We start from the raw sequence: 66432 nt of genomic DNA on the forward strand, positions 1-66432 counted from the left end.
TCACTCTAAAACCAAGCCTTTGGTGAGTTAATCTTATATTTGTGACCCATTACTTTAGATTTGATTCAGTTGCACTGTACATGAAACCTCTAATGTGAATGTTTGTATCTTGCCTTTGTTTTTGCTCAATACAAAAATATTGAAAATTTTAGACTTCTCAGTGTCATATTTTGCTGGCTCTGAGGGGATTTCTTATACCTTTTGTCACGGCAATTTGTTAACTGTAACAGTGACATTATTCCTTTTGTCACAACGTCATCTGTAATTTCCTGCAAATGTGGACTCACATGACGTCACAATGCTATTAGATTCAGTAAAAGCTATTGAACAGTAATTACAAAATAGCCACCACACAACAGAGTATAATAATCTCCAGTGAGAATTATGGACAATACGTCCATACCCGTACATATCTGGCTACGAGGGACTTGGGGAGAGTACCTGAGAAGATCCAGAAAGGCGTGTATGGGCGAGAGATGGGGAGCTGATCCAGCCTTGGGTGTGGTGGACGCCATCATGTTGCCGACCCCCGGTTTGATGGCAAGGACGAGCGTGAGACCAACAGCCAGGGCCACGACAGTGGTGCTGATGTAGTAGGCCAGTGTCACCACGCCCATTTTACCAGCTGACCTGCCGTCTAGATTTTCGATTCCTTAAAATCAATGCCAATAATGAATTATCATTATGAAGCTTGAAAATCTATTTTTTTAAACATATATTTCATCACCACATTGAGATATTGTTCAGACTACCATTATGCCCAATGTAAAAACCTTTCACAAGACTTGCGGACAAATCTTAATTTGAACAAGATATGTATTTCCCTTTCTCCTCCAGAATATAAAATGGTTGGGTTTTTTATGGGATCATCCCCGAAAGAAAGTGTGTAATTTATGTACACGGCATATGAATGGCGTGGATATATCATATGTGAACTTGTTGCCTCCAGATAGTTGGAAGTACCAACTCAACGGTGTGTCAGAGGCTTCGAAACTGACATTTATTTACAGACCATTGTGACAGCTGGGATATTTATAGACCATTTTGACAGCTGGGATATTTACAGACCACTGTGACAGCTGGGATATTTACAGACCACTGTGACAACTAGAATATGTACAAACCAGTGTGACAGCTAGAATAGTTGCAAAGCACCTAGATGCAGCCTCATTCACCCACCTGTGATTATACTGGTCACTATCAAGGGGAGAATGTGCAACTTCAACATTCTCATCAGCAGTTCGCCCGGGAAACCGATGATCAAGATGGTTTCAGCGGATGGGTTCAACTGACGACACAACATCCCAGCAGTCACCCCTATCACTATAGACAGGACGGTGGCTAGCAGCAACAGATGCCCAAGGAGACATTTCTTTACCTTCATCTTGTTCAGTCAGCTTGGAAATATCAGACACACATTCACAACATATTTTGAAGTATTTTCACTTGGGAATTTTACAAAACAATGTCACTGGATAAGTGGGGGAAAGGTGATGATAAATGAGTATGCACATTTTGTGTAATCGTTAAACATTCATCATTGTCCAGGCTTGTCTGTTTAAAGGACGCCGTAGTATGGATGGAAACGCGCGGATAACAACAAGATGTTTGATATGTAGAAACAGATTTTTGCCAGTGACCTATATCTATATATGTCTACACTAATCAACGCTTTTGTAAACTTACCGAAGAATGGCAATGCCACCACACAGGCTTATAGCCAACTGTCAGCCCAGTCGGGAGTAACTAGTAACATTCCGATCGAGACACCACACCTGCCAGGTAGACACACATGAATGCCCGTTCTGTATTAACACAAAGAACAACACTGTCAGGTCGTCTACAGCTGTTCATATATCTAACTCAATGACTGTCTCAAAAAAAATTGTATGTCGTTAGATGCAATTTTTTTTATTCAAACTCTCCTCGAAATAACTTTTTTTCAGGTTTGTGTGTAATATTGACAATACAGTTACCACGTACTGTATCTAATTTCGCACAATCTTACACTTCTCATGAACAGTGAGTGAGTGAGTGAGTGGGTGAGTGGGTTGGGTGAGTGAGTGGAATGAATTGATTCAACGTGAAATGTGACAGTATGTATCAATGACTGTGAATACTATATACATGTATATAATTATATTTTTGTGTTGGAATCTGTAGCCTATGTATGGTGAATGTATGACATCAGAATATAATCATATCTTTGTGTTACCGCCTGTGGCGCATGTATGTCAAACCTACAAACAAATATGAATATATATAACGTATATTCAGTATTAATTACTTTATGGCAAACTACGCAATGAAGGGCGTTGCACTTGTAAGCTGCGATGCGAGTCGGGGCTGGAGGTGACAACTGACGCTTCAGCCCTGATGCCCTGAGACAGCAGAACATTCTCCCCTTGCCCTTGAACATTCTCAGACCTGCCCTTATCGAGCATACCTGCGGTGACATGGAGAGAGGTTTACGTCAAGCTAAGAATCAAGATCAACATTCCCCATGTCTAAACCAACGCTTATCCCGATTCAGTTGGGACTCAAAGTATTTAGGAAAGTAACGCATTTTCTACGTGAGGTAGTGCGCATGTTTTCAGGCGCTGCTCTGCTACGTTAAATCTTGTGTTTGCCTTAACATCGAAAATCTTTTCCTAATTACTAATTGTACATACTATTTTCGTTACATCTAAGCGTACAATCTGGTAGTAAGATGTCTTGTTTACGCTTTTTCTATACATATAATACTTTATAAGGTGTCATAACTATTTTCTTTTTGTATGGTAAATTAGCACAAATGATGTTTATCAGCCGATCATGTTTCTCTTTGACTTGGTGTATGGTTTGCCATCACCGAATTCAATATTTTCAAATTCTTGTTTTATTAAATCTTGTTTGTACTTTGCTCTTAACTTGTATAGAAATGATGTCATGAATGCTTGGTTACTGTTTATAAAATATATTGAATTCTTCGAAGAATATTTAATGAGATCAGTGTATGTTCACAGCACTGGGAATTAAGCGAGTTGTAAGTCATTTGAGTTTGTATGGAGACTTGATAATTTTTTATAAAAAAGTATATTTGGGATTACATTTTCTCAGTCAAGTTCAGATTCTAGCACAGTTTGTGTTTGAGTCCCTCTCAGAGTGAGATACCTAATCGCCACCACACAGAGAATGCAATCCAACCCGGGCCGCCATACAAAAATGGAAATCTGAGACTGGTGGTCCAGGTTACATACCTTGTGTACCCCTCTGACAAGTGTGAATTGGCTCGCAATGTCTCTTCAGCCAGCTGTCAGATATATAAGTATTATTAACTGAAGCTGTGTCATAGTATTCACTATAATTGATGCTGACGTCGAAATATATGTCATTTGTATTCGTGGTAAGTTTTCTTTATGCAAATCGTCAGCAGGGCTACTGCTGAAAAATTATATCTTCAGCAGGCCTATTGCTGCCAAGTGATATCTTCAGCAGGCCTATTGCTGCCAAGTGATATCTTCAGCAGAGCTATTGCTGCCAAGTGATATCTTCAGCAGGCCTATTGCTGCCAAGTGATATCTTCAGCAGAGCTATTGCTGCCAAGTGATATCTTCAGCAGGCCTATTGCTGCCAAGTGATATCTTCAGCAGGGCTATTGCTGCCAAGTGATATCTTCAGCAGGCCTATTGCTGCCTTTACATTGTTTTAGTGAAAAGGACTTTTGAACAGGATTAGTGTATTTACTGTGAATCATATTTTTACTGTTTTGTTGCATGTAAATACGGAATAATTGGAAGTCGTTTTACACATTGTTAACCTATGCCTTAAGAAAACATTGTTAGTTCGGACTCAAAAGGGCATATTTACACACATTTACAAAGGGAGACTACTCCATGTCCACTGTACGGGAACTTTCCTGCACACTTGACTATGAACACAGGTTGAGTTGATGTTCTAAGGTAGAATGGAGTGAGATCCTCAGACGCTGGTCATCACAGTGTTATCTATGTGTCCATATGGGCTTGTTTTTATTATAAGTTTTAAGTATTTCATCCGAATGCTATATACTGCCAGTATCACCGTCCATTATTCCTACACCAATACATTTCAGATTTTGATGAATGGTACGACATGCATATTTCATATCACAAGCATAATGTGCATTTTACAGGCGCTTTATTACGGAAGCTCCATGCATTGTATAACCCGTTACTATTAGGCTCCACTTTTACTTAATGACACTCACGCCCAAGGTCCGGGTTCGATTCCCTGCGTGGGTACAATGTGTGAAGCCCATCTGTGGTGTCCTGCGCCGTGATGTTTTTAGGCAGTTCTAAAGGCGGCGTGATCTAAAACTCACATACTTACAGACAAAAAGGCGCACACGCACACCCACACGCACACGCACGCACGCGCACGCGCACACGCACGCGCACACGCACACGCACACGCACACGCACACGCACACGCACGCACACGCACACGCACACGCACGCACACGCACCAGGAAAGTACCATATTGCCTAGACACTCAAGAACAAATATTTAGATGAAATCTGAGAGATGTATTTGTTGACTTGTTGATAAAAAGTATAAATATCTATGTTTGTCGTTACGAGGGGTTTGATTGTTTTGTTTACATCAGTATGTCCACACTGTGATCTAGGATTTATATGTGGTATGTTAGGAACATTAAAAGTCTTAACTGGATAGGCAAAACGATACAGTCTATAAGCATGGCGTGTACAGATGTGTACAACTGCTCAAGGGTGGTGTGAGATTTGACTGGGTGCACAGGTGTGGTAATCGGTTTGGGTGTACCGTGGTGGACGAGGGCTTACAGCGTTTATTGGCGTAGACCGGGGTATGTAAGACTGGATAGGGCGGTACAGAGTACATTGTAGATACTTTAATCTTAATGCACATATTTTGAGCAGATACAGAAAATGTGATATTCACCATCAAGTCATTCACCACACTATTAACGAAAATCATCAACTGAACGTGTGGTTCAGTAGATTATATTATTGCAACCTGTACACCCCATTCGCTATAGCTTTAAATATGCTTCCGGTTTACATAAGCTGCATCGATCAGGTCAGACCAACTCTCCGGCTAAACCCGTCTGTCAGCTAACATTACGGAAGATGTAAAGTGATATGGCATACCCACCATACAATATGGTCACGTGGTTGCTGAGCTGATTGCGAGACGTACGTTCAAGGACGGCCGCCCTGAATGCCCAGTATAACGGTTGGGAACAATGGTGTTAAGACTCACAGGTTCCGTATTCCTGTCTGTACTTTCAGTAGTCAGTGGTACGTCCACAGTTTCCGTCCCTTGAACTCTTCAACCTCCAGGTTCTCGACATGTTTGTTCACAATGTTAACGGACATATTTTGGTTTTAGTTTACGGATTTTGGTAGTAAGGACTTTCTTCTGAAGATGCATTGTTTGAATAAAAAAGTTTGGAACTGTAGGGGATAAATGTGTAACGAAGAAGTTTCTAATGGTCATTTTGAATATTGTTTATCTGAAATTTGACCCCGGTATTTTAAATAACTTTTACTATCAGAAGGATCTTAGGCGGTAAAATACAAGCTGGTCATTCTGATGATATTTGTTTTGGAGTTTCGATATGTAAGCGCCACAGATCCGCAAATCAATAAATTCCGTCAAAATATTAAAGTGATCAAAAGCACACGGAAAGCCACCTAAACGGGCCCCGTCACACAATATAGCTAATATAGTAGTTTTCTGAAATGATTTCAAAGACGACAGTACTAAACATTTAGCTTTCTTACATATTGACTTTCAGTAATTACACAATAAAAAGGTACAGGTATTGACTTGCATGCCGCAGAGCTAGGCACACAGCATTAGTCCACTTGAGGTGAAGTTAAGGACTGTCCAAGACCTGGAAGACAGAGGAAGACCACTGACCGCAATGACCAACTCAGTCCCATGACCAATGCCCAAGAAATTCGCCGGCAATGGAGAGTGGGAAACCGGCATGTGTGTTACATGTGAGTATAGCCCAGGTCACAAATCAGTTCAAGTTATGCAGCGTTGAACGAGAACTATCATTTATGGATATACAACTTCTTTTATTCAGTGAATGCGACGTTTCGACATATATACTAATGTCGTTGTCAAGCAAATGGTACAGGGTAATAAGTAATGACTATAAGTAACCTGGAATGTGAAACTGTGAGTGAAACTACTTGTGGGTATGAAATCCTAGCCTTGCACAAGTTTCTAAGGTAGTAATTAATAGTTTCTGTGAAAGGTTCTAAAATGTATACCTAACACACTGGCGGCCTTAGACTATCTGCGTATCTAAACTTGCCTCTATGAGTGAGTGAGTTTAGTTTTACGCCGCATTGAGCAATACTCCAGCTATATGGCGGCGGTCTGTAAATAATCGAGTCTGGACCAGACAATCCAGTGAACAACAGCATGAGCATCGATCGAGCATCGGTTCAATGGGAACTGATTCAATGGGAACTGTGTCAACCAAGTCAGTGGGCCTGACCACCCGATCCCGTTCTTACGACAAGCATAGTCGCCTTTAAGGGCAAGAATGGTTTGCTGAAGGGCTAATGTACCTCGGATCTTCACGGGTCTGCCTCTATAAAGATTAGAATTACTAAACCTGGGCTTAACACCCGGTGAAGTCATGGAGCAAGGATAATGAAACTCGTCAAAGTGCTGGTTGAGAGACACAATAACAATAACACAATAACAATAACACAATAAGCGAACAGGATGTATGTTCTATTGTGTACGTTGATTGTCCGGGGGAATTAACTTGATCACCACATCTATCTTGGTGACACAAAAAAGTCAAAAAGTCAGCTATTTATTCTACGGGGTTTCACAAGGCCTTATTGTTTAACTATGTAGTCGATTCGCAAGAGGCCAGTTAATTGCCTGGTTCGTATTTACACCCGTATAAAATACTTATGACATAATTTCCTATCCATGACATGGGGAGCCTTGCACAGGCAACTGTCTAGTTCTTGTAAGTAATATTATACTGACCCCCGTCTCGCTTTTCAGGAATGACAAAGTCATGCAGAATCCTATTGTCCATCAATCAAATACATATGTTACTATCAGAAGACAGTAATTTTGACCTTATAAGTCGGTGAGCATGACCTAAATAGCATATATCCACAGAAAGGGCGCCGCCATTTTTGAAAATCGTGAAGTCCGTTAGAATTAATGAGATTATACTTTGTTTTCATCAAGTTGGAAAATCAAAACTACTTCCTACTAGTTGTTAAATATGTATTTGAATCATGACCAAAAGGATTTTGTATGACACAACTTGTAACATAACGAATTCTTCCACGTAAGCAAGGGTGGGGGTCGAAGTGACATCGCTTCCAAGAGTGAAATTGTTATGTCATGCAAAAATCATATTGTCCGTCAATCAAATACATATGTTACTACAGTAGGAAGAAATTTTGATTTTGTAAGTCGGTGAAAACAAACTTAAATAGCATTTATCCTCAGACAGGGTGCCGAGAATTTTGAAAGTCGTGAAGTTACGGGCTTAAGTCCGTTTGAATTAATGAGATTATGTTTTGTTTTCATCTAATTAAAAATCAAAACTACTTTCTACTAATAGTTAAATATGTATTTGAATCATGACCAAAAGGACTTTGCATAACACAACTTGTAACAACGACTTCTTTCACGGAAGCAAGGTAGGGGTCGAAGTGAAAATACTGCGCGATAAATTTCTTCCTTTGCTAAATTTACTTGGTTTGTAAACGTTCACTCACCAGTATGTAGACACTTGTCAGAATACATCTTTATATTTGGTCTCATAATCCTAATTACTTTATAATCATATCTGTATGTATTTTGAAACTTAATAAAAAGAAGCGATATGCAGACACTTATAGCTAATTTATAACAGGAATGTAATATCTAGACATTTTATAGTTTCCCAATGTGAATCACAATTCGCACGCACGTCCTAGTGCGTGTTGTCTGTATCATTGCACTTCACGACGAAAACAATGATTTTGTTGAATGCTACGACAACTTAATAAACACAAAATGCAAATGTTAAAATTAAAACAAATTAAAGTTATAGGAGCAATGTCAGGTTCTTACCTTGTTCGAGGAATGTATCCACCATTATCCACAAAAACGAGTGATATATCGTTCATCTGCAGATTTCTTAAGTGATGTGTCTTTTAAAAGTATAATATACGAAAAAGTGACGTATTTCACATGGGTGTATAGTCTCCATGGTCACGCAAGATAGCACACCTGGCAACTAATTGCATAATGTCCGTCATTCTTTAAAAACGGTAATTAAGTTAGCCAATAATGAGCAATCAATCAATGTATTGGCGGTTAATCCTTTGAAAGAAGGGTGTTGTTTTTACACAGACACAGACACAGACACAGACACAGACACAGACACAACAGAGTGTATTCAATATAGATTAGTAAATGTGCATACACAAAAACTACCTTTTGACAAATCCCCATTTAAATCCACATAAAAGTAATTAATCAATCAGCATGTTATCGGTTAACCCTTTGATCGATCAAGACACAAGAAATGCCAAATGGGTTAATCTAAGTGGCTTTACCACCATTATACCTGTCATAAATTCATTAACTGAGCATCAAGTGAATGATGACAAATAACGTGTAGGTTTATACCACCTAACACGGATTACAATCTAGCGACACCAAGTACATGTAATTTTGACAGAATCGTCTATGAAAACAACTAAATGATAGCAGATTGTGAGAACATATAACTTTCATTTTTCACAACAGCTGTCGCGATTTCAGGTTTGTACAAACCTGTAAACGAAATAGTTTAACCCCTGAAATGCAGTTGAATTCTGCATAGGCCCTCATATTACGTCACGGAGACGCGCCGCTCTGATTGGTTGAAATTTCGTTTGCGGCTGAGAATTGTACACTATAGTCAAAAAGGTCGATTTAAGGTAATTAAAGATCGAAATAAGTAATTCTAATGACGGGGTTTCATTTATGACGACCCAATGAGTGATTTGTGTATTTACACCCCCTAGAGTATATGTGATCTTTAAAACACATTGCATTCTGTTCATATTCAAAAAGATGTGTGTGAGTTTCAATCAAGACTGAGTCAAGATTTTAAGTCAAGGAAATATTTCCATAAATAAGTGTTGAGGGATGCATTATTGAACATACAAATAACTATGTCATGTAATCTATATTAAATATTGGAACACTACACTAATCCTGCACCTTATTAATCCTCTATGACTCACCATGTTGACAGTGAACACCTCGCTGTCAATTTCAAATATCAAAATGGCTAAATATTTCTCATAAGTGGTTCAATAAGCTTTATATTTTCATGGGAGAATATGTTTCATGAGCGGTTCAAAAGGCTATATACTTTCAAGGTTTAAAATGTTTGTAATACTCCGCAGCTGGACACTTAAACTAAATGGTAAGACAACTTTTCTTGATAATAATAGTCAACCAGTCAATAATAGTATGCCACACAGTCTCATCCTGTTGTTCATTGTGAAACCGTGAGATGTGCCCGAGGACCATGTATATCTATACAAGTAAGAGGTACAGGCCGGGTTCTTTAATCAGATCCACCATATTGATGGTATTCAGTGCCTTCACCCACGTTTTGTTAATATACTCGGCGTCATTAATGAAGGGTCAAGCTGTTGGTAATACTTTTTCTTAAAAAGCTGAACGTTTTACAAAAATTCTTAGCAGGATGGATAAACACATCCGATCGTTGATTAATACAATATATATGTATATATATATAGTAACAAACAGAGCCATTTGAATTGAAACAGAGTCCAAGGAAAACCCGAGATTCAGAACCTCAACATGAGGTGGTCTAGACTTGCTCCATTAAGGACTTTAGCACTGCAGACAGGACTAAGCAGTAGGGAAAATGGAGTGATTCAGAGACTGTGAGTCAGACTAATGGAATGTAAACGATTGCTCCGTACATCGAAAACAGTCCTGTGCGATGTTGTCGGTCGTTGCCGAACAGGCGTCAATCCCTATTTGCCTTACAGTGTCTTCGTAGAGAGCGTCCCAAGCTACATAACTGAGGGGTTCTCTTGTATAGTTCCGTCGGTAGAGGGCGCGAGAGTCGATTCAATGCAACGTTGCTTTAATTCATTAATTCACAGTACTGTAATTATATGATTACACGATGCCATTGTGGTCAAATGCAACATATGTCATATTTGGGATTTCACTTTCTCAGTAAAGTACAAATTCTAGTACTTTTTTGGTTGAGTCCCATCCGCATCCCATTAGCATAAATGAGACGAATGCAATATTGATTTCAGAGAAGTGTGTCGTGATACTGTGCTTTTAAAGACGGAAATAAGCCGTGTCAACGTTTTCACCCGTGTGAAGGAAATGTTTTGACGCCACCACCCCTGGTATGTGCCACCAGCCATGAGGCCCATAGGAGTGTCTTCAACACTACTGGTATTAATGGTGTCCTATTGTTCTGGTGAGTAGATTAATGGGCTTGAAGAATTTCTGATGTCAGTCAAATATCTGCTTGTAGAGAAAGATGTGGCTGTGACAACTAAAGTTGTCTATCCAACAGGGATGCCCCAGTCGCATCCCCGACAAGTTATCATTTACCGGAGATCGAGTTTGACCCAAATTCAGTTGTCATTGTTTCAAACGTCTGACGCATGCATCACTTCCTCTCGATATTGTCCGATGTTACAACACAAAGTGCTGTCTGAAGCGGAGTCTTAAAAAAACTCACTCACTTACTCCTGGTCACAACATCACTCATGGGTGTGACACCAGAAACGAACATCAAACATACGACAATTTAATACTTGTCTTGAATTAAGTGAACACTTGTATTTAAAAAAAGAAGGTATTCTATGACGTCGTTTTACAAATACTGACTCTTTTCAGTTTAGAAACATTTAGATAAGTCGTGTCATACGACTCGTTTCCGTTGATTACTCTCGTTTCCGAGACACAGTTTTGGAAGACGTATAGAGCAAATTATAAAAAAAAACATGTCGAGAGCATTTCCGTATTTCCACTGGTTCCATGAGCTGGCCTTGACATGTGTTTGTGACGGGAATCACTGGTTATTCAGGATTACACGTCTCATCAGTATTTCACAGTGAATCATTAATTTTAAGTCGGACTTAATTTCAGACTTATTTAGATATTTATTATGCATAAAATAACTGTTGGTTTTTGGAAACATTAATTTTTTACGTCAAGAAATGTGGTCATATTGTATGCATTAAATTACCCCAGAAATCTGTTGGCGAAAGACTTCCGTGTTAAACCAGCAAATGAAGAAATGCTATAAACTTACAATGACTATATGGAATTAACTAAGTTTACAAAGCAAGAAATTACTACAAAGTGATTACAATGGCGGTATACAATAGAATGGAAATATTCTCCTTTGATCTTTACGTAATGTAAACCAGAAGGGAGTGTTTTGTCCATTGGTTTTGGAAGTGTTTTGATAGAAATAATCGTAAAATTAATTATCCTATTTAAAAAATATTTGGATACAATTCATGGATTCATCATGCCTTAATACTTTACACTAGTATTAAATGAGTATGATCTCGTGGAAAAGCCCTCGCTGAGTTTATTTATATAACTCCCTTGTAAGGTTGATTAACATGCACTGAGATGGTATGGAAATGTTCTTGTATAGTCTCAAAAACTGCTACATGATCTCTACATGTCAGAATAAATGTACTGTGCTAATATATACCAGATGAGATTTGACCACCACACCTTGTAATTATTGCAACTGCTTACCACACGACAGATTACATCTGAGAGTTATACACTGTTGTAACATATTATATTTGGGGTTGCACTCTCTCAATAAAATAGAGATTCTAGTACCTTTGGGAGATTTAGTCCCATCCGGGATTCGAAGTCAGGCATCTACTCGCCAGCACATAAAGTCAGTGATCTACTCCTCAGTCACCGTGGCTCCTACTAGAAAGGAGACTCGGACAACTGGTTGTCAAGGTTACGTACTCCTTTAAGCCCCGACGACTGTATATATTATCGAGTCTGGTCCAGACATGGATGGACATTACCGGCACCCACCTGTGCAACATGGATACGATGACATGTGTCAACCAAGTGAGCCAGTGACCCCCTGATCCCGTTACTACGAGGCCTTGTTGCTGTACACCACTTTTAATCAATATTCATTTATCTTTCTATGAACCTGTTCAGTACGTTACAAATATTACAGAGAGTTAACCACTCTCTCTTCCTACTGACATGGTTCTGTGAATTTTTTTAAGTGACGTCTGCTGTATTTCAGGTTCCACCGTTTGTGAAAAAGTTAATCTCGCAGACGTGAAAGGACAAGCGAACAACCTTTGTTACAAGGACGGGAGTATAGAGATCAGATGTCCCAGAAATCAAACACTTTTGATACCATCGCTCTTGCAAAGAGTACATTCACCTGAAGAATATGAGGACCCAACTTCATGTAGTGAATCAGTCCGTGATAACTTTCACGATATTGGAAGATGCCTATTAAACACTTCGGATGTGCAGGAGAAGACGACCTATGAGGCAGTGGTGAGGGAGGTGCTGCAGGAGTGTAGTCAGAAGAGGTACTGTATCCTGGAGAGTGACATGACGTTCTCTATCGCTGGACTCAGGGACCTTCCTGTCGGAAAGGGGAAGAGAGTACCGTCACATCTGGTGGTAGTGCATCGGTGTGTTAAAGGTAAGGATCTCACCATGCAGACCCACTGCTTACCATTCTGCTGGTGTATGCCGATCTTAAATATCTACCTTCTATGGTTGATAACTGTAATATTCAAAACTATGTCATTTCAATTTTTAATGTTGACCTTGATCTATGTTTTTTTTCAGTTATTATTGAACATGTCGAAAGGACTACCATCAAATATAGTGCTAATGTATCAGTATGTTAAAGATAACATACTGTCAGTGGTATTGACACATGGGAGACTGACACATGGGAGACTGACACATGGGAGAATGACTCTTGGGAGAATGACACATGGGAGATTGACACGTGGGAGATTGTGCCAAAAGAGTTTTAGTTTGTGTCATGTTACCACCTGTTTGTGTTTAGACGTCCATACCCAGTTACCCAAGTTGTCTAGCTAGATGCCTGATACTGAGTAGACTTGACTACTGTAACAGCCTCTATGCTCGACTCCCCGAAGTCCTTCTTGACAAACTTCAAAAGGTGCAGAATACGACAGCACGAAATCGTGACCCTCACCCCAAAGAAATCACACATCACTCCAGTTCTTAGGAATCTCCACTGTCTTCCAATAGGAGCAAGGATCCAGTTCAAAATTTTCTGTCTGACATACAAATCTCTTCACAAGCAAACTCGGATCCCGGATGCTGATGTGAATGGTATCACATCAGCAGTTATCAAAAATGTTTGCTTCCACACTGTTGTTTGTTCATCAGAATGATCCCAAATCGCCTAAAATCGGCCGAGTATAAAACCGGACGGGTTTGATTCCTCACGTGGGTGTAATGTCAAAGTCAAGTCAAAAGAGTTTATGGGACCCACATACAAATATACATTTGTAGATAATATAGAATATACGAATAATATACAAAACAGATAATGAAGAGAACAAAATTACAGGCAATTTTAAAGTGTTGTTCAATAATTCATTTCTTAATCTCATGCTATGCTTCATTGACAGTGACAGATTAAAAATATAATTACTATTTCGAGAAGACATTAAAGATGTATAGGGTACAGCAGGTGGTCTTGACAAGACGGGTGAGGAATGTATTTCCTTCTAAGAATGGAATAAGATGGACAAACTAGCATAAAGTGGATTATACTATTCAAATGCGGATGTACATTACGGGCAAATTCTCCTGTTCTGTGGACATTTTCCTGCCTTCTCTTATCTTAAGTCTAATTCATGCCAATTCTGATAGAACACAGCAATACTTGGCATTTAAAATTAATAGACTGATATTTCGAAATGTCTGGTTCATCTAAATAAAATCAAAACCATGAGAGAACAATGGGTTTGGTTTTTTTAATACAGTCAGGGAAAGTACTCCCAATGGTATATGAAATTGAAGTAACGTTGAATATGTCATTTTTTGCTCGTGATTTTAAATCTTCTTTTAGATAAGTTCAGTGGATAGAATAGGTAAGAACTGAAATAATTTCTTTTGCAGATCAAAGGAATATCTCATTGAAACAAGTATGTCTATTGATTACCGATATATTGATAATATAAACTCAAAAGATACTTCATAACTCATGACAACTGTGTGCCGTTGTAAATTGAAATGTAATTTAGTTTTGACAGCGTCAAAACTGGTGAATATACAAGTACCACATCATGTTGATTTCCACTGATACACTTAGAACAAGTCAGAAGCTGTCCCAGAATCTGACCTAAGTTACGATATCCTAGGGCTAGGATACCTTTCGAGAATAAGGTAGGCCACCTATCCTAGACCCTGGGATCAACGTTCGGATATCCTAGGATACTTTGGAGCACAGGGGCCCTGGAATATTGCTGATAACAGCGTATAACGCTCTAACTCACTCACACAACCCATCCAGTCTCCTTGTTATTAGGTAACCAAGCATGTGACATTCAAGCAACATGCTCTCGTGTACTTGACTGCGATTTCTTTTATCTATCTACGGTTAACATATATTTCGGGGTTTTCAGGCTAAAGCACAAAAGTGACAAAATCATATCTTGGCTGTGACACTCGTCTATTGCTTTTCAGAGCAGATCGTATTGTGCGAGAGTAAGACCCAGACAGACAAGGAGGTCTATATCAGCATCAACCGACTGAGGATGTCAGCTCTGGGATCAAGCACCTGCACCTGTACAGTCAGCGGAGGAGCGAGCCACGTGAATCTACTGGACGTGAGACTGGGCAACAGCAACAAGACAGGACTGTCTATCAGTGACAAGACAGGGTCAGTGTACACAGCCCACGGTGGTCAGCAGACAGTCCACCACATGAAGGAGATTAGGATGAGCCAGACAGAGTGGCGACTACACCTGGCTGTTGTTCAAGACCATGTCCCTGACAAGATATGGATGAGAGTGCAAGGTAACTAGTTTACAGTATTGATTGTACTTGTTAGATAAAATGTTGATTATTGAATCGAAAAGCTTCTGTGACTGAACAAACGTCTTTTTCTGCAGGTTACAACAGTACTCAAGTCACAGTCACATGTGAGGGTAGGTCCTTCTCTATTTCCAACTGTCTAATTTCCTATACTCACATTGTTCGTAAGTTACATTAACGCCACCAGGAAAACTATTAGACTTTAGTATCATACGTGTAATGTATAATCATACGCACTTGTTAGGTGCTTGTTGGAGTGGCAATATTTTCATAAAATATAATTTGAAAACAATGTATAAGTGCACTGTATGGGAGATTCTGTTAATCCATTCCTGTCCCCGAAATTTCTTTCTTTCACTAATATAACAGAATATGTCTGAAGAAAGCTGACTGCACAACAACTACACACGGAAAGTGACTCTTAGAAGGCAGTGCTACTATGTGTGTCATAGTGGAGACATTTCGGCAGGGAAAACTGTAAACCTGCAACTTGACTTCAGTGATGTAAAATTGACGATCATGGGATTTGAATGCGATTATTTGTTTGGACGGAAACGAAAATGTACATCAAATTATAGAGTGTATGTATAACAGTGTATATGAAACAGTTAACAAATTCTTGCATCGCCAATGTTCACATGAGGAATTAAAAACGATAAATAAAGACATCAGTTCTACCTGGTTATAACTGAATTGTTGAACGTCTTTGTGTAATTTATGTCATTTTCCCCGTGAGGACTGTAACTCACTTCTAGTCAGCAAACTGACATTAGACTCTGTTTCAGAACCACATGTTGCAACACCTATTCCTGTGCTGCTACGATCCTCGTCAGGTGAAGAGTGTTATTTACATACACATATTAACATCACTTTCTTCACGTTTTGGCACAGGTGGCAGATTGTAAAGAGAGTTTCCTCAAACTATAGCCATACTCCATTTCTGGTGTGCTTTGCTGTGATAATGCTGTAATTGTCCTCAAAACAATGTAAAAACACACTCATCCTCTAAAAAGTACATTTTGGGGGCATCACATACAGACATATGTCCTGTGACCTGATGTCTCAGTTCAGCCTCATCAACATGTCGTCGTTGTTGTTATCGTTGTTGTTGTCGTCATGATGTGTAGATATTGATTTACCTTTCATTCCAGGTGAATACATTGTTTTTGCGTGCGTTGGCTTTGTGGCAGGATTGATGTTTGCAGGTTTTACCCTTTGTACTCTTGTTAAGAGGTAAGTGAAACTGAAATTTGGGTAATTACCCTGCTAAGATATGGTTCAGATGTACAAATGTATAAAGTTGTCTAACCCTCCTGTAGCCTGATGTCAGGGGTATTGTTCCGTGAAACACTGACATGGTACCAGCGATATGAACTAAAATAAACGTATGGCAGCAACAGTCAACAGTTTTGGAAGAGTCTCCGTAAAGCAATTCTGTGTTCCAGCAGATCAAGACTCTCCGGTTCAAGCAGATCAGGACTCCCGGGTTCCAGGCCCATAGAAGGTCAGGATAACGGAGGGGCACACTGCTCTCAGCTGGGCGAGTCACGTGTCCAGCAGCCAATAGGAACTCCAGATGGAGATGACCATAACTACCACATGCCTGATGACACAAGTGACCACGCCCCAGCACAATGCAACGAATTTTACTTGGTGCCTATTCACAGGCAGACTCGATAAACTATCTGTTGCAGACTTGCTAAAACAGAGTCACAGCTTATCTTTGTTTTCTGTCCATTTAACTATTATTTAGGTGAAGAAACTGTTCATACACATTTTGTTATCCTCTCTTGCTGCTTTAACTGCCTCTGAAAGAAGTTATGCTATTGCAGTCCTGATCCCCACTGGACTGTTCAAACATCTACAGATACTTGCATATATGCCTCTTAATCCTTATTCTCTACTTGTTTGATATTTTTGTTTAGAACCTACACGTCGCTGTCACTGTAATAAAGAGCTTGTACATCCATATATTGTTGTCGTTCCTATTATCTATAGGTTGTTGTTGTGTTGTGTGTGTGTGTGGTGTGCTGGTGAGTGTGTGTCTCTGGTGCATTGGTGTGTGTTGTTGTGTATATGGTGTAGTGGTGTGTGTGTGTATTTGCTGTAGTGGTGTGTGTCTGCTAATTATGTTTATGGTGTAGTGGTGTGTGTGTGGCGTGGTGTGTGTTGTAGTTGTGTTTATAGTGTGGGGGTTTGTGTCGGTGTTTTAGTGTCGTGGTGTGTGTTATAGTTGTGTTTATGGTGTAGTAGTGGTAGTAGTAGTGTGGTGTACTGGTGTGTGTGTGTTGTAGTTGTGTTTATGGTGTAGTGATGTGTCTGTGATTGCTGATTGGTGGTTTGTGTGTGTGTTAGGTGTAGTAGTGTGTGTGTTGTTGTGTTTATGGTGTAGTGGTGTGTGTATATGTGTGTGAGTGTTTGTGTTGTAGTTGTGTATATGGTGTGGTGGTCTGTGTTAGTTTGATGCAGTGGTCTCTGCGTTTGTGTGTGTGGTGTAGTGGTGTGTGTTGTGGTTGTGTTTATGGATGTAGTGGTCTGTGTGTGTTTGTTGCAGTGTGCGTGCGTTTGATGTAGTAGCGTGTGTCTGTGTGTGTGTTGTTGTGTTTATGGTGTAGGGATGTGTGTGTCTTAGGTGTAGTGGTGTGTATGTGTGTGTGCGTATATTTGGTGTAGTTGTGTGTGTTGTAGTTGTGTTCATGGTGTAGTGGTGTGTGTGTGTTTGGTGTAGAGGTGTGTGTGATGTAGCTGTGGTCATAGTTTAGTTTAGTGGTGTGTGTGTGTGTGTGTGTGTGTTTGACGTATTGGTGAGTGTGTGCTTTTGATGCAGTCGCTTTTGTGTTGCAGTTGTGTACTGCAGTGATGTGTGGTGTTTTGGGGGTATGTGTGTGTGTGTGTGTGTGTGTGTGTTGTAGTTGTGTTTATGGTGTAGTGGTGTGTGTGTATGTGTGTGTGTGTGTGTTTTCGTGTGGTGGTGTTCCGTGTATATGTATGCGACATGTGCATATGTTCGCTGTTTGGTGTTTGTCTGTGCCTGTGGGTGTGCTCGCGCGCGTATGTGTGTACCCTGCATACTCGTGTCAGCCTATTCGAGTAGGGCCCAAGTATTCCTTGCTGTGTAATAAGAACAGAAAAACACTTACGGGTTACTATGGTGACATCATGTACATGATTATAACAATGATAATAACGTGCTGTATTGTCTGTCCCAGTTCACTGATCTGTCTGTTAATAATACAGTTACTCACAGAACACGTAGGCACGTTCACATGAAAATTAAAACTCAGTATGTGGGTGAGTTCAGTGTTACGCCGCACTCATCAATATTTCAGCTATATGACGGCGGTCTGTAAATAATCTAGACAATTCAGTGATCAACACTGCGATGGGTCGCGTTCCTTGCTGCAACAACGGGAAGGGAGACAAAATATCTATCGAGGTGGACACGAACGTTTTGAGCCGAACTGCTTTCAACAGATGGACAGATTTGGCTCAGTAAGTGTCGAATTTTCTCCATCTATGTTCAAGCTTACATATGCGTTTCTCTTTTGAAGCGTTTAAACCAGTTGCCCCGATCAATCCAAATGACGTGAGTTTCAGTCCTCTTGAAATGTCACTGATATCAAGCTAGTTGGATGTCCTCCAGCCTCACACACAGTCCTGATGAAATGTGTATGTCAGTGATGTAGGACTAGTTGTATGTCCTCCAGCCCCACACACTAATTAGGCATGCTAATATCATTGATAGTTTCTAAGTGTGTTTAAGAGTCAAAGTGATGTCTTGGGGCAGATTTGTAATCAAGCACATCTTACATGTTGCCCAGTACAGTTTTCCACAACACGAGTAATTGAGTAAGTTTAAGTTTCAGTATTTCAGGGTCAGTATTTCAGCTATATTGTGACTTAACATTGTTTTAAATCCATGATAAAAGAGCATATTTTAAGAGCAAAGGAGAGTAAAACCAACTTGTATATCACAGTAATAAGAAATACAACAAGCATATACATTCATCTCTAAAATATAATTTCAAATTAGGACAATACAATATAAAAGGACTGAGGATCGCCAACAAATGGCGACTTTCAGTTGTTTGGCTACCTGTATGAACCCCAGCTGTATCTACACCACCCCTTCAGTCATTGGTGATTGTACTGGTATTTTACCATGATAAAAGAACAAAATATTCTTTCTCAGTTCTTTAATAGTTACCTAAAATTGTGTACAGGGATTCTTCGACGTGTATTTGTTGCATTATTTACTGATATCATGAAAACGCGATCCTAAGCATACTTTGAGTGGCATAGTTTCTCGTGAGAGAGACTGAAATTATTGTCACATCTGAAACCGACTGCCTAATCTAACAAACGACGCGGACATGCCAAGTGAAACCACCAAATGATGTTGAGCAAATACAGCTAATAACCTAATGTAAAATCAGATTTCAAAGGGAAATGTAAACTGATATCATCACATCACTTGTCGTCCGCCATGGAGACAGTCAGAGTGTTGGGATTAATGGTGTTACTGGTGAACTCCTGTCTGTGTGAGTACATGTCTATTCGTATGCCTCCTTACAGAACAAACTCCAGCTAAACGTCTTACTATTCGTTCTGTATAGTATTTGTGTCAAATGTTACTTTGCAATCACATTATCCTATCCACATTCTGCCACTGATCATCTGTCTTTAAAACAAACGGCAACATACCAGGGATATACCAGTTAGGTACACCGGCAATGGGCTTCACACATTGTACCCATGTGGAGAATCAAACCCGGGGCTTCGGCGTGCCAACGCTTTACCAACTAGGCTATCCCACCGTCCTTTAATGATTAAGAGCTTTTACGGCATCGAGTTTTTAACTGTCCTGATGTGTTCGAGCTGAAATTATCTCTTGTCTATGCTTGACACGGAATACGCCACCACCGGTCGAACAGTCGATACGCCAGAACATGACCATTCACTGTGACGCCAGAACATGACACTGTGAAATTCTGAAACTCTACATTAGTAAAACTACATGAGACCCAGTGAACCAAAGGGTCGTCAGTCGGATACAGAGTGTTAGATTAAAAACTGATGACTTAACGCGCATGTCGCGACAAGAGGCAGGCTAGCAGTATGGTTTAGCAATGGCTAGACAACGCGTACGTCTGTATTGCATGGGTGAGACGTTTCGGCGTAGACTGTAACACCGTTATCAAGCAAGTACGTTGTTAACGTCTACACAGAAACGTCACATCCACAACAACAAAGAAGTTGTATGTCCATGAAAAGTGTTCCTCTTCATCATATCAACTTCTAAATACAACTTATCCCCTGGATCCCGATTTTTTTTTTCAGGCGCACATTTTCATAAGGTTTGAAAAGTGAACGTTGTGTGAGGTTTGTGCTGGGTTGGTCCTGGATCTGCGTACGGCTATCAAATTACACAGAAAGGTAGAATATCTATAACTTCGACCCTCATGGGTTTGAGAAATAGACACTGCTAAATGTTGTCCAAAACCTGTGCTTGCGCTAAAAAACAGTTAATTCCTCCATTTTTCATCGTGCACCAATAAAAGCACTACGCTACCATTCTTTTTACAGGCTGATGTCTGAACGACATAAGTGTATATGAAATGGATTTTTGTGCTAATGCACAACGCTATACGCTCAACATTAAAAATGGGCCACCATAAATGCCAAATATGGATTTTCTTCTTTGACGTCAAACGTCGACAGAGAGGTCATGCACGTGTAAAGATAAGGGGGCATAACTCCGCTATGATGTACAATTAGATCAGTGTAACTCAGATCACATGGAGAGAAGTTGCTTGGGATACGGACAGTATCTTTTCATTATATTTTGTTCACAGTGAACCAAACTATTCCAAACTTCCCCAATGTAAGCGGATACCCTATACGATACATTGGTGCTTCGATTCTCATCTTCTCCTGCTTTTGTGTTTTGACGAATTCCTCATCATTTGTAACAGAATAATAGCCATATCTATAAACGTATTGAAATTTCTGAAAATAATACAGCATTTTTTGCTGACGTCATGGCATGTTTAGTGCATTTTGTGACTTCGGAAAAAGACGACACTGGTCTGCTGATTAGTATATATCTCATCGGATTTCCATTGTTTATGTGAAAGGTCTCAGCTTCTTCTTCAGAGTTCAACACTCTTTAGACAAAACATAAAATGAATGGTTTTACCATTGAAATTTTGTCCAGAAAATATCAACAATTAGGCGGTTTTACTACGCATCTTATTGTGAGCAACAGACGCACCTGTCTGGCAGCAATTTAGCTTAAATGAAAATTAATATTTCACAACACCTGAATATTTTTTTGAATATTTATTTAGGATACAAACTTTTCCTCTTATGGTTATGTAATAATGTCTCTTCATAAATATGCAATGAAAGGTACAAAGAGATCGCTTTTTCAGTATGGAACTATTAGAATATGGACGTGAGGCTTGTCCAAATTAAGACATTACCTGGTTTATATCTTTCAACAATTTTCTTATAAATATAGTGTGAGTTAGATATCCTACCATCACAATATGTTTTAATCGAATTCGAATTGATTGTATTATCGAAAACAATGATAATGAATCACCAAACGTTTTTGACAAACTCGCACCTGGTCAATCAATATTCATAATATAACATTTTTTATTAAATGTCATTTCTTATACTTACCTGGTAGAAAGCCAACATTGCCCGCTTGAGTGGTGCTTAATCAATTTCTCTCACAGCACAGTCTACACAAAGTAGAGACGCGAGGTCAACATACGGGCGGTCATCACGAGATGACCTGTACCCGTCATTCCCTTACCCAGCGAGGCAGTTAATAAAACCTGGTAATCATAGTTAATAAAACCCTCAGGAGGGGAGGCTGGGCGGTAACTCCCGATAGCTGGCTATCTACCAGGTAAGTATAAAAATGACATTTAATATAAAATGTTATATTTTTTACATACTTATCAGGTAAGAAAGCCAACATTGCCCAAGCCAACAGAGGCGGAGGGCTGAGAGCGTGGACGCTAGACCTCGCCGTTTGTCTCTACGTAAAGAAGAACCAAGACACCCTGAGGGGTGCGACATTGCGGAAGCATCCGTCCCCGCACTAGAGGGCGGGTGGGACACGAACCGCTGCCCGGACACTTCCGCTAAGGAGGGGAGAGCGGACGGCAACCCCGGAATGGAAACCCAACACGATAAAAGACAGCACAACACCGAAGGAGTGGAGATAAGCAACGGACTTGTTTATTAACACAAACAAAGGTGGGGAGCTGAGGTCCCCAGCTTGGGACCTATTGAGAGGAGGGGGAATGTAGGCCTCCTAAGGAGGAGGAACACCGCTCCGACTCAAAGGGTGAGGATCCCCCGTTCTTTGCTGGGCAAAGACCTGGGGCCCTAGTCTGGAAATGCCCCCCAGATCCTCGTTGGAGAGGGCTCTTAAATAGTGGTTGGCGAGCACCAAACCAAACTTCCAGAAGCAGCCCGCCATGATGTCCGCCACCGCAATGTTGTGATGATAAGGCATGGTGACCGAGACGACCCTAATCTCGTGTGGGTTAGTTCGAGGCGGAACTGGCCTGTCCTGACTCTTGTAGGCCTCTATAATGGCGGACCGAAGGTAGACCCCAAGTGCCCTCCTGTCAATCTCACGTTTGCTCCTCTGGGAGTGAGGGAGGAAGAGCCTCCACCGCCCCTGTCTGAGGGAGCGGGTGCGGCCGGTATATGCTCGGAGAGCCCTGACGGGACACAGAGAGAGCGCTCCCTCCTCTGCAGGGTCTACCAACGGCCCTAAGGAACCGATACGGAAGCCTTTTTGTTTTTGCAGACGGGGGCTAATCCCAGGGACGCAGACCCTCCGTCTGCGGCCTCGAATCTCAGGAGGTCCGCCTGAAGAGCGTGAAACTCCGATATTCGGGCCGCTAAAGATATGGCCACTAGAAAGGTGGTTTTGACAGTGACTTGGGGGATGGGAGCCTCGTCCAGAGGCTCATAATAATCTAACTTGAGGTGGTCAAGGACCACCGCCAAATCCCACTCAGGAGCCCACGGCTTGCGCTGACCCTCCGCCTGTCGGAAAGACTTGATTAGTTCCCTCAGCACCGAAATGTCCAGTCCCGGCGACCTCTTCCTTACAACGGACATGATTGCCGCCAAATTGGTGTTAATGGACGAGGCCTTGAGCTCTCTGACGTTGCGCAGGTGAACCATATAGTCAGATATCTGGGGCAGAGTGGCAGAATCCGCCTCCACGCCGTGGTCCTCACAGAAGGTGGGAAAGGAGCCCCACTGGAAGTCGTAGAGCTTCTGAGTGGTTTTCCTCTGCGAGGAAGCCAGGGCGGACGCTACTCCATTGGAGTATCCGCTCTTCCTGAGCACCCTTTGAATACAAGCCAAACGTGCAGATTGAATACCTGAGGGTTTTCGTGAAAATGGCCGCTCGGTTTGCTTAGGAGTAGGTCCCTCCGGTCTGCCTACCAGGTACCTGCCGTCTGGTCCGACCCCAAGTGAACGCCCCATCCTTGAGCGTCCATGAAAAGGTGACTGGTCAGGGGAGGTATCCTTAGGGGAACTCCTCTGAGGACGTTGTCGTCCACTGCCTGAGGGACAGGTGCTGTGATAGTGCACGAGTCATTAGGGGCGCTAGCCTTGTCATCCGCTCCTTGGGTACGAAGGCCTTGAAGGCTTCTGCATCCAGTATGGCGCCTAGGTATTGGAGTGGTGGATGGTACTAGATCCAGGTTCACTAACCGCCCTAGGCGTCGAAGGACGTGGATGACGAGGTGCCGTTGCGCCTCGCAAATGGAGGGCGAAGGGCTGTGAGCAAACCCATCATCCGGGTTCATGAGGAATTGTAACTGGAGTTCGTGGAGAAACTGGACGATGGGTTGAGTCACACGAGTGAACAACCATGGAGTGGAGGAAATTCCGAACGGGAGGACATTTCATTGAAAGTGAAACGGAGGTACCTGCGGTCCGCCAAGTGAATGGGGATGTGCAGGTACGCATCCTGGAGGTCGAGGGACACCATGTAGTCCGAGAGCTCCAGCAACCGCATGACTGATGGAATGGTCAAGAGTAAAAAATATGGCGGCTGTTCGAGGTAGGAGGAGTTGAACTCCTTCAGGTCGTGAATCGGACGCCATTTCCCCGAGGTGCGTTTGGGCCTGACAAAAACGGGGGAATACAGTCAGGGAGTCAGATCCTGAAGGGGGATTTCCTGAACTGCCCCCTTGGAGATAAGAGACTCCACCTGTTCTAAGGTGGGTTGGAACCTGAGCAAGTCCATTAGACGTTCCACTGAAGAGCAGGTTAGAGGGAGCGGAGAAGTGATCCGGCCCCCCTCCAGGATCCGACACACGAACGGGTCTAGTCCTAGCTGACGCCAGTTCGGGACAAAGAGGCTCAGACGGCCGCCAACGGGCCCGTCGAGCGGAGAAATGATAGGTGGTGGAAGGACTGGTGGGCACCAAGAGTTAATTCTTCTTGGGGGGTTCACTTACCCTTGGTCGGTTTCCGGGGAGTGTTCTTGATGGGGGTTTGGAACCCCTGGTTAGCCTGGCTGGGCTGGTTAGACTGGCTCGTGGGTTCTTGGCCACGACCTCCAAACCGAAAGTCCACCTTCCCTGTCCGCTTCCTAGGAGTGGACTGTTCCGCTGGAGGACCTCCCTGACGCTTGGGGGGCGTGGAGCCCGCGGAGGGTCCGCCACTTGTCATGATCCGATTGGTTAAATCCTGCTACTGGATCTCATGGCGCGTGCAGAGGACTTCTGGGATCTCCCCCGCGAACAAAGTGTCTGCGGACACTGAGGCGTGACGGAGGGAGTCCCCAATCTCCGGAATCAGATTAGTACGCCCCAGGAAGCCTTCCCGTCTTAGGTTGATAATGGCGGCCGAAATTCTAGCAGCTGATAGGGTGACTTGTGCCACTCCACCGGCAACAGCTCCAAATGCCCTATACAGAGACTCCTCGCCCTGCTCCATCCCCGCCTCCTTGGTAAAAGTGGCCATAGCTTGGCAGGCATGAGCACCATAGTTGCTCAGCCCCACGATGGATCTAGCCTCCTTGTCGAAATGGATGAGGCGATTGTCTGACACCTTGTGCGGCACGCCTGCAGATGCCACTCGAGAGATGTCCGCGTCCAAGGAGGGAGGATCTAGCAGAATGGGCGAGTTCGCTACCGGAAACCTAATCCTCTGTTTGTCCGAGAGGAGGAGCTGAGGGATAAGTGACCTGGTCCGGCGGAGGCAACAGCCTCCTTCAATTCCTTAGCAGCTGCTTCGAGGAAGTGGTGTAGAGGGAGGACCTTCCGAGGGGAGAGAACTGAGTCTTCAGGGCAGAAAGACTCTCCTCTCGCCCTAGACGGGGCGGAGGGTTGGTCCTCTACCTCCGCCAACACCATGCCAGTGTATTCGGCAATAGCCTCCAGCCTAGAAGCAGAGCCAGAGACTGGAAGGTTAGATTCCGGAAGGACAGGGTCGCTGTCATCCCTACCCTTTCCGGAAGGATGGGAATAAGAGGAGGGTCTCTTATGTCAATGAACTCCTTCCTGAGGAGGGGAGGACCTGGGAGAAGGAGAGGGAACAGGCGTCTGTCTCAGGCCAGGAGTCGCCGTGGAGGCAAGGGGGCGGAGTGGAGCGGAGGCCTCAGAGGAACCTGACGGCTTGGACGCACCAAGACGTTGGTCAAGGATGGATTCCACTAGTCCTTTAACAGAAAGGAGAAGTCTTCTTAACTTTTATATCCTTGCTCCTCTTCTTCTCCTTCCTCACCTCCGGTGATACGGCCACGTCCTCCCTCAGGACAGGCCGAAGAGGAGAGCAGAAATGGGAGCAAGAAATGCTCCCCTCTGGCATATTCCTAATGGGGTCCGACTCAAGTTCAGACTGAGAGTCGAATTCCTCTGCCTCCTCGTGAATAGCTAACACCTCAGAGGCGGAGGGAGAAGGAGGACGGAGGGGGGAGGAAGTCACCGATCATCTGGACGCCGCCGAAGAAACGGCGAACCTGTGGAAGGCGCCGGCTTCTTCCGGTGAGCCTCCCTCTCACTCTTCTTAAGTACTGCACACTGTTACGGTTAAGAATTTACCGTGAACAATGTAAGAAATCCCCTTGTGAACCAGCAAAAAAGAACAAAGACAAGTTAAAAATATTCAGATATTATTATTATGCAACGAGAGCAAGGTATACAAAGTCACAAGTCAATATAGCAATGCAGATTACAAAATTAATACAATTCAAGAGAAACAAAATCAGAAATGGGTCACAAAAATATAATATATTAAACTCACCAAAGTCTTCGTGTGAGAGAGAACAGCTATGGCAAAATGTAAACACAGCGATCGGTGCGACAGCAGATAATGTAGATTCAGGCGTTGACGGGATTTCAAGCGTTGGATGTAACTCCAGCAAATATGAATGAGTTTGAGTGTCGCCCTCAACACGGCAACCAGCCTTTATATATATTTACTAAGTCACTTCCAAAAAGTTCGGGCACAAACGAACATCGTCAACACTGTAGAATGCCCTCGAATAAGTCTCCCGGAAGTAAACACATCGAAAACTAGGAGCAGATAAATTCTGGAAAACCAGAATGCTAAAAGTGTTGACCAGCTATTAAAACGAAATGTGACCCATCATATTTAATATTCAAAACACTAAATGTTGTTACCCAATAATAATTATTACTGAATTAATAACAAAAATATACAGAAAATACATATTAGTAACAACACACCCTGCGCAAGTGTTAATCAGGGCGCAGGGGTTCTTGCAAAGCCTACACAAGGTGTGAGGGTCCCACTTAGCCGACTTCCAAGTGCCGCACTGAGTGCAGAAGGAGGCGAATACCATGGTGGAACGGACGAAAGGGTTCGCTACTAAGGGGTGACGTCCGTTTAAGCTCCGAGGACGTCCGTTTAAGCTCCGTCACAAGCGAAGGGTCCGATCACATTCGCCTATCCTCCTCTATTCCGCACTGGGGGCGGAGGGAACGACAGAAGAACCGCCTAACGAAGGGTCCACCTTGACGGAGGGTCCGTCTGACCTCCGCTACTCCGCACAGAGGCGGAGGGTGCGATAATAAAGGGAACTAACGAAGGGTCCGCCCCGGCGAAGGGGTCGCCTGTCCTTCGTCTCTCCACGTAGAGGCGGAGGGGTTCGATAGCTAAGAGAACTAACGGAGGGTCCGTCCAGGCGAAGGGTTTGCCCGTCCTCCGCCTATCCGCCTATCCGCCTATCCGCTAACGAGGAACGCAGAAGTCCGACAAGGGCTCGAGCGCACGAGCCACACAAGCGCGAGCCTAGACACAATCGGGACGCCAGTGTAGCACGTACAAGAAGGACGCCGGCTGACGAGTAAAATCGTCAGCAGACCCACCAACAACAAGCAAGACTTAAGACAACAACAAGCAACACGTCCTGACTCGCTCGTCTCTAGTAAAGGAATGACGGGTAGAGCTCATCTCGTGACCTGGGTGACCTGCCGCCCGTATGTAGACCTCGCGTCTCTACTTTGTGTAGACTGTGTTATAAGAGAAACTGATTAAGCGCCACTCAAGTGGGCAATATTGGCTTTCTTACCTGATAAGTATGTACAAAAATGTTTTATCTATAAAAATGACACAAAGAAATTCAGTGAACAAGACAATTCCTTCAAATATGTAGAATGTATAAATCATTTTCATTGACATTATCAGTTTTACTGAATCGCTGTTTATTAACCTGATCATTTGAAACTGTAATATTAGTCCCAGCGTATTGAATATTGTACATCACAGGAACTAAAGCAGATGTTGCAGTAACGGCTGCGTGTGATCTTCTAACACTTGTGTAGAGGCTTAAAATGTGATAAAGTACACTTTAATAATGAGTCAATTTCCAATGAAAGTATTATCAAAACACTCAAAAGCTTTCAAAGAATGAAAACGCATACCCTATATCCACATGTGATATTGTGTTGAATAAGTATATACATGGAGACACTGAATTAGTTTCATGAAACATACCTGAACGATGCGTAAAATGTACAACAAAAGACTGAAAGAGCACTCAGAATGACAGTGCCATTGTTTTCTCTCTTGTTCAACCGAAATTCACCTCAAAGGAGTTGCAAAAGTGTTGACGTGTGACATCACTACCGATGACCGATTTTTTTCAAAATGGGGGCTTCGCTGACAATGGTACACAGGATTTTGATAGGACTCTTACCTTGATTCAGGGATCTTTTGTACATAAATATGAGATGTAAGTAGTCAGAATAATTGTGACTATCTGGTTATTTTTATATGTTTTTATCGTTTACATTGTACATAACAGAAGAAACCAGAAATGCTGATTAGTACCATTGTCGCTCTGCGTGATTTTGCGTCAGTGATGGCATCACATTGCATGGAAACTTTGACAGCTTTTTATTCATTATCAAATGATTGCGTTGTATGTATTTTTAATTTGTAAGTAAAAGTAAGCTCTCTCACTCACTGTGACGAATGGTCTGTGGTATTGTATTGTTCCTTGATATGTCAAGTATGTATGTGTCTTTGCCTGTTTTAACCATTCCGCTGGAAGAGACATGTACACGTTCTTCCCAAAGGACACTAAGGATGTTGGGTTGCTTGCAGTTGAGGTTTATGTGGACATTCCTGGCCGGGACATTGTGTTTATTGACTACTGATAGATTCTCAGCTTGATAGAATTTGATGTTTTGTTTCTGCCATTGCAGCTGGATCTTCTTCCACTTTTCTGATTACAATTTGATCGCACATCAACTCTAAGGTCGTGTGCATCTGTCAAGAAGTGCTTCGGAAATCTGATCACTGCTTTTACAGATGGACCACCTTCGATCGATGTGAACCGTTTCCTTTGTGCAAATGCACTGATAACGCTCATTAGGTACAGTGACCTACGGCACAGCACTAGTCCACGTGACCCTGCAGGTCTGAAATTTACTTCCGCTGTAGAATTCTTACTAATGTTTATAATTCAGGTCCTTCACGTTATTTTACTTGTTATCTTCAATCATAAACTACAAATTACGAGTTCATGAGTCAAGTGTCTATTTTGTCGACGTGTGGGTCCGGGGGATACCTGATTGGCCACCGGAGTTCATTTGTCGTTATCTGCCTTTGGGTGTCCTGGCACTCCTGGCTTCTGTTGATCATTACACTTTTTGTCTCCTGCTTTTGTTGGAGGAACTTGACGAACACGCGACCTTTTTATTATCGAAAACTTAGATTACGAACAATAATGTTCATGAAGGCGTACAGATATTGCACAAAGTTTATTACGCTGGGAGTCTCTTCTCTCGCTCAGTTACGTTAGCCAGCAGCTGATGTGTCATGCTAGAGGACAGAGTTAGATAGTTGGCTTGAAGCCAGAGCTTGGTGCCCAGTAAAGGCTACATAATGTAACTGGAATACTGGTTAAAGCAGGATACCAAACTCACTCACTCACTCACTCACTCACTCATTTACTCACTCACTCACTCGGGCGACAAAAAGAGGACCGCGTACTTTGGATTCGTGCCTATAGTGGACAGGATACCAAACGTCATCAAACATTTTCACCTGCCTCTCTGTTACTCAGAGTCTAATGTAACGCATCTGAACGCTACTTGTACAGCCAAACAAGTAGAGGAGTGCAGTCAGAGAATATTTATACCTTACTCATGCATACCCTGTGTCGATTGTCGGCCCGATGAATCGGGTGGCCCGGCTCTGCTGGTTATTGTCTGTTGTTTTATGTGCCAGCCCTGTAACCGAGTATGATCATTCTGATCCCGTTACGCGTAACATAGCTTGCTCCTGGCCGGTTCTCTACGGTTTACCTGTTAAAAAAACGTAAGATAAGGCGAACTGATTTGTCACTAACTCTCCACACTGATATATTTCAGAGAAGTTTGCTCAGTGACGTCTGCTGTATTTCAGGTTCCATCGTTTGTGAAAAAGTTAATCTTGCAGACCTGAAAGGACAAGCGAACAACCTTTGTTACAAGGACGGGAGTAAAGAGATCAAGTGTCCCAGAAATCAAACACTTTTGATACCATCGCTCTTGCAAAGAGTACATTCACCTGAAGAATATGAGGACCCAACTTCATGTGGTGAATCAGTCCGTGATAACTTTCATGACATTGGAAGATGCCTATTAAACACTTCGGATGTGCAGGAGAAGACGACCTATGAGGCAGTGGTGAGGGAGGTGCTGCAGGAGTGTAGTCAGAAGAGGTACTGTATCCTGGAGAGTGACATGACGTTCTCTATCGCTGGACTCAGGGACCTTCCTGTCGGAAAGGGGAAGAGACTACCGTCACATCTGGTGGTAATGCATCAGTGTGTTAAAGGTAAGGATCTCACCATACAGACCCATTGCTTACCATTCTGTTACGTTCTACGGTTGATAACTGTAATATTCAAAACTATGTCATTTCAATCTATAATGTTGATCTATGGCTATTTTCAGTTATTATTGAACATTAAAAGTAAGGATCGCACCATACAGACCAATGAATGTACACAACTTAAATAGTAATATCTGGAGCTGATTACTGTACTATTCAAAACTTTTATTCATTACAATGTATATTGTTGACATTGACCTGTGTTCTTTTTCAATTATTACCGAACGTACTCAACAAAGCCTCCTTTGACCTGTGTGTATACACTCTCAATTATTTTCCAGTCAAGACAGTGACGGAAATTATTTGAACTTCAGATAGTACTAGTATGTATTGATAAAGTGAATACAATGCTTAAGCGACGTTTTAAAGTGATGGTATGTGATTTTGTACATAAGATGACAAGTTAAGTAGCCTTGGGAGTCCCTGGGGTTTCGGTCCTACCCACACTGGAGCAGATACAGCACACATGCTGTCTCCTTTGGATAGTGACTTTGTTTGAAATATTACCCTGTCCGCCTTGCAGTGACATGTTTACACATCTCATATGTGATTGTTAACTGTCAAGTTCTCGAAAGACAGGTTGGACAGAGACTGCTGAGAATGAAAATCCCGAACTGGACAAATAAACGTGAATGTTGTTCTTCCACAGAACATTAACTGGGGTCAATATGAAGCATTGTGTCACCAAACTGCTGCTTCAGTGTAAAATAGCTCGTTCATGTAATTAAGCTAGTATATTCTTAACCGCGAGAGAAACGGAAACTGTCAATAGAAGACGACGACAGAAGACGACAGAATACATCTAGACACATTTGAGACATGATGACGAAGAAACCCTCCCTGCAAGAACAGGGTACACGCTAACAGAAACATCAGGAATTGTACATCCGCGAGGCCTCTGTTAACTGTGGCAAGAGCCGCCCATCACAACCTCATTAAGTCAGCTCAGTCCTCGTTGAAAGAGGCCACAAAGCTGTAAACATTGACACCAGAGGCTACTGCTGCTTGAATATTCCAAGACACACTGGGCTGAGGTGATCCCTCTAGTCCTATGGAACTTTGTCCATAGATCCACATGACAGATATACTTTGACTTCAATGGTTGATTTCATGTCTGGTTCAGGTGGTTGCATTGAAGCTGACCTAATTAACTATATATCTGTGCTAAACCATCACACCCTGTGTTCTACACGTGTTCGTGTGTTTTGCATTACTAATATGGAATTGCATGGCCTGGGTGAAACTTAAGGGTGAAGTTCAAGCATTAACGTCAACAGAAACCTGACTGGATTTCGAATGTCGGTTTGCAGTGAAAGTTGCCTGCGCATCTAGATGCTCAACAACAATGCTCGAGGTCGGAACATGTCCAAAGTGCAGAAATCATATATGCTTTAACCGATAGGATACCCCCACCTTCCAGATAATTGTCAGTAAGTAGGTAACTTAGAACTTATTTAAATGTGGGCCAGCACAGTTCAAGATAATTGTAATTATACACGATAATGTGTATGGCACTCTGACAATTAGAATTAGAAGTTTCTCTGACAAGAAAAACACTTTATTCCAGAGCAGATCGTATTGTGCGAGAGGAAGACCCAGACAGACAAGGAGGTCCATATAAGCATCAACCGACTGAGGGTGTCAGCTCTGGGAACAAGCACCTGCACATGTACAGTCAGCGGAGGAGCGAGTAACGTCACCCTACTGGACGTGAGACTGGGCAACAGCAACAGGACAGGACTGTCTATCAGTGACAAGACAGGGTCAGTGTACACAGCCCACGGTGGTCAGCAGACAGTCCACTACATGAAGGAGATTAGGATGAGCCAGACAGAGTGGAGTCTACACCTGGATGTTGTCCAAGACTATGTCCCTGACAAGATATGGATGAGAGTGCAAGGTAATTAGTTTACACCACACAGCACTGAATCTATAGCGTGGGTTGATAACTGAAATGTTCATAACGGAAAAAGATTTCTTCCATGTCCTAATTAGCTTCCTTTTCCTCAGGTTACAACAGTACTCAAGTCACAGTCACGTGTGAGGGTGCGTCCTTCTCTATTTCCACCTGTCTTATGCTTAAACGTCTTTGACTGGCATTCTAGAAGCTGGATAGAATAAGAATGAGGACTATATTTATGGATATACAACGCCATCTATGTCGAAACGTCGCTTATACAAATTGATTAAGTTCTTAAGAATGGTCCTCATTCTTAATGCTTAAGTTGTCTACATAGTGTATTTTGTTACAAGACATTAAAACAGAGAGTTAATCGTGCAGGTCTATAGGCACATTTTGGAGCAAAATCCCTGCTCTCCTATTGCTGGGGCATTGTGATAAACTGACCCGTGAAGGTCCGGGGTAGAATAGGCCTTTAGCAGCCTTCAGTGCTAAACTCACTCACTCACTATGATTATCCATATCTGAGAATAAAGACGAGTCGCCATCAATAGGATTCTGTTTGCGAGCAAAAACGGAAGTTCCTGCACCCAAATGTTTCGCAGCATTTTCCAATAAGAGGGTTTATAATAAAATTGTAATTAAATAATAAAATCATCAAGACTGGAATAAAAATTTCCTTTTGAATTATATTTCATGCTGTTTATTTCTGTTTTAATAAGTCGAATATCGATCACTTTCACTGTCAGTTCTTTCAGCTTCCCTTCGTGTTTTGTTCAATCAAGGCTCCTCAGGACGAATCAGTACAGTTTTAGATTGAAAACATGATCTAAATCTATTATACCTACGTTAATGATTTTACGTGCACCATCAAGACAATTCTTAAAAATATCAATCAGTACTTTCTATACGATTGTTAAGGTTATCGTAACTGCCAGTTTTGTAACACCATAGAATCTAAACAACTGTTAGAGGTGACATGTATGTCTAAAGAAATATAAGTACCCGTATGAGCACTAACGTTCTTAAATTCAGCAAGTCTACTGTCTCAAACTGACTTATGTCTGTGTCTTACACATCGATGTTGTTCTCAGACTGGCTGAGCACTCTTCTACTATGTTCAGTGTACCCTGCTTACATTTCCATGTTACCCGCTAGGAATGTGTGAATCCATTTTGAGCCTCGTGTTAGGAATTCCTTATCTCCAAAATTTGAGACACGCATGATGTACGGGAATTACCGAGGTTTTGCGAATTCAAATCAATGGAGGAGAGCACTCTTCTTTCTCTGTACCTTTTGTGCAGTAATAGTACCCCTAACTGTCACTCGTCCTCCATGCCTGTTGTTTTTGGAAATGTTCATGGAGAGGGGTTTTAGAAGTTGCAAAAACTTGCCCCTGATCTTTTTCACTTTGTAAATAAATATGCTTACACTAACCATTTCTGCAAACCTCACTGTGTGTCACGAAGAAGGAGCGAATGACACGTTACAACGATTCATATTCTGGTACATAACGTTGAATAGTAATTCTCAAGCATGTGAAGTGGCGCTTGTCAACTAAATTTCGTGTCAGTTGCGTTGTCGATCGTTAATGTTTCAGAAGCAAGGGCAGCGAAAAGAGCTCCGGACAAGAGATCAGGTGAGGTCACTCTCGAGGTGGATTGTTAAGTGTCTCGATGTTATTCCCTCTATTTTCACATGTACATAGTGAAGTCACAGACCCTCGTGGTTTTGCGAAGATTACTTTGTAAAAGAAAATGTGATATTGTTTTGAGTTGACTCCCCGATTCGAAATGCTTCCCGGTACATATTAATTATTGTACTGAGAAGCATTTCGCGTCGGGGTAATCTCACCTTTTTCATTTATTTATAAAATCTTTAATTCTCTCAAAGACATGAGGTCTGTGGTTTATCTATCGGTGTTCACGTTCATGGTCAAACTGTCTGTAGTCATATATGACTGTGTTCGCTGGTGTCAAACTGTCTGCTGTCACATATGATTCCGTATTAATGTATTATGCTGTCGTCAAACTGTCTGGTATCATACATGATTCGGTATTAATGTGTTCACTGTTGTCAGACTGTCTGGTGTCATATATGACTCCGTATTAATGTATTCGCTGTTGTCAAACTCTTGCAGATGGACCAGACTTGAAACTGATTTTCCTTGCGATTGGCTTTTGTGCTGGTTTCGTGGGTTTTGGGATCATCTCAATGTTGTGCTTGAAAAGGTGGGCACTACTGCAGATACCTGTGTTATCACTGTTATCACAGTCACTGGTGTGATCATAGACATGTACATCTTTGCTCTGAAAATGCTTCGTTGATTTACGTGTAATACGTTCTCGGCAAAATGACAAATCAGTCGAAACACAAGATCTTTGTAAAAACAGAAAAGTAGAAACCATCAACATAATATATTTTATTTCACTATTTCATCCAGGAAACGAGGACGTCCACTCTCTGTTTCGCCTTCCCCACGGTTTACCCCAGAAGGGAATGATGCCTTTGAGCCAATCTACTCTCTACCCCATCAACATCGTGAGACGGTGCCCTCTCGCCAACCCTCAACCTGGAGCCAGGGTGCCAGGGCCAGTTGCAAGAAAGATTCCGACAACCCTATGTCTTTATCAAACCTTACTATTGACCAGAACAAGCTCCGAGCCAACACCGACGGGGGAATAGAGAACTAACATAACAAAAACTGCTTTAACATGGAATAGTTAATGTTTTTAGACATAACATACCACGGAAGAAAAATGAATAAATGATTTGTTTAACCGTAGACATCATACGGTCGGAACGCTGCAGTCGATTACTTATGACTGTGGAAATGGTTTTATTTACGTCATGTAACTTTACGCCATGTAACTTTACGGCATGTAACTTTACGGCATGTAACGTTTCAGCATCTTATGATCATCTTGGATGAGGCACCCAGAATATTGTTCTATGTTTAGACGAACATCAAAAGGTAAAAATACTAGTCCTCATCCAGTTGGTCAGACGGAATCCTACACGTCTAGAAACTTGACATATTTTGACATCTGTTTGTAATATCGGTCATTTACAACAAAACTTTAAGTTCTTCCCTGTTTTTTAAGAATTGTTTAAATATTTCCTGATGATAGGACAAAAATGACTATTTTATGCTGTTTCTATAAATAAATATAATGCCGAGATTACAATCGCTTTGAAACACGGACACAATCAATTCATTTCGCAAAAACGGGAAACAAATGTATTTTATCGTTAATCCTCAACGGCTACACTAAAGAAAGAAATAGAAATAGAAAAAAAATTCTACCTAACTACGAACTACAGTTCCAGTGGTAGGGAGATAAGAAACGTGATAAAGGACTTGAACGAGAAGACGTTAGTGCAGACAGGAGAAATCTGGGTTTTGTTTTCAAAGTCTAAAGCGACTTATTTGGAGAAGATCGTGGCTCAATGCAAATCAGTATGCGATCATATTGTATTACAAAGGCCACTTTTACGTGTCCATTTTGAAATTAGACTTAGCGTCACTGTAAACGAAACCTGACGTAAAATATAATAACTTTCATACTTTCATACTATTAAGGATGTAGCTGCCACTGCGTCTCACTGTCACTATACAATGAAAGAAATAGGGAGGGTCGTCTCAAAAGCGAAACCAGAGACGGTTGTCGCAGACGATGGTTGGTTCGTTTGCAAGAAAGAAAAATTGCAATATAGGTATATTTATGAATTCTTATGCATTTTGAATAGTATAGTTATTATGCGTGAAATATTTGCACTATAACAATATGATTATCCTACAGAGGAATGGAACTGGGGAAATACATGTTATATCATAACAATTTACAAATCATATCCAGTCCTGTCGATATTCGGGTGGTCATGTCGCCTATATATTTTGAGACATTTAATACGACGTGTGTCTGTGGTTATCAGATATACTCTTTTTTATATCCCAACATAAAAATTATGAAACAAAGACACGTAAGGTGTGAATCAGCTCACTCAAACAAGCCCAAAACATCTTTGCCTGTAGGCAGCACGTACATTTCAACAAAAATTCTACTTTTCTGGAATACACCGCATTTCATCCTAACCTGGATATCCTCTGACTCATCCAACTGAAAGCCCAGTTGGGCCGAAGTGGGTATTTCGACATATGTTATTTGCAGCTGTGTAAATTTTAGGGACACAGAGTAAGAGCCTACAACAGTTTTTGTCTATTTCAGACAGTAGTTTAGTGGAATGTTCAGTTCATGCAACAGTTCAATGTTCCAATGTATATCATGTCAGTCTAGTGGAATAGTCAGTTCATTGTTCCAGTGTATAGCATGTCACTCGAGTAGAATGTTCAGTTCATTGTTCTAGTGTATAGCATGTCAGTCTAGTGGAATGTTCAGTTCATTGTTCATGTCACTCGAATGGAATAGTCAGTTTATTGTTCTAGTGTATAGCATGTCAGTCTAGTGGAATGTTCAGTTCATTGTTCCAGTGTATAGCATGTCAGTCTAGTGGAATGCTCAGTTCATTGTTCATGTCACTCGAATGGAATAGTCAGTTCATTGTTCTAATATATAACATGTCAGTCTAGTTCTATAGTCAGTTCATTGTTCCAGTGTATAGCATGTAACTCGAATGGAATACTCAGTTCATTGTTCTAGTGTAAAGCATGTCAGTCTAGTGGAATAGTCAGTTCATTGTTCTAGTGTATAGCATGTCAGTCTAGTGGTATAGTCAGTTCATTGTTCTAGTGTATAGCATGTCACTCGAATGGAATACTCAGTTCATTGTTCCAGTGTATAGCATGTCAGTCTAATGGAATGTTCAGTTCATTGTTCTAGTGTATAGCATGTCAGTCTAGTGGAATATTCTACATCGCGTTCATGTTTTTGTTTATCACTTGTCACTTATCAGTCTGTTATCGCTTTATTTACGTAATACCTGTCAACTTTGTAACTTCTTTTAATTATGTCACCGTGATAGTGCTGGATTATTGCTAAAAGCGGCGTAAAACTAAACTCACTCACTCCATCAGTTATGATATTTCCCCAGAGGTAACACTGTGTCCTACACGAACCTTATACTTCCTGTGAATGTTTTGACTACTGACGTTTGAGAGTCATGGTCAGTGTAACTTTACATGTACATTACATTATTTTACTTGTCAGATGTTGCCCGACCGGGCGTTTTTTGTAGTGGATCTACATGTTACTGTATGATATTGGAGAATTACGTTGTTAGATCTACAAATCTACTGTCGAAACACTTTAACCGTACAAGTTTCAGAATGTTGATGACTGTTTGTATCACCCGGAAATAACGTACGAGAGACGTCCTTGTATCTGACCTGACCACTTCTATTTAATGGAACTATTCTTTGGAGATGTTAGTGGTCTTTACTTTCTCACAAAACGTAAACATACCATGTTAGTTAACGAAGCAGTCTCAGTAAAACGCCACCTGGGACAATGCATGGCTGCAACATGGCAGATAATAGTTTAGTGGGAGTAGGTTTTCTTTGGGAAATCAGGATCTCTTCTTTTACATTTCCGTGAAAGAAAACATTTTTGTTTGTTTACTGGCTGCTTAACGCTTCACTCAGCAGTGTTTCAGCTTTGTAACATAGTGATGGCATGCTTGATCTGCTGGTTATACGCTTGCAATCACCTTGATTATATTAATGATGATATATCTGCAGTTGTAGACAGCTTATTCTTCATCATATATGGACTCTAACCCCGTGCTGTAATGTGATTTACGTCATGTCATCATATATGGCCTCTAATCCTGTGCTGTAATGTGATTCACCTCATGTCATCATATATGGACTCTTATCCTGTGCTGTAATGTGATTCACGGCATGTCGTCATATATGGATTCTAATCCTGTGCTGTAATGGGATTTACGTCATGTCATCATATATGGGCTCTAATCCTGTGCTGTAATGTGATTTACGTCATGTCATCATATATGGCCTCTAATCCTGTGCTGTAATGTGATTCACCTCATGTCATCATATATGGACTCTAATCCTGTGCTGTAATGTGATTCACGTCATGTCGTCATATATGGATTCTAATCCTGTGCTGTAATGTGATTTACGTCATGTCATCATATATGGGCTCTAATTCTGTGCTGTAATGTGATTCACGTCATGTCATCATATATGGACTCTAATCCTGTGCTGTAATGTGATTCACGTCATGCCATCATATATGGACTCTAATCCTATGCTGTAATGTGTATTCACGTCATGTCATCATATATGGACTCTAATCCTGTGCTGTAATGTGATTCACGTCATGTCATCATGTATGGACTCTAATCCTGTGCTGTAATGTGATTCACGTCATGTCATCATATATGGACTCTAATCCTGTGCTGTAATGTGATTCACCTCATGTCATCATATATGGACTCTAATCCTGTACTGTAATGTGTATTCACGTCATGTCATCATATACGGACTCTAATCCTGTGCTGTAATGTGTATTCACGTCATGTCATCATATATGGACTCTAATCCTGTGCTGTAATGTGATTCACGTCATGTCATCATATATGGACTCTAATCCTGTGCTGTAATGTGATTTACGTCATGTCATCAGATATGGACTCTAATCCTGTGCTGTAATGTGATTCACGTCATGTCATCATATATGGACTCTAATCCTGTGCTGTAATGTGATTCACGTCATGTCATCCATCTTATATGGACTCTAATCCTGTCAATATATTCTTGTTAGTATCATGAATCTTGTTCCTTTTCAACGACGCTTAAACAAATCAATGTTTATCTCAGGTCACGTGACATGTTACAAGTGATCAAAATGACTAGGTGAATGTCATACCGGTATTGTCTTTAACAACAATCTGAGTTCAATGAATACACCGACTTTTGCGGTATCGTGTCACTTCCATGTTTAAAGGCAGGAGAGATCACACGCAGTAAAAGATACTTTTGTAGCTAGGAAAAATACGCTTACACGTCTTGATTTAACTGAAATTCTGTATCACTGACATACTGGGCCCCCTTCCAACCTAAACACACATTTGTGACTTTGTTAAACCCCAGATCTCCCACTCCTAGTAATGGGTGATATTACGGGACAATTCGTATTGCCTACCTCGCAAACGAAAACAACAACTCTGTTGCGGAAAACATAACCTGAAACTGGAAATAGTTGAGAGTATAAGACGTCAAGACAGCCCTTAATAACACGCCGCGTGTATTAATTTTCAGGGAATAATGGCACATTCCCATCGTCGGTATAATTGTTGAACATCAGTGAGAGTTCCCAAACCCTCCAGTAAGGTCTTAGTCTTAGGGGACGACTGTCGTCGACAGAGGTAATTATAAGCTTGTTGCGTGTCACGTATACCGTCGCCATCGTTCTATATCTACCCACACATCATTCCCCCCCCCCTCCACCCCTCCCCACCCCACACACACCACACACACACACACACACACACACACACACACACACACACACACACACACACACAGTGAATGAAAGCACCGTATCTTCAGGACCTGATATCTAACTCACTTAGTCACTGAGGCTAGGAATGGTTCAGCGACAAAAGACACAACACCCCACTTTATACAACACCTGAGTTTAGTTAAAAGTCACTTTGAGAGGTATTTCAAGGTTGATGTGAGACGACAGACTACTTGGATGAACGTCAAGCTGAAGCACTGAAACCCCGGAAACCACACCATAACCAGGGTAGTTTGATACACATTCAATGTGGTGCAAACCTCATCGCTTTTATAGAGTTTGTTACACAATGTCTGTGTGCTCTATCATGCTATGTTCTTGGTCCGTGTGTACTGCTCTACTGCCTTGCAAGGGGAAGTAATGAGCCAGGATGGCAGCCGCCACACAGTCACCGCTGATATTCACCATGGTGATCAGGCGGCCTCTGGAAGATGAATCGGTAGGAATGGTTACATATTGTTTCAGCAACAGTGCCACTCTGATACTTAGTATTCCTGGTGTCTACTGCGGTGATGATGTTGGAATATATGTTATTGCTGAATTATGTATTTAGCATGTACAATGAAACCTTGCTATAAACTTAAAGGCACGCGACATTCCTAGCGCATATTTCGGTGTGAAATTAGCTGAGAACGAATAAATTGGCCGATATCACGTAGTTTTATTATACATTGGTCAAGAGAGGACCCAAGATAACATCGGTATCATCGTAGCAGAACCAATACGATGACGATACACAGAGTGAGTTTAGTTTTACGCCGCACTCGGATGTCAAATGCAGCCATAATTTGAACTAATAAATCAACACGTATTGTATATATGCATGAAGACCTGTACGCGAAGGTGAAGTCCCTTTGTGTAGTATAAACACACTCTGTCCAGGTATTAGGAGTTTACACTATAGACGTGAACGTACAAAAGCCACACATTAGAAGTTAAAACAGCAGAATCCTTGTGTGTGTCTGGCGAGAACTTACAGCAGCCAGACAACCGGCAGGACGAAGTACACGTCATCAGCAGGGAGGCCCACAGCGGACATGATGACGAAAAGCGTTACAAAGCCGCCCCCCGGGATGCCTGCCGAGCCAACACTGGTCAGGGTTGTACACAAACTGAAAATACAAAATACAAAACATCTTTCCATCTCTCTACTTATTATGTACCTACCTATCAATTTATCTATCTACTTTCCCAGATCTTGGCCTCAATTCACAAGGCGTTCATAATTTCACGACAGTCGTAAGTTTGTTGTAAACACACACGCACGCACGCACGCACGCGCGCGCTCGCACACACACACACACATACCTATAGGATCGTTGCTTGTTACACCCACGCGCGCACACACACACGCCTATAGGATCGTTGCTTGTTACACCCACAAAGCAACAGTTCAGATTACGAGAGTTAACAACGTCACCATCCCCCACGCTCGCCCAGTGACGTCGTTAACTTTATGGAAACATCGTTGGTGGCTTCGAAATGTAGTTACATTGTTGGATAAAGTGCATGTATTTCACAATCACCAGTTGTGTTGCTAGCTGTTCACTTCTCTTTTTAACATAACCGTTAAATTCATATAATGTGCTGAAATATCAGGGTTTTAAACATCCCTGTGTTGGGTAAACAGTTTGAGAATATTATAACTTTGCCATATGAATGAAGACTTGATGCCGAGCAATTGTGGTGTTGATGTCGTGCACAAAGGTTCCTAGTGTAAATATTTTACGACCGCATCAATGTTTTGTTTATTTAAACGGTATCTTCTTAATTCTATGGACTTTCACCATGCTTGCATTTGGAAGATAGCTGGCATGCCAACATTACTTACCCATCCAAACACGACTTGCACTGAATCAGGTTTATTTAGGTATTTAATGGTATTGCACGTTTTTGCTGCCTCAGACATAATGAATCGACCTACCGACTACCGCAGATCATATGATAGGCTGAACACCTCCTTGATCACTGAATAATTGTCACATTACATAACACCCGTCATCTACCGAGTTCCGTCAAGGAAAGGGACTGTCTAACAGTATGATTTTGGCGATGGCTAGACAACGTCTGTATTGCAGTGGTTGCCATGTTTCGGTACAGACTGTAACACCGTCATCAAGCAAGTACGTTGTTAACATCTACACAGAAACGTCACATCCACAACAACAAAGAAGTTGTATGTCCATGAAAAGTGTTCCTCTTCATCATATCAACTTCTAAATACAACGTAAGGAAGATACTGCTTAAAGGTAACATTGTAAGTGATGTGAGTGAGTGAGTTTAGATTTAAGCCGCACTCAGCAATATTCCAGCTTTATGGCAGCGGTCTGTAAATACTCGAATCTGGATTAAGCAATCCATTGATCAACATCAGGAGTATCGATCTGCGCAATCACTGGGAACCAGTGACATGTGTCAACAAAGTCAGCTAGCCTGACTACCTGACGCCGTTAGTCGCCTCTTACGACAAGCATGGGTTACTGAAGGCCAATATTGTAAGCCGGACCTTCACGGGTTTGACGTGAGTGAAATACCAGATGATGAAGATGTCGATGAAGTTCAGCTGTATAGCTTTCAGCTGTGCGATGAAGACGACAGTGACAACTTGAAAGATGGCGGTGCCGTCCATGTTGATGGTGACCCCTATGGGCAGCACGAAGCGGCAGATGCTCCGGTCAATTTTCAAGTTGTCCTCACAGCAGCGGATCGTCACAGGAAGTGTAGCTGCGCTGTCGGACAGTACAACACGTTCATCAGTATCGGTGAACCCTCTCTTGTTGGTGCTAGACAGCTGAAATTTGAATATCTAAGAGGATCTACATCTTGCCTAGATCACTATCACTTACAAGAAGCCATACTGCGAAACATTCGAACAGAAGTCGAGATATCAATGGTGAGACGTTAATAGAACGCCCATATAAGACTATATTATCATACATATTTTGCATTGATTAAAACACATTGTCTACTAGTGACACGGGAGAAGAGACTCCTCCCAGTGCATTTCGATAGAGTTTGACTGCAGTCGTCATTAAGATCATTCCTTTGTTCGAATCCCGATAATCATGTCGTGGTTGTGGTTCAATCAGCGCAAACGCATCCAAATAGTATTAGCAAACGTTTGTCATAAAAACGATACATGAAAAGTGCATGCAGAAACGTTATCCACGTAATGCTCGGGCAATGTGTCGGAAACAAGAGTAGAGACATCGACTTTAAACGTTTAAACCAAATTCATCATTTCGGTTTTTTACGACGTAAACGAGTTGAGATGGGCTTTACGGCACATCGGCGTTATTCCAGCCATAGAGTGACGAGGTCAAGTCTGCATCCATTACCGTTCAAAGTCCATGGTCCAAATGAGTTTTGTTTGAAAAATATATGTTTTCATTTCACTACCATTTAAAAACAGAAAATGTCATAGCACCAAATAGCAACTATTTGTTATTCTTTTTAGAAAACCACACTCTATGATATAGGTCAACTTCCCTCAGGTAATCTATGATCAGATGCCCACTCATGTGGGAAAACAGACCTCTTTTTTGTTTAAGGTCCCGAGTATAAGGGCTTTCCAAGAGCAGCCTCGGCCCTTGTGTTACCTGCTATGCCGACGTGAGCCGGCAACCAGAAGAGGATGATGTCATATTGGCCAGTACAAAGATCGTTGTAAAGTTCTAAAATGTCCAGGATGATAGGATGACTTGAAGTAACATTCTGAAGTGCTTGAAAGCAAGATAATGAGTCTGTGAAAACGATGAAGTTTTTCGAATGGTTCTGGTGTTTTATATAGGTCAAAGCTGTGAAGTTTTTGCCTCAGCAGTGAAGATGCAGCTGTTGTCTGGGATTCTAGAGGAGACGGTCTTTGATCCAGTGCGACATAAACGAAGATAACAAAATGCCAAGATTGAATGCTACTGACCGAAATATCGTTGTTGGACGTTTGTAAGCAGGGACTCCCGGTCTGCTGTTGCAAGAGACTTCAACATCCACCACAACACCAAATCTCGATTATGGCATCAATATGCCAGCTTCATTTCGACCCTAGATCGTCCCAGACGTGGAAGACCATGAGTTACCACTCCTACTGAGGACAGATTTATCAGGGTGTTTCACTTACGTCACGGATTTGCTACGGTACGGCAAAAGGGTCTGGTCTTCCAATTGTTTCCGCCCAAACCATCAGAAAACGTCTGAGTGAAGTAGGAATTCGAGCATATCGGCCAAACGTTGGACCTATCCTGACACGACAACACAGGACAACGACGTGTCCGAAGGTACAACAAGGAACAGGGCCGGAACCTGGGGAACAGGGACGCGTATGATTCAGTGATGAATCGCATTTCCTCCCGCAACGACGGGATGGAGATAACGTGTCCATCGATGTCTACACGAACCTTTTGAGCCCAACTGCGTTCGACAGGTGGACATATTTGATGGATATAGCGTCATGGTGTGGGGATAATGTCCCCAACGTTGTTGTTGTTGGTGGTGGTTCAAGGAAATCTTACGGCAAATGCTTAATCGAATAAATCCTGCGAGCTCACCACCTTCCACCTTCCAGGGGACGATGTTTCAACAACAACGCTCGATCCCACATAACTCGTGGTAGCAGGTGCCTATCTCGCCCTGGCATTCCAAATCGCCTCATCTGAACCCAATCGAGACATTATTGGACGACCTTGATGGACGCGTCCGTAAACGTCACCATCGTCCTCAGACACCTGCAGAATTCCTCAAGCAAATATCCGACTACTTGTGCAATCCCCTGGTGATGTCACGAGGTAGTGACCTGAACGCCCCTTGTGTCCACACACTGAATTGATTGAACATGTCCAGAAGACAACTGAATTGATGCTGACAATGACAACAACGCATATATATGTCGAATTTCAAGCCTTATTGACTTTTGTACAGTTGTTTACGTGTAGTAAATGTCCTTATAATCATTTTAGGAATCACCATTTCGGACATTCATTGCTTAAAATAACAACAACAACAATAATAATGGCCTATTCGGAACCCTTGATGTCCATTGTTTGTCCATTCGTAACAGACAATTCGTAACTCTTTCTAGCTTTTGTTTTGACTCCAAATAAGAGTACGTGGGTCCGTGAGTACGAATTTACGTCGCTTTTAGCTACTGGACATTACACATTGTACTCCCGTGGGGAGTCATGGTCATCGGCGGGACATCAGAACGCTTAACCACCAGACCAAACCTCACCAATTTCAAATAGCCGAGGTTTCGTTTTCCAGATATCTCACGCAAAACACAACTTGTTCAAAGAATATGTGAAAGTGTGAATATGAGACAGGACAATCAGTCATATTGACTCGGTCCCACGCAATCTGGTTGTTAGATGCAATGACATGGAGCTTCAGACTCCCAGGGAAACCTTGCTCACTATATCAGTCAAGTAATTTCACATCCAGACTAGATTATTTCTAGGCCATGACCATATACATGGAATGGTACGGCTATAAATAGCATCCAACAACAAATCTCCGATGTACCTATGTTTACGGTAAGTATCAAACCTCGAGTTAGTTCCAACTGCAGTGACAAGTGCCTGAAGTATCCCACGTGTGATCCTGTAGGGGTTCCTCCTGGTCAGGGCCGCGTAGATGACGGGTAAGACGACAGAGGAGTGGACAGCGTACCCGACAAGGTTTGTGATCATGTACATGCCCAGCTGGCGACCCGTGGTCAGTAAGTCGTCTACAGCCAGGATCTTGGACATTGTGAGGAACAAGATCCCAACAGGTGAATACCTACACAGGTGAATACCTACACAGGTGAATACCTACACAGGTGTTGTGTCACTGTGTATCCTATCTAGTTCAGGTTAAAAGAAACATCGACATGTACTACCTTTAATTAGTGTTGCTCATTCATATATAAAAAGTGTAAAAAAAGAGGAGAGAGGATACATAACACCATTTCGAAAACTTCTGACACAAATATTGGCATTATAATAGGTTCCTATTTTCTGAAACATTACAAACATTTTCTTAAATTTCCTGACGCTAAGTTTAAATCTCAATTAGATATCTTGAAATTTTACGAAAACAGTTCTAAAGCAAATGGACCCTTAAATGCTTCCGTACTTCTCCTAACCTGTCAGAAATATCGGTGACAGATGAAGAGGATCCGTTTTTAATACGTACCAAATAACAAGCGTAACCATTGTCATGGTGATGTCATTGAGGGAAGAGAAGAATCTTAGCATCACTTCACCAGACTTTCCGAGCCTTCCCAAGCACAACCCGAACACAACACAGTACATCAGTATACCTGTTGGACAGAGCACAGTCCAAATGCAACACAATACGTCAGTATACCTGTATGACATAGCACAGCCATGAGCGAGTGTTGTTTTATGCCGCAAATATGAGGGCGAACTATGTACATTTTGTCAGGAGAAAAACTATCACTTATAGCAAGAACAACGACACATGTTTATAACGCGATACACATAACGGTGATATCCATAGTCTTATAACCGCCTTTAGACAAACAGTGTGGGGCCAGATAGGGTCCTCGGGGTCATCTTTGAAACCTTCTTGATATCACAGCTTCAGTTACAAGGAGACTTATACGTACAAATCACGTTTAAATCAGAGGTAAACATGGGTGTGCATGTCCCAGCATTCCCGTAACCTGAGACGCTGAGGAAGCTCAACACGGAAACGTCGTTATTAAATCTTACAGGAGATAAAAGTAAAACCCTTAATCAAACCATTTATAAAGCATGTAAAAAGAGGTATGTCGAGGAAGACATTTTTCATTGTCTGAAACGTGTTGCACATAATTACTCTTTGAATAAATTAGAAGACTTCTGACTGGGTAATCGCCAGTCCATGTACTCATGGATTGCGTTTCATGGATCATAAGAATCCCAATGGAAAATTCACGAAAAATTATTTTTGTAAACTGTGTCGTGAGAATATACTATTTTTCATTTATAAGATAGAAACAAGATCTGAAGATACATCCTAAAGCGGCGGTAATATTTGAAATAAGTTCCATAGAACAGGTTTTAACGACAACATAATGATAAGAATATGGTTATTCACATGGCTGTTTGGCTTTGGCTTCAGGAACTACTGAATCAGACGGACTCACTGAAACATATCATTCTACCAGGCAATTTGTTGTCTAACGAATGTACAACCTTTGTTTTTATACATGCCAAATTCTAATAAATTTCATGATATAGTTCTTCTATTTCTTGTGCATCACTGGCTGCAAAGCGTTTCACCTTGTTGTCGTATACGAACATGGTCGTTCGGTACTCAGAGAGATATAAGCTCGGTATGTTTACAAACTTTATCATGCAAAATCTGCCTCCCACAGTAGATGTCGCTTGTGTCAGATCATGCGATATCTATAAGTGATATCTACTGTAGATTTCGCAAGAATGGACGCGTCTCAGTGAAATTGCATCATCAGTTTATGACCTCACAATGATTTCACGTCAAGAAAGAATTAGGATGATAAATAGAATCGCCGCCGTATACTCTGATATCAAATATATTAACACTCTTGAAAGTAAAAATATGTAACTTTAATCAATCGTGTTGATGTATTTGATATCAAAATACACTAGTGTGACATTCTCTATATGTAACAAAAATACCATTTTTCACATTCCAGGATGTATCTATAGGTCTAATCTTGCTTCCACGTGAGAAATAGAAGACCAGCACATTCTCAAAAAGGGAACAATAGTAAGACCAAAAAGTTCATAGTAAGAACGTTTTGTGAAAATAGTTGATTGTGCAAAAATCCAATATAAACCCCGAATCGAGGTCAAGGTTCCAATCCTATTCTTTCATAGAGAAAATATGTTTATATGAAACAGTCTGGAGATTCAGTCGGCTAGATGTCTGTGGGACTTCCTCTGACATCTGACTGCCGTGACATACCCCATATACAATGTATTTCACAAAGCGGCATCCAACTGAACCGTGCCAGCCAGCAACTGTACATGTTTCTCACCTACTGTGTTCATCCCTGTTACATACACACTCTTCTGTTCCCAGCCTGCCTCTGTCTGTTGCCTGTGGAAGGTCATATTTGGGGGCAGTACGTCCTCATAGGAAGCATTTCTTCCTGCATCCAGGGTGACATTTGAATTATTCACGCCGGTTCCAGCCTTCTGGACATACTTTGTTCCCGTTTGCTGGATGGCTGCCTGCACGATGTTCTCAGGTACAATATTTCTGAAAGGATTCAGAAGTGCTGTAATTTCTTTATTGTCCTAAGAAAATCTTATTACACATATTTGAAAGTAAGTAACAATACAATAAATAATAATAGAAAGGCACTTGTAATGAGCACAAGCCAGACATAAAACTTGCTCAAAGCGCAACAAAATATCAAAATATGATACGCAAGTAAGCATAATATCAGATGCATTGAGAGAACAGGTGTTTTTTAGTCTTAATTTGAATAGTTCGGACGTGGCACAAAGTGTGACGTCAGATGCAAGAGTATCCAACAGCACTAGGGAGATATGTAGCCAAAGAGTTTTAGTCTGTAGGAAGGAGTGAGTTGCTGTCACTGGAGCAAAATTGTCGGGCAGGTACATATGGAGTAAGTCACTAATTTAGTCAGGGCTGGTGTTGTTGAGGCATCTGTATGTAATGCAGAGCACCTTGAACTGTATTCTAACTGTATTCTGGCTCTGATGGGTAGCCAGTGAAGTACTCAAGGAATGGGTGATATATGCGCATACTTCCTGGTTTGTGACATGATCCTAGCCGCTGTGTATTGGACCATTTGAAGTCGGGGTAGATGTCTGTCACTAATGCCCTGTAACAAACTGTTACAATAATCCAATCTAGATGCTATATATATTAGACAGTGGATCATGGATTGTACGACAATCATTGCTGATATATTACCAGTACCTTCCCTACAAAATGTCATTACATAAATTAATTGTGTTACAATGTTGTGTTAGATAGTGCTGTTGTTTACCCCGAGGTGTCCACAACACCGTCAGCGCGGTTGTTCGCCTGTGTCAGGTATACCGTGACTATGAGTTAGTTGCTAACAGTAAGAGCGCGCTTCACACTTTGTACAAAAGCAGGATTCACTTAAGGTATACAGCGTGACTAGATTTCACGTACTGGAAGCAACGTGAAATATTTAGTGTGTCAGGAAATAAAACGTCCAGTACAACATGGTTTTGTTACTGGTTGCAGCACGATATTCTCTTTCATCTTCCCTCGAGTACAGATCTTGTCTCCACGCCATGTGAGCTCTGTATCACAGATGATTCCCATGTGTAGTTGGAAGTATTCATTGGTGGCCAGTATAGTGCAAGGAATACTTTTGAGGCCCATGGTTCAACACCGGTGTTCATAACGGAGAAAGGTCGTGTCTTGCCACTTCTCCTCGCCTCGATGAGAAACCTTCAAAATTACTTCACGGGGGCTTGTAGCCATAATCTGTTTGTCTGTCTCTCTGTCTGTGATATTCTGTACATTACCCGTTCTGACTATCAGGCCTGTTAGTGCATCGTTGACAATGTTACGACAGTGTAATGTTACGAGAGTGTATTTCTGTAAATTGTATTATTACTCAAGTGATGATTATCATTGGGTCACAATGTTTGGAGTTTTGAGTGATTGTTATTATGGGTCACATTTCGTATGGTAAATGTTCAGTGTTTTTGTCATACTTTGGCTGCAGGCTTCAAGGTAGCGCTTTAGGGTTACCTCTCTTTGAGAATGTGTATTGTTTAATTGTTGACTTCCGTGAGACTATGAAAAGGTTCTACGTTAATGGCGATGGTGGCACATGTGCTCGAATATTCAAGAATCGGTGACTATGTATATAAAGGCTGGTTGATGTGTTGACACACGACACACAAACGGATTAACTGGAATGCATCATTTGCCTGTTTCCGTCAATGCTTGACCTACATGACCTCTGCCTGGTCGCTCGCCATGTAACATTCAGTATAACTGTTTCTCATTCTAAAACCAAGCCTTTGGTGGGTTAATCTTATATTTGTGACCCATGCACTGTACATGAAACCTCTAATGTGAATGTTTGTATCTTGCCTTTGTTTTTGCTCAATACAAAAATATTGAAAATTTTAGACTTCTCAGTGTCATATTTTGCTGGCTCTGAGGGGATTTCTTATACCTTTTGTCACGGCAATTCGTTAACTGTAACAGTGACATTATTCCTTTTGTCACAACGTCATCTGTAATTTCCTGCAAATGTGGGTTCATATGACTTCACAATGCTATTAGATTCAGTAAAAGCTATTGAACAGTAATTACAAAATAGCCACCACACAACAGAGTATAAGAATCTCCAGTGAAAATTATGGACAATACGTCCATACCCGTACATATCTGGCTACGGGGGACTTTGGGGAGAGTACCTGAGAAGATCCAGAAAGGCGTGTATGGGCGAGAGATGGGGAGCTGGTCCAGCCTTGTGTGTGGTGGACGTCATCATGTTGCCGACCCCAGGTTTGATGGCAAGGACGAGCGTGAGACCAACAGCCAGGGCCACGACAGTGGTGCTGATGTAGTAGGCCAGTGTCACCACGCCCATTTTACCAGCTGACCTGCCGTCTAGATTTGCGATTCCTTAAAAGCAATGCCAATAATGAATTATCATTATGAATCTTGAAAATCTATTTTTTTAAACATATATTTCATCACCACATTGAGATATTGTTCAGACTACCATTATGCCCAATGTAAAAACCTTTCACGAGACAAATCTTAATTTGAACAAGATATGTATTTCCCTTTCTCCTCCAGAATATAAAAGGGTTGGTTTTTTATGGGATCATCCCCGAATTGTGTAATTTATGTACACGGTAAATGAACGGCGTGGATAAATCATATGTGAACTTGTTGCCTCCAGATAGTTGGAAGTACCAACTCAACGGTGTGTCAGAGGCTTCGAAACTGACATTTATTTACAGACCATTGTGACAGCTGGGATATTTATAGACCATTTTGACAGCTGGGATATTTATAGACCACTGTGACAGCTGGGATATTTACAGACCACTGTGACAGCTGGGATGTTTACAGACCACTGTGAGAGCTGGGATATTTACAGACCACTGTAACAACTAGAATATGTACAAACGAGTGTGACAGCTAGAATAGTTGCAAAGCACCTAGATGCAGCCTCATTCACCCACCTGTGATTAAACTGGCCACTATCAAGGGGAGAATGAGCAACTTCAACATTCTCATCAGCAGTTCGCCCGGGAAACCGATGATCAAGATGGTTTCAGCGGATGGGTTCAACTGACGACACAACATCCCAGCAGTCACCCCTATCACTATAGACAGGACGGTGGCTAGCAGCAACAGATGCCCAAGGAGACATTGCTTTACCTTCATCTTGTTCAGTCAGCTTGGAAATATCAGACACACATTCACAACATATTTTGAAGTATTTTCACTTGGGAATTTTACAAAACTATGTCACTGGATAAGTGGGGGAAAGGTGTTGATAAATGAGTATGCACATTTTGTGTAATCGTTAAACATTCATCATTGTCCAGACTTGTCTGTTTAAAGGACTCCGTAGTATGGATGGAAACGCGCGGATAATAACAAGATGTTTGATATGTGGACACAGATTTTTGCCAGTGACCTATATCTATATATGTCTACACTAATCAACGCTTTTGTAAACTTACCGAAGAATGGTAATGCCACCACACAGGCTTATAGCCAACTGTCAGCCCAGGCGGGAGTAACTAGTAACACTCTGATCGAGACACCACACCTGCCAGGTAGACACACATGAATGCCCGTTCTGTATTAACACAAAGAACAACACTGTCAGGTCGTCTACAGGTGTTCATATATCTACATGAACAGACGCTGACAAAAGACCCACTCATGGGGAATCAACAAAACCGAGCCGTCATATTGGTGACGGTGAATACCAACATAACTCAATAAAAATAACTCAGTGCCTGTCTCAAAACAAATTGTATGTCGTTAAATGCAATATTTTTTTTATTCAAACTCTCCTCGAAATAACTCTTTTTCAGGTTTGTGTGTAGTATTGACAATATAGTTACCACGTACTGTATCTAATTTCGCACAATCTTACACTTCTCATGAACAGTGAGTGAGTGAGTGAGTGAGTGTTCTAAGCGTCTCTACCGTCATCTACCAATCTCCCATCATCACATGTCGTTGTTCAAGACTTGGCTTGTAACCAAGTGTTACACTCCCGGAATTAATCCATTACCGGATATTCATGATTATGATTTCACTGCACATGAGTGGAGATTGTATATCTTATCAACCACATTGATTAGAATAGGAATAAATACAACAAAACTATTTTCTGTAACCACTTGTATCTAATGTATGTTTAACCCGGTGCGCAACTAGCAGCCAATTGTCGTGGATTAACTGGTTTCCTGACAAGCTGTGACAAGTTGTAGGTGAAGGTAAAACTCGGGGCTGACGGACAACTCGGAGATAGACCAACTTGTTACAGCATCGTTTGGTTTGTTTCTATGGAGGCAGTCCTTCGATGACTGGTTATTTAACAACTCCTATTTATTGTGTAAGGAAAACCTATCTCGTCACTATATGGCTGAAACATTGCTGAGGTGACGTTTTAACTCACTCCTGTAATGGCAGCTCCTAGAAAGGAAGTCCACACAAAACACCCATCTAGTGACACCACATACACAGATATATCTCAAAGTTTGTACAATGCAGTGTTTTATTGACACTGGAAAAATGTATTATGTAAATTATGTGCGAAGTTATGCATCACTGAAATATGCACACGTACTTTGTACGTAGATAGGAGTGTGACCTACATTTATCAAAAGATTTATTATTTGTGATCAGAAGTGAGTAAGGGGTTCCCAGGAGTTGTACTCCCAGTTATATTCATGGAATGAATTAATTCAACGTGAAATGTGACAGTATGTATCAATGACTGTGAACAGTATATATATGTATATAATTATATTTTTGCGTTAGAATCTGTAGCCTATGTATGGTGAATGTATGACATCAGAATATAATCATATCTTTATGTTGCCGCCTGTGGCGCATGTATGTCAAACCTACAAACAAATATGAATATATATAACGTATATTCAGTATTAATTACTTTATGGCAAACTACGAAATGAAGGGCGTTGCACTTGTAAGCTGAGATGCGAGTCGGGGCTGGAGGTGACAACTGACACGACTGACGGGCCTGACAATATATACTAACGGATAAAAGCAACGGCGCACAAGTGAAGCGACCAGTCCCTCAAAACATGATCTCATCTCCATGGAGGCGTTTTGAACATAATGGGAAAACGAGAGCCGTCGAGTGAGCAAGACAACCTTATTCGATCAATCCATTTAACGAATCGATTCCAGACTTACATGTTGACTTCTTAGACCATTCCTGGCTCACGTCCAACCAGTTCCAGCACTGTGCTGAACCGACTGAGGGAGCGCACCATCCGGCCTGAGGGCCTGCAATACGTTCAATTTGTGAACTAACAGGCATGTCTGGCCTGGTGCAGACAGTATCTACGGTACAGGAGACAATTGTGGGATGGTGGTTTGTCCACTGAAGAGTTGAGATTTTATATGGGCAGTTCAGATGAGAGGGCAATGACGTGAATGGTATAGGTAATTCATAAGTAGTTTGGTGACTAAAGCTTTAAGACAACAGGGAGCATCACATCTCATTGTCGGTCACAACTTGTCATTGTCATAGAGACGTATTATCACGAGAAGCAAGAAGATGCCCTGAGACAGCAGAACATTCTCCCCTTGCCGCCTGTTTCGCCATACCTGCCCTTATCGAGCGGTGACATGGAGAGAGGTTTACATCTAGCTAAGAATCAAGGTCAACATTCCCAATGTCTGAACCAACGCTTATCCCGATTCAGTTGGGACTCAAAGTATTTAGAAAAGTAACGCACTTTCTACGTGAGGTAGTGCGCATGTTTTCAGGCGCTGCTCTGCTACGTTAAATCTTGTGTTTGCCTCAACATCGAAAATCTTTTCCTAACTTTCCTAATTACTAATTGTACAAACTATTTTCGTTACATCTAAGCCAACATTCTGGTAGTAAGATGTCTTGTTTACGCTTTTTCTACACATATGATACTTTATAAGGTGTCATAATTATTGTTTGTATGGTGAAGTAGCACAAATGATGTTTATCAGCCGATGATGTTTCCCTTCGACTTGGTGTATGGTTTGTCATCACCGAATTCAATATTTTCAAATTATGGTTTTATTACATGTTGTTTGGACTTTACTCTTAACTTGTATTGAAATGATGTCATGAATGCTTGGTTACTGTATATAAAAGATATTAAATTCTTCGAAGAATATTTTATGAGGTCAGTGTACGTTCACAGCACTGGGAATTAAGCGAGTTGTAAGTCATTTGAGTTTGTATGGAGACTTGATAATTTTTATAAAAAAGTATATTTGGGATTACATTTTCTCAGTCAAGTTCAGATTCTAGCACAGTTTTTGTTTGAGTCCCATCCGCGATTGAAACCTAGACTCTCGCCACCACACAAAGAATGCAATCCAACCCGGGCCGCCATACAAAAATGGAAATCTGATACTGGTGGTCCAGGGTACATACCTTGTGTACCCCTCTGACAAGTGTGAAATGTCTCTTCAGCAAGCTGTCAGATATATAAGTATTATTAACTGAAGCTGTGTAATAGCATTCACTATAACTGATGCTGACGTCGAAATATATGTCATTTGTATTCGTGGGAAGTTTTCTTTATGCAAATCTTCAGCAGGGCTACTGCTGCCAAGTCATATCTTCAGCAGGGCTATTGCTGCCAAGTTATATCTTCAGCAGGGCTACTGTTGCCAAGTCATATCTTCAGCAGGGGTATTGCTGCCAAGTCATATCTTCAGCAGGGGTATTGCTGCCAAGTTATATCTTCAGCAGGGCTATTGCTGCCAAGTTATAGCTTCAGCAGGCCTATTCCTGCCAAGTCATATATTCAGCAGGCCTATTGCTGTCCAATTACCGGGAAGAACGTCATATCCCTCCTCTCTCTAGAAAGGTCCACCACAACATGATCGACACTTTCGACGACTGATTCTCTCGATGAACGATACAGATGACAGTAACTTGTAGGAACTCACCATAACTCTTGGATGCCACAAGCCCTGACTTGAAATGTCGTTTCTTAAACTTGTGTCCTCTTAATATATATTTTAACTGCAACACGATCACCAGCATTAAACATCCTTGACACTCTTTGAGTTGTCTACTCCTGACGATGTAATTTAGCTGACATACATGTATTGACACACATATCCCCCACCTCCACGCAGCTATCCATCCGTTGTGTAATTGAAGAATGGATTTATTTGCTAAATGCCATGTTCCTTTTACACTACAGTGACTCAGACCATTAAACTTTCAGAATATTACGTCGTTTTTCTTGACCTCTAGCTAATACCGGAAATTGATTGGTGCCTTCAACAGGCTTACGACTCAAAACAACATGTTTTCATTGCCTGCAGTGTGATCATTGTCAAATGAAGACTCAGAGAGTTATAACTCCATATGGCGAATTTCTCCGATTTTGATGTCAAAATGTATGTCAGAGGTTTATGATCTGCTCTTTAAACGAAAAGTCTTCTCGAACTCATACAATCTAAGTACACGTATCCTCAGTACTTTTCGTTACACTCCACTACTGCGTCCAACAAAACCAGTGCGTCTCGGTGGATAGTGGAATAATTGCGTCCAGTTTTGGACATCATAACTGATGGGATGGTCATCTTGCAAAAACACTCCCGCACAGCATGTCTTACTAGCATATGTTTGTATAATGAATTGCGACGCCTCTGTACTAAAATCACGATGTTTCAAAACAGCAGGCGTAAGACATCAAGATCAACTTGAGCCCATCAAAAGATTCCTGATGTTGGGACTGTCAACAGTAGGCACGCTTTTCAATAAAACGACTGAGAGGCAAAAGCGCCTGATGGCTTCCAAACCTTTCTTTCCTGGACTAACACCCGAAGCAGAAATGTCATAACCTAAATACTGGACACTCTCCATTAAGAAAAACATTTGTCTGACTAACACGTCGTCCAAATACACCAAAGCATGACCACGAGCTAGGCTACCTGGTAGTACATGCATCATACGTTGAAAGGCTAATGGTGTAGTTTTCAACCCGAAACACATTCGTTTGAATTGGTAAACAACTGAAACACGTCACAATTTAATTCTGGACTCACAATAGTCCAGAAACTCTCCGCACTGTGGCCACTCTCTCACAAGAGATTTGGCAAAAATAAACATGCAGCTATTATGAATATGTGCTAAGGATGAAAAATTGAAAAAAATTTTTTTCGAAAACTGAAAATTTAAACTCGCTCGCCCATGGGCACGCCCATGGGTGAACAGCGACCCATAGACAGGCCCATGGGCAGGCCCATGGGCGAGAGTGTTTAATTTCGTCCAGAATAAATGTTTTGGAGGTTGTAAATGAATGAAAAAATGTTAATAAGTATCATGACTCAAATTTCAGCTCGATTTGACTTGACTCCGCTAACTGACAGCGATTTTTAAAAATCTTGCCCATGGGTGAAAAACATATTGGCCCATGGACGAGAATATTTACTTTCACTGAATATACATATTTTTTCCCATGTTTTGCAGTTTGTAAATAAATGTAAGTATATTTTTTAGTGTCTTGACACGAAAATTAGCTTATTGTGACTTAATTCTGATAATTTAGAGCGATTTAAAAATATCATTTGGCCCATGGGTGAGAATATTCACTTTTACTCAAATTACATTTTTTTGCATATTTTGGGTGTTGTAAATGAGTGAAAGTATGTTCATAAGTATCATAATACAAATTTCAAATTATTTTGACTTAATTCCGTTAATTTAGAGCGATGTTTAAAAATCTCGCCCATGGGTGAAAAACATTTTGGCCCATGGTCGAGAACATTGCCTTTTACCCCAAATATATGTTTTCACGTGTTTTGGAGGATGTAAATGAATGAAAGTACATTTATGAGCATCATGACAGAAATTTCAACTCATATGACTTAATTCCGCTAATTGAGAGCGATTTTAAAAACTCTCGCCCATGGGCGAAAAACATTTTGGTCCATGGGCGAGAAAATATTTTTTCACTCAAAATAGATCTTTTTACATGTTTTGCAGTTTGTAAATGAATGCAAGCATATTTATAAGTATCATGACACGACATCCAACTCATTTTTCATTCTGCTAATTTAGAGCAATTTAAAAACAATCTCGCCCATGGGCGAGAATATTTCCTTTTACTCCAAATACATCTTTTCCAATGTTTTGAAGGATGTAAATGAATGAAAGTGGCTTTACGAGTATCGTGACACAAAATCCAACTGATCTGATTTAATTTTGCGAATTCAGGGGGATTTTAAAAATATACGAGAATAATTACTTTTACTCAAAATACATCTTTTCCTGTGGTTTGGAGGTTGTAAATGAATGAGACCTGCACAATCGGGAACCGATGACATGTGGCAATCAAGTTAGCGAGTCTGACCACCCGATCCCGTTAGTCGCCTCTTACGACAAGCATAGTCACCTTTTATGGCAAGCATTGCTTGCTGAAGCCCTGTTCTACTCCAGATCTTCATAGGTCCGGAACGCAGAGCTATGAAATTGAAGTTATTTGTGAAAGTCCTTACTGCAGTGACACAAAGACTATGCTGGGACACATAAATAAACAGCGTTGTGAGATTTTTAAGCTGTTTTGAAATATGTCTTGTCAATCCCACTGACATTCGCCAATAACCACTTAAATATAGAATATATAGTCCGTGCTCCTTCAGAACAAATAAGTAATTAAGGATCCCCAACTGGGTAATTAAGTAAACAACTCAAAATACTGTCACTTTCTGCCCAGGACATCACGCGTCACCAATCGTGAGGTAATGACCTTGTAAAACCCTTCACAAAGGAAACACAAAGCATCAAAAATGTATTTCTTTCTAGGTGACACACGGTATGCTGTCAAAATTTTCGTTGTGGAATACATTCTATAGTGGGCAAAACCTTACGCTTGGAAAGTGTACCTACCCAGTAGTTTTAAGTGTACCTACCCAGTTTAGTATGTTTCGTTTTAATATTGTGGGATCCACTTTTAGTAATTCCCGTTTGCCCGTCCCAGGTTTTCTTCGACCGAGGTTTTATGGGGTATTCTCCTATTTGTCAGACCAGGAATAATCTACAACAGTGATAGGTCACTCGCTTGCTTTCTTTACCATTTGTACCAATTAACATGTTCCTCGTCATGCTCCAGCTCACACAGTCACGTGGTTCGTTTCCAGCGCAACTTCGGCTGCGTTTAACAGTACTTCAGCCAGTTTACTGCATCAGTCGAAATCTTACAATGAATGAATGAATGAATGAATGAATGAATGAATGAATTAAGAGCAAGATGTATATGTGAATGAATGAAAGAAATAATAAAAGAAAGAAGTACATATGTGAATGAATGAAAGAATAAATGATACACCACGACCATCCCTTCCTAAACATGCTAAATAATGCAAAACTATCGTTAGATCACATGTGTTAACATCAGTTAATTATAGTCTGCCTTGTCAGACATAACAATTTTCAGACAGGTTTAAACAACAAACTATCTGCTTGACTGAACAGCTGCCTGTTGACGTAGTATACCCACCTCACCTAATTTTCCTGCGTAATCTTCATCTACATCACCGTAAGCAGAGAGCACAGAAGGCCGAATATCTGTAACCACTGAACCGTGGCGTCTCACTGGAACAAGCTAAGTTCCCAAGTGTGGGTGTCCTTCTCTACCTTTTCCATTAATCTTTAAAACATCTAACAAGCTCAACGCATGCAACGTTTAACTAAAATGTGATGTTATACATATAATAAAGGTAATTTTTAGGTATTATTCAGTGGATAAATTATCGTTTTATGATGCATATATGTATGACATGCTGGACGGGTATTGGGCATTTTGTGATAATTTACCATTACCATTTTCATGATACATAAAAAAGACACTCATTAATCTATCACTGAGTTTTGTCATTCTTTCACTCCAATACGGCCGCTAAATCCCCTCTGATCATAGTATATGGACTCTCCCATACCAAATTCACCTGATCCTGAGAAATCAACCAGGCATGACAAACCCACATCACCTAATTAATTTTCTGTACCTATCGATCAAAAAATACATAAAACGGGAGGACACCCTGTTCACTAATGGGAGTGAGCCTTGTAGGGAGTACCCTCACTCTCACAAACCAACCGACTGGGGAGAAGCTGCCGTGTTTGTCGGGGATTCTTCTGGCTTTGCTAAATAAATCGTACATAAACATGTAAAATATATTGCTTTGATTGTGTAACTACCCACATTAGGACATTGAGACCATTCTGATTTATCGAGTAAAATACGATTGTATGGTTTAGAGTTTGAATCTTGGCATATCTTACCGGTTTTGCTACTTTTGCACTCTACCCTTCTACCTGGGGCGAGCATGTTTTGGTTGTTTTTAGTATTTCATCTATTTGTTTAGATTTATTGATTTTATTTTTTTTATAACTGTAAATTTATTCTGACGTTTGACGAGGTTTGTGTAGTTATCATGTATGTTATGTAATTATATTATTGGTATGGAGTGGCTTTGATATGCATGATTGTGCTTGCCAATCCAGTCCCGATTACTTGAAGAGATTAGTTTAAACTATAGATTAACGTATCCATACTGTTAATGTGTAATCTTTATATTGGGCTATGGGGAATACGTAAAATATTCAAGATTGATTTTGCGTTTACTTTTCTATCTTTTTATAAATATTCGCTATTTTTGCTACAGTCGAAAAGATTTACCGTGGCTTCGTTGTGTACAGGTCCATGGTTGTGGTCTCTAAGTATGTTAGAAATTATGTTGTTGAGACTGTTGGAACTGTTGATCTGCAGTCTTTCAAAATTCATTTTTTACGAGATACATTCTCCCTTTTTACTACAAAAATATTCTCACAATGAACATATAACCGTTTACAAAAAGGTGTTTTCCCGTAAAATAAGTAGGAGGAAACGCAAAGTATAGCAGCGCATTTGCCGTAACTGAAGTTGTTAAAATGATAAAGAAAACAAAATTCACATTGCAAGCAATTTTATTAAGAAACTGAATAACTCATTACTAACGGAAGGGGTGAACTGAAAGTTCATTTTATTAACTAAAGTCACTGGGTGAACTCGCTAATATCGGTTCAATTACATTGGCACACGTGTCTTATTTCGTTTCCTAAAGAAACACATTTTCTTTTGTGTTTTTTTAGAAAACCAGTGTCTAATCCCTTAAAACAGCACCGTTGTCACTACACCAAACGATTTTGACCTTGACCCAAAACAAAGGTTTAACTTACATAACTACCCCGTAGACATCATTTGCTTGAAAACGAGTTTAACACCCACGCCGAAATGCTGCTTACATTAGAAGAACTTCTATATCCATATAACTTTCTCTGTTTTTCAAATTATCATAACCTGAACAGATATTACTTTGTCAACGACTTCATCATTCTGACTTTTATCTTAATTTGTTGAGTATTTCAGCCTAACTCGCAAAGGCAAGACCACTGAGCGGAACGATGACGTTTTCTGTTTCCGCGTTCAGTTACGTAATTTCCGCAAAGCGCCTGCTACAATTTGCGCGTCGTGTCTCGTCCGCTGGTCTTGTGTATTGGAATAAACCAGCTGCCGCTTTCAAGTGTATTTTACTTGTCATATAGACATCCCATCCATGGACTACTCTAGGTCATTAGGTGACACCAGCTTTGAAGTGAACAGGTGTTCGTGAGTGTATATGGATGAAAAAGACTGACTGCGCATGACGCGCAGCCAAATATCTCACATTCAAGGGAAATCTCGAATTAATTGTTTTATAAGGCGTCGAGCTGACCAATTGGTTTCGGTTCTGTGTATAAACCTCCATGTGAACTTAGAGTCTAAATACATTGTTGTTTATACTGGGAATGCATGCAGACCTTATATATACACATGAATAATCTCGAATTTCGACCTTTTGTAAAATTCTATGTGCATTAAATTTTACTGTAAATATATATTGAAATCAGTATATATACATGCATGTGTGATTGAACAATCCTATTTACTAAAACAGGGATGGGGACTTTGTCCTTCTTCAAGACCTGCACATATTAGTCTGTGAAAGACAATGGCATTTATGAGCATGTACTCTGGAAAACCTTCTCCTGCACGATATTCTTTTCAATTTAGTTATTGTGTGTATGCTGTATTTCAATTTTGAAAATGTAGTTAAAACATCTTTTGATTCTCAAAGAATCTCGTTCGTTTAACAAGCAAAATATTGCTTTGATTAATACTTCACTAGTACTATACAATATTACAGAATGCACAAAACCGGATACGCCAAGCCGACAAATTATAGCATTGTGATGAAGGGTATACGGGGTTATAGGAGTCCCTGTTTATCCACCGAGCCAAATTGTCGCTGACACGGCCCCACAATCCTATACGCCCTTGTGGGGTGTGGATTCGGGTGTGGAGGGGGTAACGGTGGAGATGACCAAGCCAAGGAAGACACAAGTACTCCATGCTCTATCGTGGTCTTCCTTACTGCTTGAAGATGGACCTTTTCTCACGGTGGTCTGTGATGACTTCGGTGAACGGAAACAAAGAACTTATACACTGTGAAAACCAGAAAATAGTTGAATCCGTCAATGATTTTATCATGAAAACACAAAGCTTGTTTTTTTTTTACAGAAAATTAATTAACTTATCAATAACCTTCTCACAATTGTTCAGTGTTTCTACAAAGAGCTAGTCAGACACAACAAACCGTAACTCTTTTTTATGTTTACTTATATGATAGATGTGTATTTGATGTAATGATATGTATGCATATGTTATTATGTGATAGTTCATATGGATGACGACACATACTGCATTTATATTTTGTATTATATGTTGTATGGCTGAAGTACTGATATAAACTGTAAAGCTTGTTCACCAGTCCCAATCAGTGTTTACGAAACACACAAAAAACACAACATCTTGGAGATGTGTTGAGAAAATAGAAACATATGGAGAACAGCAATGTCATAACTGAACAGAAATCATTCCCTCTATTGGTGAAGGCCGTGTGGGATTAGTTAAACAAAGAAACCTAGTCGACCATGCCTCAAAATCCTCTTACTCCGTAAATAAACAACGCACCTGGGCTGTCGAAAATTGAAATTTTGTAAATTCGATGTTTCGGCCAATATGTAAGGAGGTAACCCGACGTTAACACTATGGCGTTAACACACCGGACAAGAAGGTAAACAAAATACGTTAACAGTACATGTTTTCATGTGGCCACTATGAACGAGGTAGACTGTCTGATCAGCACAGCTTATTATGGAAATCTCTTGTCTCTGAAGCTGGTCCTTGACACGCTGAAACTTTCTGTCTTCTTTACTGTGGCCACTTTGTTACAATATGCAGTTTATAATGCTCGCAGATTCTTGATTCACGATGATGCCAGCTTTTTCGATTACTGTTCGTGCGACGACTATGAATCAGGAATTGGTTCCACAGCTAATTCTTTCACCGATGTCTTTGTGTATGTGTTCTCCCTCGTTAATTACAGCCGAGTAGAGCCGAGTCTTCTCCTATTCTTAGGTGCAAGTTCTCCAAGGCAGTCGACACTCACACTCCGCTGCTTCTCGACAGCCCAGTTGTGTATTCGATCAAACAGTTGGCACTCCGGATGTGAACCAAAAGAGGATACTAACATTCGGATCGGTGGATCACAATGCTACACCGCATTTACCATAACGAATGTTTAAATCTCACTTTATGTAAATATAGCATCAAAACAAACTGAAATAATGTATTTTATTAACATGGTACTGACTATAGTCGATTCGAATCACTGCTTCACGGTTCACTGACTGCCATGGATGCTTGCTTTTCCCACGTGGCGGGGTAAAACTGATACATTCTCCCTCGAAAGGTCACGTGAAGCAATCAGAAATGGACATTCTTAAATGGAGTAGGATAAATGTGCCCTCTACGTGCTTATGAACCTTGAACGCGCAGTTTCATTTCACCAGTTATGTACAAATATTGGTCTAGAATAATTTTATTTTTCAAAACCTTTAGTCTTAAATATGTATTGATGCAAGGGCTCCATATATGTTCTTGTTCATGTCCCTCTCGTCAAGCGTCAGAATAAACTTACAGTTATCAAAGCAGACTCACTCGCTTGGTCACTAGCAGTAAAAAAACACAACAAAAACAAATAAATCAATAAATCTAAACAAATAAATCAGAATGGTCTCAATGTCCTAATGTGGGTAGTTACACAATCAAAGCAATATATTTTACATGTTTATGTACGATTTATTTAGCAAAGCCAGAAGAATCCCCGACAAACACGGCAGCTTCTCCCCAGTCGGTTGGTTTGTGAGAGTGAGGGTACTCCCTACAAGGCTCACTCCCATTAGTGAACAGGGTGTCCTCCCGTTTTATGTATTTTTTGATCGATAGGTACAGAAAATTAATTAGGTGATGTGGGTATGTCATGCCTGGTTGATTTCTCAGGATCAGGTGAATTTGGTATGGGAGAGTCCATATACTATGATCAGAGGGGATTTAGCGGCCGTATTGGAGTGAAAGAATGACAAAACTCAGTGATAGATTAATGAGTGTCTTTTTTATGTATCTTGAAAATGGTAATGGTAAATTATCACAAAATGCCTAATACCCGTCCAGCATGTCATACATATATGCATCATAAAACGATAATTTATCCACTGAATAATACCTAAAAATTACCTTTATTATATGTATAACATCACATTTTAGTTAAACGTTGCATGCGTTGAGCTTGTTAGATGTTTTAAAGATTAATGGAAAAGGTAGAGAAGGACACCCACACTTGGGAACTTAGCTTGTTCCAGTGAGACGCCACGGTTCAGTGGTTACAGATATTCGGCCTTCTGTGCTCTCTGCTTACGGTGATGTAGATGAAGATTACGCAGGAAAATTAGGTGAGGTGGGTATACTACGTCAACAGGCAGCTGTTCAGTCAAGCAGATAGTTTGTTGTTTAAACCTGTCTGAAAATTGTTATGTCTGACAAGGCAGACTATAATTAACTGATGTTAACACATGTGATCTAACGATAGTTTTGCATTATTTAGCATGTTTAGGGAGGGATGGTCGTGGTGTATCATTTATTCTTTCATTCATTCACATATGTACTTCTTTTATTATTTCTTTCATTCATTCACATATACATCTTGCTCTTAATTCATTCATTCATTCATTCATTCATTCATTCATTCATTGTAAGATTTCGACTGATACAGTAAACTGGCTGAAGTACTGTTAAACGCAGCCGAAGTTGCGCTGGAAACGAACCACGTGACTGTGTGAGCTGGAGCATGACGAGGAACATGTTAATTGGTACAAATGGTAAAGAAAGCAAGAGAGTGACCTATCATTCCTGGTCTGACAAATAGGAGAATACCCCATAAAACCTCGGTCGAAGAACTGACAGAATTACTAAAAGTGGATCCCACAATATTAAAACGAAACATACTAAACTGGGTAGGTACACTTAAAACTACTGGGTAGGTACACTTTCCAAGCGTAAGGTTTTGCCCACTATAGAATGTATTCCACAACGAAAATTTTGACAGCATACCGTGTGTCACCTAGAAAGAAATACAGTTTTGGTGCTTTGTGTTTCCTTCTGAGGGGTTTTACAAGGTCATTACCTCACGATTGGTGACGCGTGATGTCCTGGGCAGAAAGTGACAGTATTTTGAGTTGTTTACTTAATTACCCAGTTGGGGATCCTTAATTACTTATTTGTTCTGAAGGAGCACGGACTATATATTCTATATTTAAGTGGTTATTGGCGAATGTCAGTGGGATTGACAAGACATATTTCAAAACAGCTTAAAGATCTCACAACGCTGTTTATTGTGTCCCAGTATTGTAAGGAGTAAGGACTTTCACAAATAACTTCTCTGCGTTCCGGACCTATGAAGATCTGGAGTAGAACAGGGCTTCAGCAAGCAATGCTTGCCATAAAAGGTGACTATGCTTGTCGTAAGAGGCGACTAACGGGATCGGGTGGCCAGACTCGCTAACTTGATTGCCACATCGGTTCCCGATTGTGCAGGTCGATGGTCATGCTGTTGATCACTGGACTGTCTGGTCGAAAATTGATTATCTACAAACCGCCGCCATGTTGCTGGAATATTGCTGAGTGTGACATAGAACTAAACTCACTAAATTAAACTGAAATTATTTGTCATTGTATTTTCATTTGAATTTTAACCATATGCTTGCAAAATAAAGAAAACAAGCAAATGAAAATATTTTCGTCCACGAGCGAGGTTAGTCGAATTAAGACAGGAGTGATACTTATAAACACACTTTCATTCATTTACAACCTCTAAAACAATAAAAAAATCTATGTATTTGGAGTGGAAGTGCAGATTCTTGTAGTTAGCGGAATTACGTCAAAATGAGTTGAATTTTGTGCTATATCCTCACTCAGTTACAACCTCCAAACCACAGGAAAAGATGTATTTTGAGTAAAAGTAATTATTCTCGTATATTTTTTAAAATCCCATGGAATTCTCAAAATTAAATCAGATCAGTTGGATTTTGTGTCACGATACTCGTAAAGCCACTTTCATTCATTTACATCCTTCAAAACATTGGAAACGAATGATGTATTTGGAGTAAAAGGAAATATTCTCGCCCATGGGCGAGATTGTTTTTAAATCGCTCTAAATTAGCAGAATGAAGTCAAAATGAGTTGGATGTCGTGTCATGATACTTATAAATATGCTTGCATTCATTTACAAACTGCAAAACATGTAAAAAGATCTATTTTGAGTGAAAAAATATTTTCTCGCCCATGGACCAAAATGTTTTTCGCCCATGGGCGAGAGTTTTTAAAATCGCTCTCAATTAGCGGAATTAAGTCATATGAGTTGAAATTTCTGTCATGATGCTCATAAATGTACTTTCATTCATTTACATCCTCCAAAACACGTGAAAACATATATTTGGGGTAAAAGGCAATGTTCTCGACCATGGGCCAAAATGTTTTTCACCCATGGGCGAGATTTTTAAACATCGCTCTAAATTAACGGAATTAAGTCAAAATAATTTGAAATTTGTATTATGATACTTATGAACATACTTTCACTCATTTACAACACCCAAAATATGCAAAAAAATGTAATTTGAGTAAAAGTGAATATTCTCACCCATGGGCCAAATGATATTTTTAAATCGCTCTAAATTATCAGAATTAAGTCACAATAAGCTAATTTTCGTGTCACGACACTAATAAATATACTTACATTTATTTACAAACTGCAAAACATGGGAAAAATATGTATTTTCAGTGAAAGTAAATATTC

At 40.9% G+C, this 66432-nt stretch overlaps 3 protein-coding genes across 5 annotated transcripts; 2 read left to right on the forward strand and 1 right to left on the reverse strand.

Moving 5' to 3' along the window:
• Window positions 1–10193: 10193 nt before the first annotated feature.
• Window positions 10194–17098, forward strand: LOC137286426 (uncharacterized). Of its 2 annotated transcripts, none has more exons than XM_067818283.1 (7): window positions 10194–10507; window positions 12335–12748; window positions 14779–15111; window positions 15207–15242; window positions 15915–15962; window positions 16281–16362; window positions 16578–17098. In XM_067818283.1, exons 1-7 carry the CDS (start codon window positions 10450–10452, stop codon window positions 16807–16809), a joined length of 1203 nt encoding a protein of 400 aa, XP_067674384.1. In that variant the 5' UTR covers window positions 10194–10449; the 3' UTR covers window positions 16810–17098. The 2 variants fall into 2 exon arrangements, with proteins under 2 accessions (XP_067674384.1, XP_067674383.1); XM_067818282.1 differs by having other exon boundaries at window positions 10338–10507; window positions 16575–17098.
• A 2389-nt stretch (window positions 17099–19487) lies between these two features.
• On the forward strand, window positions 19488–39185 carry LOC137286428 (uncharacterized). The gene is made up of 7 exons (XM_067818284.1): window positions 19488–19670; window positions 30064–30477; window positions 32102–32434; window positions 32545–32580; window positions 34035–34073; window positions 34575–34665; window positions 34878–39185. Exons 1-7 carry the CDS (start codon window positions 19616–19618, stop codon window positions 35125–35127), a joined length of 1218 nt encoding a protein of 405 aa, XP_067674385.1. The 5' UTR covers window positions 19488–19615; the 3' UTR covers window positions 35128–39185.
• Window positions 39186–40038: 853 nt separating this feature from the next.
• LOC137286943 (excitatory amino acid transporter 3-like) lies at window positions 40039–51744 on the reverse strand. 2 transcript variants are annotated; one of them, XM_067818983.1, is made up of 8 exons: window positions 51633–51744; window positions 51126–51343; window positions 50346–50556; window positions 47942–48165; window positions 46108–46234; window positions 42474–42668; window positions 40917–41051; window positions 40039–40363 (listed from the first exon to the last, which is right to left on the reverse strand). In XM_067818983.1, exons 2-8 carry the CDS (start codon window positions 51328–51330, stop codon window positions 40222–40224), a joined length of 1239 nt encoding a protein of 412 aa, XP_067675084.1. In that variant the 5' UTR covers window positions 51331–51343; window positions 51633–51744; the 3' UTR covers window positions 40039–40221. The 2 variants fall into 2 exon arrangements, with proteins under 2 accessions (XP_067675084.1, XP_067675085.1); XM_067818984.1 differs by lacking the exons at window positions 40039–40363; window positions 40917–41051; window positions 42474–42668 and adding an exon at window positions 44826–45711 and having other exon boundaries at window positions 51633–51712.
• Between the last annotated feature and the right edge of the window lie 14688 nt (window positions 51745–66432).

This window comes from Haliotis asinina, chromosome 6 (assembly GCF_037392515.1).
Source record: "Haliotis asinina isolate JCU_RB_2024 chromosome 6, JCU_Hal_asi_v2, whole genome shotgun sequence".
Taxonomy (NCBI): Eukaryota; Metazoa; Mollusca; class Gastropoda; order Lepetellida; family Haliotidae; genus Haliotis; species Haliotis asinina.

What these genes read in the sequence shown, in the direction of transcription:
- LOC137286426 (XM_067818282.1), top strand. Translation starts at nt 10,450, where the DNA reads ATGAGGCCCATAGGAGTGTCTTCAACACTACTGGTATTAATGGTGTCC. An exon ending in AATGGTGTCCTATTGTTCTG is followed by an intron (nt 10,508 to 12,334) that starts GTGAGTAGATTA and finishes GCTGTATTTCAG; the next exon opens with GTTCCACCGTTTGTGAAAAA. An exon ending in AGTCACAGTCACATGTGAGG is followed by an intron (nt 15,243 to 15,914) that starts GTAGGTCCTTCT and finishes ACTCTGTTTCAG; the next exon opens with AACCACATGTTGCAACACCT.
- LOC137286428 (XM_067818284.1), top strand. Translation starts at nt 19,616, where the DNA reads ATGGAGACAGTCAGAGTGTTGGGATTAATGGTGTTACTGGTGAACTCC. An exon ending in AATGCATCAGTGTGTTAAAG is followed by an intron (nt 30,478 to 32,101) that starts GTAAGGATCTCA and finishes ACTTTATTCCAG; the next exon opens with AGCAGATCGTATTGTGCGAG. An exon ending in GATATGGATGAGAGTGCAAG is followed by an intron (nt 32,435 to 32,544) that starts GTAATTAGTTTA and finishes CCTTTTCCTCAG; the next exon opens with GTTACAACAGTACTCAAGTC.
- LOC137286943 (XM_067818983.1), bottom strand. Translation starts at nt 51,330, where the DNA reads ATGAAGGTAAAGCAATGTCTCCTTGGGCATCTGTTGCTGCTAGCCACC. An exon ending in AGTGGCCAGTTTAATCACAG is followed by an intron (nt 50,557 to 51,125) that starts GTGGGTGAATGA and finishes ATTGCTTTTAAG; the next exon opens with GAATCGCAAATCTAGACGGC. An exon ending in CTGCCGGTTGTCTGGCTGCT is followed by an intron (nt 40,364 to 40,916) that starts GTAAGTTCTCGC and finishes TTCATCTTCCAG; the next exon opens with AGGCCGCCTGATCACCATGG.